We start from the raw sequence: 72,089 nt of genomic DNA on the forward strand, positions 1-72,089 counted from the left end.
CAAGTAAATCCTGTGCGTGGCCCTGGAAATTATTTTGTTGCGGTGCAAGAGTTGCTGACTTACTACTTGGATTTGTGGAGTTGATCAATAGTTAGGCCGTATAAAACTGCTGGAGGATTGCATTTATTCTTTTGAACCGGCTGCACCTCTCTGGTTGCCCGATACAACAGGTAGTAATACTGAGCGATCTCCACTGGTTCGGAACCTAAGCAAAATCAACTCCGTGGCGTCCTTTGATGAAATAGAGCAGACTCGCTGTGGCAAGAGAAGAAGGCAATGGCAAACGGCCTGTGTTCCTTTGCCAAGAAAACGGGTTTTGTAGTCCCTACACGGACAAACTCCTCTCGAGGGCATCTTTTCCTTTCATCCTCCCTATTTGGATGAAGGGTGTCGTGTTGTGTGCCTAGAACATAGAAGAAGGGAGTTGGAAGGGACCTTGGAGGTCTTCTACTCCGACCCCCTGCTCAAGCAGGAGACTCTGTCCATCTCAATCTGCCCAGCTTGTGGGACTTTCGCGAAACACTCAAGTTTCCACTGGCCCAGGCCTGGAACAGCACTGAAGGGAGTTCTGTTTACATGGTCAACCTTTTTTTCTTTAAATTGCCTCTCAGCCTGCATAAAATTGCAGCCTGAATTGGGTTCATAGCTAATTGTCACATTCTCATTTTTGAAAATTATGTTTTAAGTCTGGAAGTTTTACCTTTGGCCAACAGATCCATTGTCTCTGGATGTAACCATATTCATGCTGTCATATGCCTTACCTTACAAATGCTGTACACTCACTGATTTGTATTTATATTCCACAATTCACAGCCAAACATTTTTGTTGTTTTTATGTAATTGGGAAAAAAGCCTTTGTTTGTTATAATTCTGATCCCCCCCCCCCGTAGGTTTTAGCTGCATAAACTAGAGACTATACAGATCTAATATTGCATATTAGCTGCTGTACCAAACAAAAGAATGAGAATCCTTTAATATTATTTATGAAAACATTTCAAATAATATTCTGAAGCAGCTTAAAATATTTAAAAACCTAATTAAAAACTGTTAAAACAATTGAACATAAACATTAAAGCAATTAGGCACAAATAGTACAATCTCTGCCATTCAAATAGGGAGGATATCTCATTGCTGGAAATCTTCTCATGACTACACCATCTGTGTATCCTGAAGAAATAAATCTGTTTAATTATGTGGTAGAAATGTCCTTTGGTCCGATTGTTTAGTAAAATGATGTAATTAAACCTGATGCAACATTTTCTTCATTTTTATATCTGGACTGTTCAGAGACCTCTACTTTTAGTTAAAAATAACAAATTTTGGGAGTCTCTTGTAGGCTGCACATGCATTGCTATCTTGAAAACTTTAGCAAGCATGTAGGTTGAGAAGGTGAAGTCTAATTAGACATTCTGATCCAACTGATTAGAAAGACATGCTTTTAAATTACTGTAATATTCTAAAGGGTAATTAAATCCAATTTACCTTGTTTATGTATGATTTATACTTACCAAGATTACCCTAGGGACTATTGGTTCCATCTAGAAGAGTTTCATATTTGATTTTATGTCCTTTTCCAAACTTGGAGGACTTTCCTTTAAGCAAAGAAAAGATTGGTCTTTACATTGTCTAATCTTTATAAATATAAGCCTTAGATAATAAGATAAACAGTTTGATATATCCTGGCAAAAGTATTCATAATAAGTTATAGTACCATGTTAGTAAAGTGGCTACTGATTCCAACATTACTGCTTACAAATTGATTTGTTTTTTTTAAGTAGGTAGGAAGAACTTTTCTGTGGACTAAACCAGCATAATACTGAACTGCAGCTTGAAATCATATTTACAACACAATAAAACAGCCTTTCAAAATTCTCTTCACTCATAATATGTACATATTTTTGCCGTATTCATTTCTCTACGTAACCGGATAGCATAAACTATAGGAAAAATTGAGAATATGGGAAATTGTGCATGTAGATTTAAGAGGCAGTCCAGGAAAAGGAAACGTGTGTGCTGCTGCTCATTTAAATTAATGAGACTGTTTGCTAATGGGTCATTGATTTCAAAGTTAATCTCATTTATCTTTCTCTGCGTTTTATCCATTATTCCCATAGCTTTCTAGTTTGATTCACTGTAGTGTAGTTTGGATGACAGCTCGGCTTTTTATCATATTAAAATATACTTTTCTTCCTTGAACACACAATTGAAATCCAAGTTCGTGTTTGTAGCAGTGTGACATATGTGCATCTGCTTGTTCTCCTTGCCTTAAGAAATTATTTGAAAGGAAAAGTTTCATTTCCTAATCCCTGGATAGGATTTATGTGGTTAAACCTTATTTTTAATCTTCTACCCAGTCATCGTCTTGAATACTGAATGTAACAATATATTGGCAGCTTTCTGCCTCTGTGGTTCCTGGATACATCAGGAATGATTGATGGAAATTTTGCTTGTTTACGTGCATTGCTATTGTTGGTTTGGTTGATTGATTAAGGTGTCAGTTCATCATAAATCCCTTTGTCCCTTGTCTTTGCACCTTTTGGCCACCTTGCTTGGTACTAATAGAAAACTTGCCATGCAAAACATTGTCAGATTGCACTCCTACATGTGGCATTAAGAAAGAATCACTTATAGTTACTCCAGGTTGCCAACTAAGCTAAATGATGCTTACATCTTCTTCCAGCATTAGGCTCTGGCTCAAATTGGTTTTAGGTAGTCTCTCTATTGTAGCTCAGCAAGGTTGCCTCATGATGTTTTTTTATGCCAGAAATGGTACCTGCAACTTTGCAGACTTAATGTTGAATGAGTCTGCTCTTCTTTCCTACCTTCTGTGGTAAGAGCAGCCAGACTTAATTTAAAGTGTCCATAGGTAAGGCTGTTTCCACTGGCTGAATGTCTTCTAATAAATTTGGCTATAAGCCTGAGAAGGAATTTACAAAGAAATGATTAATTTTACCTGATTTGTGTGATGTAACGGCCTATGATGCAAACCACCAATGAGTGCTTTGCAACCAGAGGAAAAGCCGCTTTACTATTTTTAAATTATGCTTGTATTATATATGCGTGAACACCTTCATCTTGTTCAAGGATGATTCAGGCCCGAAATAACAATTGTTCATATTCTGGTTTTGTTCCAATGAGTTTTGTGTTTGTTGGAAAGGGACATACAAAGAGGTTTTCGAACTTCTCTTTATGGAGAGTTTTAGTAGAGCATAGGTTGCTTACGTCATTTTTAAAGTAATTAATTTTAGAAAGAAAAGCACATATCAGAAGAAATTAGAATTATTAATAGTCTGGTTTCTGTCCCAGGATGGCAAGTAAACAGCTAGATCCGGAGGGAGAAAATGAGGAAGAAGAGACACCTGAGGCAGATTTCAACTATACACATATTCAGGCAGCAGCTATGTAACCCAAAGCCCAGAATGTATGTTCGTGGTGGAGGCGGTGGTGGTCATCCCACTCCTGAAGATGAACATCTAGCTCCGTTCACTCATTGAGAAGCCAAGACTTGATGTTCAGCATCTGGTTACCTGCACATTTCGGTTCGTTGGCTGTTCACTTTTTCTTCCAAGTAGGTAAATGGCATTGTAAGTTCTTTTTCTTTTGAACATGTCACAGGGGGTTTACAGAGTACTGCATAGGAGACTGAGCATAGAAAGGATCTTACATGTTTGTCATTGTATTTAAATAACACTATCCTATACCAAGTTCATGTTATAAATCCCATCCATTGCTTTCTTTGGGATGTAAAGATGTGAAAATTGTATCGATTCTGTTTCAGCACATTTTAACTTCATGTAAAACACTGATATAGATGAGGGCGGTACAGGAGATATGGATAAATGCCACATGGCTACATTGGCTTTTTCGTAATTCCTAATGTCTGGTATATTAAATATTAGTTTAAAAGTGGAAATAAGTGTCATCTATATCTATATTTATACCTAATGCCGCACATCCTAGGAATTCTATAGCTATTTCTGGGAAAAAAGTGGAATGACGGTTGAGCTGCCCGTTCAGCATCTAATATTGGTACAGATTGTTGTTTGGAAGGATGAATGGAGACTGATGTTTGTTTAACATCTTTTGGTATTTATCTAGTATGTATGGATAAATTTACAAACATTGAATTAAAGTTATGAGACAAATAATTATTATTTTATTTTCATTTTGGAATATAAGTTACACAGATTAATTCATATATTCAGTTAGGCCAAAGTAAATATGTTAAGATTATACTTTTGTATGTAAAATGCCAATCTTGGAGATTCTTAATAGACCAAAGCCATTGTAACAACAACACTCACTTTCACTCTCCCTATTTCGTTTTCTATTTTATTTATTATTGTCAGTAAATAAACCTGGGCAGGCCTCTAAAGCAGACATACAGAGATCTGGATCTAAAGCAAAAGAAGGATATATTCCAAAAATGCATCGTTTTTATCATATGGAGTATTTTCTTCTACCAGATGATATTGAACCTCGAAAATTAGATTTGGTATTGTTTGGTCCAGTGGCTAAATTATTTCTGGATACAGAATCTAAGGTAAAAAAAAGATAAACTACCAGTATTTATTTATTTTTTGCTATTACTTAATAATCTAATACATTCCAGATGTTTGGAAGTACTGCATTGCAGTTTTATATTATATCGCCAATCTTGTTAAATATTGGAGAAATGAAATTCAGTAACTGGAAAGCTAAATTAGACCACTATGTTTTCTTACCTTTGTGTTAGGTGTTCTACCAGATAATTAGGAAGAATATGACAAAGGAGATAGGATTAAAGCTTGACACAATGAGGTCTATATCAAAGAAAACTGGACATTAGAAAATCATTCTCAATACCAGAATGGAGTAAATTCAATAAATGTTGAACTTTTAGAATGAAGAAATTAAAGTAGATAACTTTCCTAGGTTGGATAAATTTGTCAGAGGCTGCTTAATCAGAAACCCATGCAGATTCTTCTTGTTTACATTCAAGAGAATTTGGTTTCAATTCAAAGCACCCACTTCCCACCTCACACAGCAACTAAGGTAAAAATGGGCTTGTGAACCATTTAAGAAACCCAGAGGGCAGAAAGTCGTGTTTTATCCTACCTAGATGATCTACTTAGCACAATGTCCTCTATAGAAAATCACCATGGGAGATTGGCTAAATTACTATAGGAAGAATGGGGCTTGCATCTGTAGATTTTTGGTAAGTTTTCAATAAGATGAGGATGCCCTTCTTTTGACCTGCTTCTGAGAGTGGGACAGGAATTCTTCAGATTCCAACAGAACTGACAGGATGATGGTTGGTGGCACTGTGTTGGAAGGACATCTGTATGCCTTTCGGTATTTTACAGTGCTTTCCAAGGGATCCATCAGATAAAGTGCTGAAGACATGAATTATTCTTATCCTGTCATTGGTGACCCAGAACGCAGTGATACTCTTAATAGAGATGAGACAGGAACGACCATGGCATCTTCTGCAACCTCTCTACATTCTGCATCAGGCTCTAGAACCGCATTTACATCTTGGCCCCAGACAAATGAACATCACTAAATGACTTGGAGCTTATTTCATATAGGTAGTCCTCGACTTACAATTTGGGAGTCTAAACTCAGCTAAAGATGTTACCTAGCCTGGTAATGAAACGTTCGGAAACCAACTCACAAGCTCCGAGAACGAACCATCACCCTCAAACTGGACCAATATTTTGAAGGCAGATAAAAAAAAAAACTCTGTGTTTTATTGCTGCTTCTACAATTCCACATTATCACTCCAGAGGAATCAATTCTATCTGCTTCTATTGGATGATGAAAAAAATAACATGTATGTAGTGGTATCATAATGCAAATCCTATCCTGTTCATAGATGTCCCAATATTAGATGGAAATACACAAGTCACACTTCAGTATTGCCCTTGAAAAGGTAGTGGCTATGGATAGTTTACTTTCAGAAGGCACACTGAACTAAGTGAGCCAAATACAAACTCTCATTTCTACTCCTGATTATGACTAAGTCAGTTACAGTCTTAACTGTAACATTTATTTGCAATCTACATTACATGCCTGAAAACCTTACCAGTTAAATTGACTTAGTGTATTAGGCACACATATTGTAATTGAGCTTGGATGACAAAATAGAAGGTTGTTGGCAAAGGAGAATTGTAAGTTGATACCGTGTTGGGGTGATACATGTAGTTCCTGAGAATTTTAACAACTTGTTTGCCCAGTCAAATTTTTTAGAATCAATGGTTCTAATTAAAGTGCTATAAAATCACATAGTGTTATTTTAATAATTATAATAGTAGACTAGATAGAATTCTTTATTGGCCAATTCTTTATTTGATTGGACACACAAGGAAGTTGTCCTGTGCATATGCTCAGTGTACATAAAGAAAAATAAAATAGAATACATTCATCAAGAATCATAAGATACAACACTTAGTGATAGTCATACTTACTACGCAATCAATTTATACTAGGAAACAAATATATAAATTTTGAAGATAAAAGCAACATGGTTACAGTCATAAGTGGGAAGAGATAGGTACCAGGAAGGAAAAGAATAATAATAGTAATACAGTCAGAAGATAATATAATGTTGTGGGAATTAGTTGTTGTAGCAGAGTGATGGCAATTCAGGAAAAAATTGTCCTTGTGTTTAGTTGGTCTTGGTTTGCAGTGCCTTGTAGCGTTGTTCTGAGGGTAAGAAGTTGAAACAATTTATGTCCAGGATGTGAGGGGTCTGTAGTTATTTTCACAACCTCCTTTTGACTTGTGCAGTATATAGGTCCTCAATGGAAGGCAGGTTGGTAGCAATTGTTTTTTCTGCAGTTCTAATTATCCATTGAAGTCTTGTTTGGTCCAGAGCATTTTAAATTTTAAAATTTAAATTGCAGAATATTTTAAATTTGATTTAAAATATTAGAAAATAAGCATCAATAGCATATTAATAGATCAGAGACTTCTGAAATGTATAGAATGAAAAAGTATTTTGTATTTTCATTACTGGTAGTCTTGTGTTTTGTTTTTGTTTTTTGTCCTCTTTTCCTTTCTATTTCTGTTGTCATTTGTTAGCCAGGAACTCCAAAGACGACGACAGAAGCAAATTTAAAAAGCCATCCACGCTGAATATTTCAGTAAGTGCAGATAAGATTCTGGGGAATGAATGACAATAATAATGTACGAAACCAAGGATGGATGACATTAATTTTATTTTCTGTGCTCATGCATCGTGGTATGCTAGACACCTATTGTGGGGTTTCAACATCACAGCAGGTATGCTTTGATCCAGTAGTTTTATTTAGTGATATTTCCATGGGTGCTAAAGTTGAATAAGTACACATGATGGGTGAAGTCTATATTTCAAATAATTTTACTCTAGAAATTTAGTGACGCAAGGAACAAAAAAACAGTATCTATAATGGTCATCACTTGTTAACTCTTACATATTTTTAATGATGTCTTAATTTACCTTTACCTACTGGCAAGACCAGATAGACTTCTGCCTGCTATGTTTTCTAACAATATTTTTCTTCAAGAAGACTAGATGAATAAGTATATTGTAGAGAATGAGGAAGCTTTATAATATAAGGATACATTGCAAAGGTAGTCCAATTGTGTTTCAGTCAAAGGTTTAGTACTTAACAGTACTTAACTGTTGCTTAACAGAAGGTTGCAAAAGGTGATCACTCGACCCTAGGCACTGCAACCGTCATAAATACATGTACTTGTACATGTATTTAGTACTTAAACGGTTGTCCTTAGTAAGTTCCTGCCTGAACATTAAGATCTGGGGGAGAGTTCTTCTATGTTCCTACATTAAAGGATGTACATTATATAAGGAGCACCCCAACCTTACATTAACATGGAGCATTTTGTAGCACCAACTGAAGAGCCATGGTGGCACAGTGGTTACAATGCAGTATTGCAGGCTAATTCTGCCAACTGCCAGAAGTTTGATCCTAACTGGCTCAAGGTTGACTTAGCTTTCCATCCTTCCAAGGTTGGTAAAATGAGGACTCAGATTGGTGGGGACTATATGCTGACTCTGTAAACCACTTACAGAGGGCTGCACTATGAAGTAGTATATAAGTCTAAGGGCTATTGCTATCTGATTTTTTATTTTTGCATTTGGGATGTTAAGTCAACTACAGCTTTTGAGTTGCCTTAAAAAAAAAGCAACCAGCATGACCATACGGCAGGGGTGGGTTCCTGCCAGTTCTAACCTCTTCTATAGAAGAGGTTCCACAAATCTGCAATGCTGTTTAGAACTGATTCCAACTCCCTCCCCCCTCTTCATCTTGATGATGTCCACACATCATCAAGATGAAGAGCGAGAGGAGGAATTCTGGGAGTTGAAGTCCACTACTTACAACAGTTCATTTAGTGACCATTCAAAGTTACAATGGCACTGAAAAAAGTGACTTCTGACCATTTTTCACACTTAAGACTGTAATGGCATCCCCGCCCACATGATTGAAATTCAGATGCTTGGCAACTGACATGTATTTATGACAGTTGCAGTGCCTAGGGTCGAGTGATCACCTTTTGCAACCTTCTGTTAAGCAAACTCAGTGGGGAAGCCAATTCACTTAACAACCATGTCACTAACTTAGGCAATGGCAGTGATTCACTTAAGAAAGTTAATAAAATGGGGCAAAACTCTGTCTTGTTTAGCAACATAGATTTTGGGCTCAATTGTGGTCATAAATTGAGGACTAATTGTACATCAGGCAAACGGGATTCTCTATAATATCCAGCTTATATTTCATTTTTTGGACTACTCAGTGAAGAGAGAACATCATTTGAACATTGAAGTCATGGGTTCAACCCTTGGCTTCTGAAACTAAAAAGAATCTTCTAGTACTATATAGGAGAGCTACTGCCAGCCAGAGTAGTTAGTAACAGCCTTGATGTACTAATAAGTTGGCCTGCTATAAAATGTTGCTCTGTTTGTATTGAGTTTGCTTACACTGTTAGGGAAATCTGCCTAAATTTAAAGTTTGATCACACTGAATGCATTTGGATTGAGCTTAAAAGGTTTCGGCCGTTATTACTTTTAATAAGATTATACATGTGTATCATAATTTTATGACTTTCAGCTGATGGGCAGAGGGGAGAAAACATGTTTAATCGTTCACTGATTTGTCTTTCTAGTGCTTTAAAAGCATATTCTTTAATTGTGACCTGGAAAATATTGTTGATAATGTATTGTTTCAGTAGTATTTTCTTTTTAAAATAGGTAGTGAAACCCTGGCTTGAAAATGACCAGATATGGATTTCATGGAACCACAGCATTGAAATTAATGTTACTAACGAGTTTCTAATAAAGCTAAGAGAACACAGCATAAAATTAAGGTTATGGGATCTCAAGGAAAAGGTTTGTTCAAAAGCCAGGTTTTGTAAACTAAGGAGTAACCTACTATTATCAGATCATGGAGAATTTGATGGTAAGTGTGTTGAAGACATCGCTACTCTTGAGTCAATCTCTGGTCATATATATAATTAACATTTTTGATTTCACTATATTCTTCAGTTATATATCCCTGACTGGGAGAAACTGATAAGTGTTATGCCTTTTAATGGAATTTTTTTAGTTGGAAAAGGTGCAACCAGACTATTTTGCCACCATAAACACAGTTCTCCTATAGTGGTGATGACGAACCTTTTTTGCCTCGGGTGCCAAAAGCACGAGCGAGTGTGCTATTGCATGTGTTTGCGTGCACACCCCATAACAATGCCCCCCCATGCCGTGCCCCCTGTGCATGTGCACGTGACAGCCCCCCCATCTGCCCCGCGCATGTGCGCACGGCTTTCTAGGAACCTGAGGACACCCCCCCCCGGAGGCTCTTCAGAGGCCAGAAATGGCCTGTTTTGCGACTTCCAGTGAGCCCAGTGCGTCTGTTTTGTGCCCTCCCCAGGCTCCTGAGGCTTTCTAGGAGCCTGGGGAGAGCAGAAATGGCTTCCCCTGCCCTCTAGAGGCATTTTCTGACTTCCTGTTTTTGCGTTGGGCCATTTTTTGCCCTCCGGAGGCTTCAGGAAGCCGCCTAAAGCATCCGGAAAGTGAAAAATGGCCCTACAGGCAACCTGGAAATTCAGGAATGGACTTCCAGGTTGCCTGTAGGAGCTTTTCTCTCTGCTCCCAAACTTCCGATTTGCACATTGGGTTGTTTTTCGCCCTCCAGAAGCTTCCGGAGCAGAAAAGCAGCCTAAAATGAAGGTAGAAATCAGCTGGCCAGCACATGCATGTGTGCTGGAGCTGACAGGGCAACACCTTGCGTTCCCTAAGAAATGGCTCAGCGTGCCACCTGTGACACACATGCCATAGGTTCGCGATTATGGTCCTATATTGATAAGTTTAAAGTTACTTTATTAAAGTTAGCTAGATCTTCATCCAGATCAACTGAAGTAAAATCATCATCAGCTATTATCCAGCTTTCTTTAAAGACTTCCTAAGAAACTAAGAGATTTACAGAATGGTTATTTTGATCTCGACATTTCTGTCCTACATAGGAGAATTGTTAAAAGTATAGAAAAAGTATAGAAGAACATCTGTTTCCTGTTCAGTAAAGTCTTTGGATTGATATCACAAAGTTGTCAGCATAACTCCTGTTTAGTTACCCATCTTATTTTCTCTTAATAATATAGGCACATAAAACAAATTGTTAGCTGTGAATGTCACTTAGTATTGCTTTTTCCTATTCAAGGTAATGTCAAGAATATGGTTTTGTATCAGAGAGAATTCTTAGAAAGGAAAGAAGCCAAACCCAGTGTCACAAAGGTTAAACCAGTAACGTACTTGGTGCAAAAACAGACAGCAGACGCTTTGTCAGGTAAGATTCTGTGAACATAAGGCTCCATTATGTTATATATGCAAGTACTTTGATATATACAACAACAATGAGCTTCAGCTGTGATCTTATTTCATGCTCTGCTGTTCTTATGGTAACAGTTAATGTAAAATGCAGCAATTAATAGTTTGCTGGTTTTTTATTTCTCTCCTATGTAAAAAAAATAATTCTGTTTCAATATGAGCACCATGTTACAATGAGATCTCATTAAATTTCTGGAAGTTGGTTCTCAGTTTGGGTAAGATGCTTTAATGCAAAAGTTGTTTTACAAACTTTTGCATGTACTAATTACATGTTCTCCTCTTGTCCAAACATGGTTCTGGCAAAGCTATCTAACTAAGCTAATAAATGTACTGTATTTTTGGACTATAAGATGCACTGGAGTATAAGATGCACCAAGATTTTGAAGAGGTAAATTTAAAAAAAGGTTTTTGCCCTCTCTGGTCCCCAGGAGCACTCTGCAGGCCTCCTAATCCTCTGAACCCTCCATCTTTTGTGAGAAACTGGGTGTGCAGAGAGTTTGGCAGGCCTGCAAAATGCTGGGGGCGGGGAGGGCAAAATTGCAATGTGTGGGGGTTTGGGAGGTGAAAAACTGCCCCATCCTGAGCTGCAGCTAAAAAGGAACCTAGAACCTGAATGTCCTCGACCATCTGGACCTGGAAGGCTCAGCCTGGAAAAAGGGGAGGTTGTTAAAGACAGGTTCCCTAAATTGCTGTCACAGGATGATTTCCACTCGCGTGTGGGGGGAGATTGTGCTGTGATTGCAAAGCCCATGGGGAAAGGCGGTGGGGAGGCTGCTATAATGTGCTGTGGGCTTTCCGAAACTCCAGATGGGCTCGGTCTTCCTAAAGGGTAAGGTTTTTATCACTCTCAAATCTGTTTTTCTCTACCTTTCCCATGGCAGGACAGGCCTAAACATTCCTCTCTGCGCTTTATTTCCCTCCCCCCTTCCCTCTGACCAGCAGTGATGCGGAGCTGCTTTGACCAAGGAGCGGCAGTCGGCTCGCTTCTTCTCTTCAGCGATGAGGAAAGATGTGTATGGACTGCTAAATGGCTGCTGCTGCGCTCAACTGGGAATGGCCCATTGGGCGAGAATCCATTTGGATTATTGGTTCCTTGCGGTGGTGCCTGAGGGGCAAAAGGGAAGCCCAAAGAAAATGACCCGGCAAGGCTGCTTCCTTGAACCAAGCTTGTTCACAGCCCTCTTTGCAACCCTGTTTCCTTAGTCTCAGGGCAAAAGCAGGTGCCAGGCTCCAGGGAGACTCCCAACCTGGTGCTCCCATATTCCAAAGTTTTATTTCTATCCCGCAGTTCTTCTACTACCCAAGATCCAGACGATGCCAATACCTTAACCAGAGAGAAAATGGAGATCTAGTGTCCTGAGAAAAGCCTTCCTGTATCCCCCCCTCCCCAATCCACCTGGATCTGTCATGTAGTGCTTATTACTATTGCTGCTATTGTGCCCGTATCTCTTTGCTGCATGACAGATCTGGGGAGATTGGGGGGAGGTGCAGGAAGGGAAGAGGACCAATCTGCTCTCCATGAAGGCTTTTCTCAGGAGCCAAAGACTTTAAATCAAGCTTGATTGTAACCCATTCCAAGTTTTAAACTTCCCAATCTAGCATCCGAGAAATCTAGTGTCTCTGAGATACCTCTCGTTTGCAATAGGAGGAGGGGGTGGCGTAAAGCACCTTAAACCAAAGCCTCTGAGTAACTGGGAAAGAAAGCTGTTTTTTGGGCAGCGGTTTTCAGCAGGTTCCAAGCGCGGCTTTCGTTCCCAGTTTCTCAGACGCTCTCCTTCTGCAAGCGACAGGTGCCTCAGAGACTTGGTGGGCAGCTCAGGGGAGACAATGGCCATGATGACTTCACTCCCCAGCAATGTGAGGAGCCACCACCCTCCCGGGAGCCGCAGGAGTCCCAAAAGCGAAACGTCTCTCCTTTCCAGTCACCGTGATCTCTGCAGTTCCTGCTTGACCTGCCCCTTCTTGGGTGGTTCCAGACGGCAGACATAGTGGTAACAGTGTTTTTGGGTGGCAGCACAATGATCTTGACCATCTGGAACAACCTGAGAAGGGGCAGGTGAAGCGGGCGCTGCGTGAGAGGTGTAAGGCAAGCCGCTGCTCAGTCTCCCCATTTTCCAGACAACCCAGGTGGAGGGCGGTCGGCTTCTGCTCCTGGCCTGGGACACAGATCTGGCCAGGAAGAAAGAGAAGGTGGAGAAGGGTGTGCTCTTTTTCCTCCCTTGTCCAAAAATGGAGCATGCAGAATCAGCAAATGACTGAGGCAGCAAAGGCGCAGAGGCTTGCTGGGAACGTGACGGATCTGGCCAGGAAGAACGCACTTTGCAATCAGGAAGGAAAAAGTTTCAGGTGACGGGTGGTTCCAGGCCGCGCTGCGATCCCTGCAGCCTGGAACCACCCGTCGCCTGAAACACTCTTTTATCTCCCGATTGCAAAAATGGGGCATGCATTCCTCCTGACCATATCTGTCTCCCAGGCCATGAACAGAAGCCGACCTCCCTCCGCCTAGGTTGTCTGGAAATACAGGAGGTCGAGGGGCGAACCACCTTGCCTTATGCCTCCTGTGCAGCATCTGCTATACCAGGTGGCTACATTCAGAGTATAAGATGTACTTAGATTTTTACCCTCTTTTGGGGGGAGGGGGAGTGTGTCTTATACTCTGAAAAATACGGTAAATGATCAGATGACATTATAGGCTGTTTTTTAAAAGTTTGTTCTCATATTGACTTGTATATACCATTCCAATTTAAAAAGGATGTACTTAAATTAATTCAAGTACTTCCCTTGCCTGACATTATTTTCAGTATATTTATATGTTGTGAAAAAGCAATTTCCCTTATTTTGTTCCCTTAAAATAAACTTATTAGTAGAACAGTTGATAAAAATGAGTTTTATTTAAACAGATTTCAGCTTTTTAAACTAGACACATGTATCCATTCAGTTGCTGTTTGAAGAACACGTCTTTTATTCAAATCCTCACCTAATTTCTACTGGGTCGTTGCCTTTTTTGCCGAATATAGTATTCTCTATTTCCTGCTTAAAATTGTGCTATTATTTTGGTGTGATACCTGAAACATGGATAAATACTTCTTAAATTGATGGATTTCTTAGATATTACTTTATAATTTTACAATCACCCATTATATTCCACAACTCCCATGCAAACTGTTCACTAGAGCCGAGGTGGCGCAGTGGTTAGAGTGCAGTACTGCGGACACTTCAGCTGACTGCTATCTGCAGTTCGGCGGTTTCAAATCTCACCGGCTCAAGGTTGACCCATCCTTCCATCCTTCCGAGGTGGGTGAAATGAGGACCCAGACTATGGGGGCATATGCTGACTCTGTTAACCGCTTAGAGAGCGCTGAAAGCCCTATGAAGCGGTATATAAGTCTAATTGCTATTGCTATAGAGCAAACCCATTTGCAACAGTGGGTGAAATCCTGTATCATGTCAGCAGATTTTTGTCTTCTCCTTTTCTCTGAAAATTTGCTTTGGAAATTTGAAGATCTCTGGAGCTGCAAGGCGAGGGAGGGCATCCTTCCTTCCAAGATTGGCCAGCATAACTAGGCTCTGTCCGAGTCCATGAACTCAGTGGACTCTATCCATGAAACCCTGTCACTGAATGTCAGCCAAAATTCCAAAATGTTTCTCAAGAAGACTAGACAAAAGGCCCACTATGAGAGAGGCTTTCTTTCCATAAAGAAACTGAAAGTTAAAAAGCAGCCCTTGGAATTACATCGGAACTCTATTTTGGTTCAAATGTAGGCAGTCTCTAACAACATCCAGTGAAGAAAGAAGATCCTTAGCCAACATTATGCTCATGTTGTTTAGTTTCACTCCGCAGCTTCTCAGAAATCTTCTGGATGCCACGAGCCCTCTTCAAGGGTAGTTTCTACAGTAGTCCAGAAAAGAGGTGAATCAGCTGAATTTCGCTGATAGATTGTCAGTTATATTGGGTGTTTCCCAATGTTTGGGACCCATTTTATAGTTCTTTTTGAGGTGCTTTGTCTTTAGTTTATTTTTGTTTGCTCTTATTCTATTTTTCACAGGAGAAATCACAACCTTTTATTTATCCAATGGTCTATTAATTTATCACACTTATTAATTCAAGGGGACAAGTGGAGAATGATACACTAGTTCAATTATAGGACAGGCCTGTGCAGAATTTGAGTTGAAGTGAAATTGCTTCACAGCATACAGAAAATCTATACATTTTGGAGGCTAAATGTTAAATATATTAATTCTTTTTGTTGATCCAATAGTTTTCTGGTGATTCTTCTGCCTTTTTCCTTGCACTTCTCTTTATGCAATGTCACAGAAGCCAAGAATACAACTGGGGAAAAAAAAAGATTATCTGGAGTCCTACAAAGCCTCATGGAATACAGAGACCTTTAGATTTGGCTGTATTGTGACTTCTGGCTTTTTGAGGTGTTTTTTTAAAATTAAATGGAGGTTTCTGATTACCTTCTATTGGTATCATATAACTGATTATATGTACAGATGTTATGTTCCTAACTCTGACGTATCCAAACATTCCAAAGCAAGAGTATAGTTTAATTTTGGATTAATATGGCGCCATTTTGCATTACAATTTTCTTTGAAAGCCTAAGCCATTATCTTTGTGAGAGAGGATGTGTGATTGGCTGAGGGAAACTAATCATTTCCATTTTAGAGTGCCTGTAGTGCAGTATCCATCCACATTTTTTCTATATTAAAAAAAAAAACAACTGTTGCTGAATTATTGATATTCAAATCTTACTCCAACAACTTGGGGGAACAGCCCATTCTACTTTTGAGATTTATTCATGAAAGGCACATTTGTATTGGTGTTGTGTATGTTTATTTAGTTTACTAATCAGTCATCTGCCCCTTACAATATATTACTGGTCTTCCTACTTCAGCTGTGAGCAAGCGCATGGAAAATGGAGCCAAATCCCCCCGGAAAATTAGTTTGACACCACCTCCTGCAAAAACCCGAGGAATTGAACCATTCACTGAGGTAATCTGCAAAAGCTGCTGATTGATAGTGCCATAGATTTATTGTGCATATTTCAATAAAATTAAAAACAGCTATTTTTTTTCCACTTCTGATGTTAGGACATGATTCATTTTCAATTTGAATTTTTGAATTTCTGCAGGCAAATAACAATGTTGAGTGTTGGTGACATATATGACTCTGCCTTTTATCTATTCTCTGCTGCTACTCAATTTAGAGAGAACTAAAGGTGAAATCTGTCTTTGACATCGTACAGCAGATAGATCTGGGTGTTCCAACTTACAGTTTGGAAACCTTTTATATTCACAAACTATTCAGCTTTATTTTCCCACCACATTGTAGAAATTTTCTTTGGAGTCAATGACTGCAGCGAAGACCAAAGTAATTTACCAAGTAGTGGCAGGTCAGTGGGTAGGTTCCTACCGGTTTGGACCGGTTTGGCCGAACCAGTAATGGTTTGCGGCCTGGGTCTCTGGAACTGGCAGCGAACCAGGCCTGCCATGCTCCCAAAACCGGTTCTTCCAGCGGCACCATAGCTGCACCATCTTGTTTTTTGCTTCTCTGCGCATGCACGGAGCATTTTTTTATTGCACTGTGGATGTGCACACAGCGCACATCAAGCACACATGTGTGTGGCACGGCCACGAGCAAACCGGCAACAGTGACTGCTGGAACCCATCCCTGTGCCAGGGTACCCTGGTTCTTGAGAATCTATGTGGATAAGAGGAGGGACAGTCACCCATATGTCCTCTGGAGGGCTGCTCCTTGTGAGGAGACCACAGGACAGGGGTCTTACCCAGATTTGAGCACTGGAAGGGTTAGGTACCTTACTTTCAACCACTAGTGGAATTTTCAAAAGGACACTACATTTGCAAGCCTCACTTTTTAATCACTTTTGGAAATTTCCTATGACTATCGTATCCGAGTGTGGGTTGTTAGGGAGAATGTGTTCTGGCATTTTTGCTTCCTTATCTGTTTTATTGTATTTTTTGAATTGTGTGTAAACGTGTCTGTTTGCCTGAATGCCAAGTTTCCAGGAATTCCCTGGTGTTTTTTGAATATAGTTTGGTCTAGGATAGGTCACGTTTCTCAATTAAAATTAATGTTGTGACATTGAGTTTTTATATCAGTCTTCTGATTGATTGATGTTGATGGATGCATTCTGCTAGCTTCTGCATGTCCGGCTGTTATATAGTGACTGTTAAGAATCCCAAGGAATTACACTTAATATATTGTAGGTGATTTCTGTTTTCTCTTCTTGCGTTACTGGATCCTTTGGTTACTTAAGATGTTTTGGAGGGCTTTAGTTGTAATAATCTCGAGATGTTTCTGAGATATTTTTGATGTATGCAGTGTAGTTTCATAGCTTTCATAGATAAAAATCAATAAAATTTAGCACACAGAGAACATGATAAATAAAAAGTCTACGAGCTAAAACAGAAACAACAGCAGCTTCTACAACTCTTGAAATAACTGTATTCTCTATTTCCCTTTAAGTCAATTTCCCTTCACTCTGGAAATTTCCATCAATTATTCTGAATTGTGGGAAAGACGTTAAATCATTTACATCTCAGATTATACTTCTCATTTTGAAATAAAAGAAATTGGCAGATCTTAACTTCTGGAAATAGATTATTAAGGTAAAGGTTCCCCTCACACATATGTGCTAGTCGTTCCCAACCTCTAGGGGGCAGTGCTCATTTCTGTTTTAAAAGCTGAAGAGCTAGCGCTTTCCAAAGACGTCTTCGTGGTCATGTGGCTGGCATGACTAAATGCCGAAGGTGCATGGAACACTGTTACCTTCCCACCAAAGGTGGTCCCTATTTTTCTACTTGCATTTTTACATGCTTTCAAACTGCTAGGTTGTCAGAAGCTGGTACACATAACGGGAGCTCACTCTGTTACGCGGCACTAGGGATTCAAACAGCTGAACTGCCAACCTTTCTGATTGACAAGCTCAGTGTCTTAGCCACTAAGCCACCAAGAAATAGATTATTGCAAAGTGTTAAATTTGTGTTTTTTTGAGAAAATGTTGAGGCTTGTTGCTGTTTTAGGATTTCTTGATTTACTACATTTCTTATTTTAAACATAGCTTAATTTCCTATTTTGTAGATCAGATACATGTTTCTTAGTCACATATTGAATTTTTCCTAATGGATCTTTTTTTTCTTCCATTTTTTCTGCCAGCAGATAACAACCCATTCTCACATGTTAACAGTTAATGATAACTATAATAAAAGTACTACATCATATAATCCCATTTTGCAGATATTTCATAAGTTAATGTTGCCAAGGAAATAAACTTAAAACATTCCTTGGCAAATAATTCGGATGATGTGGGTTTGACATTTTGGAAAATCTGACAGCAATAAGATGTGCTGCCAAAGGAAACAGCTTCTTTTATCACAGTTGCATTGCAAATGATACTTATGTCAGTCAGTGTAGAAATGTGTCTTCCTTGCTGCAAACAAATTTTCTTCTAGTGATTCTGTACTGAGTGCTGAAAACTAATTCCTCCTTAAAATAATTCAATAGCTCTTGAGCTATTAATGTTCTTGAAGTGTCAGAGATGCTACTATATCATTATCAGCCCTTATCGAATGACTGGTATAGATAGAAACCAGAGGAGGGTTAGTTAAATCAAGTTGATTTACCTGTCATATGTATTTATACCTCATACCTACAAATTGCAGTATGCATTCCAAGAATGATTATTTTTTGGGTGGTCTTTTTTAGAGTAAGGAAACCAGGACTCATTGCCTCCTGCCCTCTAGTCTGCCTTAAACATTAACTAACTGGCAGGTTGATATAACTGTTCATTACCAGTGCCTGCAAATGTGTGACCATCACTAACTTTTATTGCTAGAAATTCTTAATTGTCTAACTAATTAGACTATACTCCCAAATGTTCTGTTCTGGAGCTGCTCCTGAGAGCCATGATCACAACGAGACTTGAGAGGCTCTTTCTGAGGAGAGTAAGGAAGATGACCATAGGCATGATTCTGTTACTATTTATAAATAGTCTGAGCTTGGTGTGGAATTGATTTATTGGTTTGCTTTACATAGTGGGCCTGACATCAATCTTGCACACGTAGTGTTTTACCATCAGTACCACCCAGTGGTGAAATTCATTTTTTTCACTATCAGTTCTGTGGGCGTGTCTGGTGGGCGTGGCATGGGAAGGATACTGCAAAATCCCCATTCTTTCCCCACTCCCGTGGAAGGATATTGCAACATCTCTGTTCCTACCCCACTCTGGGGCCAACCAGAGGTGATATTTGATGGTTCTCTGACTACTCAAATTTTCCGCTACCGGTTCTCCAGAACATGTCAGAACCTGCTGAATTTTACCCTTGGCACCATCTCAATACTCACGTGGATTAAAGAAGTGCCACATGAGTCTTTTGTGCATTCTTTCTCTTGTTTTGGACTTAAACCATGCCCCTCCCACCCACTCCCCTTGTAGGTTTGTTAAAGGATTTCACCTATTCCTCTCGAGAACATGTTCTTTACTTCCTACAATTTCATAACTCCTTGAGTGTTTTCAGAATTCACACACACACGTCTAGTAGATTTGACAGAGTCTCCATGTCTGCTGTGCTGTGCTGAGTGTGAACTTATAGGAGTTGTAATTTTTATGTAGAGGAAAGAGATCAGGGAAAGAGAGAAGGCTGGTCTACACATTTCTCTTCCCAAACTGTTCACAAGAATGATCTGAGCTAATCTGTCCTGCATTGACTTCCTCAAGGTAGTTATTATGTTAGAGGATTGTTTTGTCAGACCTGGTGAAAAACGTGGATTTTGAAAAAATAATATTTTAAAGCAGAAGATAGCTTTTTTTCATCAGGTTTATAAAAACCAAAGAGCAATTACAGCAAAATTGTATTTTTATGTTACTTTTTTTTTTAGCAAAAGCTATATATTTGGAATTAAACATTTCAATTTGAAAAGAGAAATAAGAAAAATAGTTGAAATTTCAAAACATCATAAAAAATGTAATAGAAGAATAAAATGTCTTTCTGTTTTATGATAATCAAACTCTTTGTCACAAATATACAAATATACATTCAGTTGATAAAGAACAAATTAAATGCAAAGAATCTTATTTCTGATCTTTCCTCTCCACCAGTGTAGAGCTAGCTTATAGGCACCTGGTTTGCACAGGTATTTCCAGAATACATACCTTGCTAGCATTCAGGCCTAAGAATACCTGGGGTGAACTTGGCAGGTATGGAAGATGCAGAGCAGTCCGGTCTCTGTCATTCTTTTTCCTTGGGTTCCAGCAAAAATGTTAGTGGGTTTGTAACATAAGGAGTGCTGCGTCCCATGGATTCCTTTGCCTGCAATTAATAGATGTCATGTTTCCAAAGACTTTGTAGTACATTTAAACTTTGCAGCCACAAGTTCATCAGTTCTACATTTTAATCTGAACAGTTAATTATTTTTGTTATTATTGAATTCATTTTCAATTACTAATATAAATGAAGCCAATCAATGGCCTGTTTCCTCCCCCCCCCCCAAAAAAAAATTTGTATCTAACATTACATGCAGATAATGAGATACAGGCAATTTAAGCATACCATTTCTATTCTGACTAAAGATTAATTGCATTTGCTTTTCAAATTGTTCTGGTTCTTTCTAATTAAGAATTGAAAGGGCTGTTTACAAGAAATTAGATTTTGGATTCTAAATCTGGGGTTGAGGGTGGGGAAGAGGCCTACACTGGAACAATCTCTTCAGGTTTTTTCTAACACCAAATGTATCTATGTTTAGGCCCTGTTGCTCTGCTCAGATTCACAGCACTGCTTTCTCATCACCACAACTGTCCATAATAATGTTGGCTTAAGCAGAATAACAGAATAACAGAGTTGGAAGGGACCTTGAAGGTCTTCTAGTCAACCCTAACCCCTATGCCAGTGATGGCTAACCTTTTGTCCTCGCATGCCAAAAGCATGCGGGCATGTGCGTGCGTTTGTGCCCACATCCATAATGCAATGTATGCGCACCACACCTGCCCCCTGTGCATGCGTGTGCATCTCCCTTGTGCGCAGCAGAGACCTGAAAATCAGCTGGCCGAAGGGAGGCGCATGCATGAGCTGGGTGACAGCTTGTGTGCCCACAGAGAGGGCTCCATGTGCCTCCATTTCAGAAAAATCATTGCTAGCCACCTCAACTTTGCTGCGTTCATAATGAAGAAAGAAATCTGGTGAAGCATGAAGATTTAGAATGTCTTCTAGAATTATTTCTAGTTTCTTAAAAATAGCTCTGTGCTAGGTTACATGATTGGGAAGGGAAACAGAATGGCTTAGAAAGAGCAGCAAATGAGATCCTTTGCTGTGGCTTATTTACTGCTCTCATATGGCTGCATGGGGAGAATTTTTCAGGATTTTGTCTCCTCGTAGCCTCTAGCCAGATTTGGTCCATTTCAACACAACTTCCCTTTTGTCAGGTTCTCTCCCCATGCCACATTTTATCCAATTGTGATTGGTTTTCAAAGCATTTTCCTGTTGAAAGGCAGATGGGCAGACAGAGAGAAGCCTCTGAGCCTCTTCATATCATTCTTTCCAACATTCCCTTGGCAGGGAAAGAATAAAAAAGCAAGCTTGGACTGCATAAGTGCAGTGGAGAAGGATGGGGGAGGACTTGAAGTGACAGGGGAGTCCCAGGGATAGGGAGGATGGATTAGGTAAGAATTCCTACTAGAACCTAAGTGCCTTGCCCTGCATCCTGGAGCAAGTACTACAGAAATGTTCTCATGTGTTTCCTTGGGATTGAAAACTGAGCTGATTTTCATCTGTAGTTAATTGGCTCAGCTTTCACTCAAAGTACCACAATATTGTTGGAACATGCAGGATGGTGCAGCCCTTGTGTGACAACCTTCCATATGGCCTTATACAAGCAGTTGGACATTCCTCAACTCTTGGCGTGAGTTTAGCAAATGTTTATTTCGCAAATGGCGTTTTTTAAAAAACTAATAGGCTGTCCTGCAGGTTTTGCTGTGGGTTGTTGCAACAGCTGCAAAAATTGGCAACGTTTGGTGTGAGAAAAAAGCATTTCAGCTACAATCTATAGCTTTGAGCAATTAAATCATACAGAGAAAAATGATAACATAGTTACCAGTTCTATTTCATTTCTACTTTCTACCTTGTTGCTCTCGTCTTACTCTGTCTCATAAATGCTAAAGGCTCCCATGTATGCACTTCTTACAAAAATCTAGATTTAACATGCAAGAACTAAAAGTAAGAGTTGCAAGTGAGATTCTACTCACCACAGCAACCAAAGGACCCAGCAGCCACAAAGGCACAAAAGCCCATGTTTGGATGAGAGGTGATGGGGCTGTTGGGGGCATTTTGGTTTCCACTATCAAGACAATAGATAGATCCTAGAGAAAATTCAGAATGCCATCTGCATTATATCCCTTTTATTTCTACTTTATCAAGTAGAGCCGTTGTTGTCCAGCAGCAGCAATATAGATAATACATAATATTTTCCTTTGGATAACACAAGCTTTATCCCTTCTTTTCCTTTAAGTGCACTCAGTATTTCTGGGAGCATGACGTCTTCTTTTAAAGAAAAAAACCATTCAGGAGGGTAAAAGTATAAAGCAGAAACACCGTATGTCAGAATCTTCGAAATACTCAGCATTAAGATCTGATGGGACCAAATCACTTTTAGACAGAAGGGAAAGAGCATCTACAGGTGAGTGCTGAGATTCATGCAATCCTGTACATTTTCTAGGAAGCAAATGCCATTGGAATTTTTTTCTTTCAAGATGAATATATTTACGATTGCAATTTTTAAATGACAAAAATCTACTGAAGGTTAATAACCAAGATAATAGTGAATGTTAACCAGTGTTAATGACAAATTTGAAGGTGATATGTGGAAGGCAAGTAATTTAATATAGGTAGTCCATGATTTAGAACCGCAATTGAGCCTAGCATTCCTCTTGCTAAGCAAGTCAGTTGTTAAATGAGTTTCCCCCCATTTTACTATTTTGCCTGTCACCGTTGTTAAATAAATCACTGCAGTTATTAAGTTAATAACGGTTGTTAAGTGAATCTGGCTTCCCCATTGACTTTGCTTGTTAGAAGGTTGCAAAAATGATCATGTGACTGTGGGACACTGCCACAGTCACATGATCACATAAAGTATGAAATCAGTTGCCAAGCACCTGAATTTTGATCTCGTGGAGGTAGGAATGGTCATAAGAGTGAAAAATGGTCATAAGTCACTTTTTTCAATGTCCTTGTAACTTTGAATGCTCATTAAATGAATAGTTGTAAGTTGAAGATTACCTATACAGTGTATAGACAAACCAACATTTCTGATTTTACTCGGAGAAAGATTGTGGGTAAATCTTCCAAAATACAAATTTGGGGTCAGAGTTAGAATCCTTTAGTTTGATTTTCTTTCACCTGAGGATCTGAGTTGTACAGAGCCATAAAATATCTCTACCATTTTTATCTATGCCTCCACATGTGACTCATTCAAAAGTTTGATTCTGTTCACACCATGTGCCATTGATCTCCCAAGGAATGTGGGCTAGTGCCCTAAGTCACATTTTTAGGAAAACGATAATCAAGCAAGGACATTTCCTTGGATGATAGTGGATGGCAGCAATCTTTACAAAACTACTATTTCAAAGCAGGACGTAAAACTGGAATGTGTAATAGTTCCCAATTCAATTTCTCGATGTATTTCAGCTTTTTGAAACATTTCTTTATTCTGGAATTGCTTACCATTCTGTAAATACTTGGCATTCTGTTGCTTAATCTAGTCAATGTACTGTTTGATTGAGAGCACGTTTCTGCATCCTTCAGTATGGGTAGCAAACCGCTATCTGAGTTTTAGGAAGTAAACTCTGTAATGATCTGTTTTTAAGCCCTGAAAACAATCCAATCTGGGTTGGTCATTGAAAACAATCTTTGACAAGGTTAGTTTAAGACAAAATCTAAATTAAGAATGAGAAAATGAAAAATAAGTAAAACCAATGTATGGTGCTCCATCGTGTCCAGAGTTCCATATAATTGAGCTGTAATACTTAACAATAACATTACAAGTTTGCAGTATTGTGCCATGAGTAATGGATGAATCAGCTGCTGGTCAGATTGAGAGAATTGATTGTCAGTGCAGAGAATTTAGTAAGACACATCAGGCACTTCCTGATTTCATCCTGCCTGCACCATTTTTAGAATACCTGCAGGGCTGGATATATATGTATGTCCATTCTGCTCTTTCCTTTCAAGATATGCAGCATTATGCAGAGCTGAGAAGAGAAGTAAGACATAGTGAGGCAATGTGTCAATGAAGATTCTCAGTCATCTAGGTAGAGGTCTCGGGAAATTGAATGATGGCAACTGAACTCAAACCCAAAAGAAAAATCCAGTTGTCATAATCCAACTTCCAGTTTGTAAGGCAGTGAAATTGAAGCTAAATTTAATAACCACTTTTCTGTCTTTATAAATCAATTTTATCCAAATTATAAATTAATTATTAATTTTCCAGCTTTTCTTCCATCAGAAAAAAGGAGGCCATCACAAAAAGGTAATATTTTCAGTGCTGAGAAGAAATCAAAACTGGCTGCGCACAAGTCAGCTGGTAAAGAAGCAGCTGCCCACGCAGCCTACGTGAGGAAATTTGGAATAGCGGCTTTGAAGCTGGACCTCATCCCTCTCCTAGCAGGTATTATTCTCCCCAGATAATGAGTGACAGAAAAATTGGGAATATGATGAAAGAATACCAGGGAAATAAATACTTGCAAGATGGCAGGCATAACACCGTGATCCAAGCCCCACCCTCCTGACAACAAAAGGGCGTGAGTTTTATGGCTTATCCCTGCACTTGATACAGATAACAAAGTTGGAAAGGACGTTGCAGATCATCTAGTCCAACCCCCTACCCAAGCAGACCCTACTCCATTTTTGACAGATGGCAGTCCAGTCACTTCTTGAAAACTTCCAGTGATGAAACACTCACAACTTCTGAAGGCAAAGCTGTTCCATTGGTTGATTGTTCTCACTGTCAGAAAATGTCTCCTTATTTCCAGGTTGAATCTCTCGTTCAGTTTCCATCCATTATTTCTTGCTTGGCCTTTAGGTGGTTTGGAAAATAGCTTGACCCCTTTCTCTCTGTGGCAGCCTCTCAAATATTGAAACACTGATATCATGTCTCCCCTGGTACTTCTCTTCACTAGACTAGCCATGCCCAGTTCCTGCAACCGTTCTTTATATGTTTTAGCCTCCAGTCCCCTAATCATCTTTGTTGCTCTTCTCTGCATTCTTTCTAGAGTCTTAACGTCTTTTTATAGCGTGGTGAATCTGGGTGTTCTGATCTCTGACAGTTTAGTGATTTGGAGGCAATCTAAATTGGAAATGTGGACAGACCACTTTATGGTAGAACTTTGCAGCATTCTCTCCTTTTTAAAATTCTTCACTAACGAGTATTACTAGACGGGTTATTATCATTTAATTTTTAGGCAATCAGTAAAACCTAGTTCAGCAATGGGGAAACCTTTTTTGGCTCGCGTGCCATAAGGGGGGAGCGCAGCAGGCGTGCCGCACCCATAATGTAATGCGCGACACATGCCCCAGTGTGCATGCGCGCATAAGAGGCGCTTCCCCCATTTTTTGCATGCTTTTTTCGCCCTTCCCAGGCTCCAGAGGCTTTATAGGAGCCTGGGAGGGTGAAAACAGCCTACCCCCTGGAGGCCTCAGGAGGCTTCAGGGACCTTCAGGAGGCGTCCCTGAAGCCTCCGGAGGGCTTAAACCGACCCTACGAGTAAACCGGAAGTCCATTCCCAAACTTCCGGTTTGCCCATAGTGGCGTTTTTTTGTGCTCCGGAGGCGTCAGGAAAGCTTCGGGGGGGGGGGAGGCTTTTTTTGCCCCTTCCCAGGCTCCTATAAAGCCTCTGGAGCTTGGGGAGGGCAAAAAATGGCTTTAAAAAGGCTGAACTCAGCTGGCCAGCCCGCACATCCCAGACCTAGATGATATAGAAGCATGTTATCTAAGCTTATCTCTTGTTGATCCAAAACCATTTTAATGGTTTTAATTTTTTGCAGCCTTCCGAGCAAACTGAATAATTTTTTTTTGCAAGAGTCCACACTCTTTGTATCCAAGGCTCTTTCAAATGGACAAGTCTATATTGAATGGATGTAATTTAACTATATCTATTTACTTGAACTTTTATTTCCTTGCAAGTGTTCACCATAGTAATATCTAACCAGTAAGGAGCTACTTGTGGACATAAGCCAAACATTATATGAAACCAGCATAAACGCTGCTTTCAAAATGCTCATTACTACAGAAGCCATATTGAGATTTTACATCATTTATTCTTCCCCACAGTTTAAGAGTATTTCATTCATCTTTCAATATCTTTTTTGATTCTGGGAATACAATATTATTTTCTACTAAACAGAATATTTTCATAGAAATAATTATCTCCAGGTCTTGATTTAAACACCATAAAATACAAATATATGTTTTAGATATTCATGGCTCCTTGTTACCAATTGACACAATATTAGATGAATTCCAATTGTATTCTTATACCGTGTTTCCCCGATAATAAGACAGAGTCTTATTTTCTTTTCATCCCAAAAATATTGATTGGGACTTATTATCAGTGGAGGGGGGGGTTATTGTTTTGGGGTTGCTGGGTTGCTGCTCTCTTGCAAGCGGGCACCCGAAGAGCCAGGCACAGCCTCAGGGGCAAATGGCTGTGTTGCGCTATCGCAGTAGTGCAATCCACTAACCATGAGGTGACCACACTCACAAGCAGCCACCCGGAAACCTCCCTCTCCCGGAAACTGACCAACCCAGTGATATCCCAAATGCACTAAGCTGCGTGGTGCTCTGCCTTCCCCCCAGCTCCCGCAGCTTGGTGCATTCGGGATACCCTTAGGTCAGTACATGGTGCTCTGCCCGGCTGGAAAGGGAGGTTGTGTGAGTGCTTGTTCCACCCCAGCTCGTGTACCCCCCAGCCTCACCATGCCCTGGCCCAGCTCTGCCTCCAGGGCCAGGGCCGCCACCGCTGCGGCGCTCCAAGCATAACCTATTCTTCGACTTCCAAACTCCGGAGATCCGCAGCCGAGTCTTCCAGCAGTGGCCATTCTGGGAGTATGCTCTATGGTTGTGGGCTGACTGCTGGCACAGCATACTCCCAGAGCGTACAACCACAGAGCGTATTCCCAGAGTGGCAACTTCCAGAAGACTCTGCATCCTACCTCCGTGCTTTGGAAGCCACAGAAAAAGCCATGTGATGGTAGTGGGCGGCGGTGGCAGCGGAAATGCCCTGGCTCTGCAGGGAGACTTAGGCAAGGGCATTGTGAAACTGGGAGTCGCGTGAGCAGGGAGCGGAAAAGCCCCTCGCGCAACCCCCTCTCCAGCCATGCAGAGCCCCATTCACTGACCTATGGGCATTCTGAAGGCGCCAGGCCGCGGGAGCCGGAGGGCGGCAACAGCCTCTCACGCGGCTTGGCGATACCCCTAGGTAGTGAATGACACTGTGCCCGGCTGGAAAGTGGGTTTGCCGGGCGGCTGCTCAGCTGCTGCAACACAGCCGTTCGACCCTGAGGCTGTGGCTGGTTCTTCGGAAGCCCACTCGCAAGAGAGCAACCTCCCGGAACCCCCCTCTCCAGCTGGGCACAGCACCACTTACCAACTTAGCGGTATCCCGAAGGCACCAAGCAATGCGAGCCTTCCCCCCCACCCCCCCGTTCCTGCGGCTTGGCACCTTCAGAATACCACTAGGTCGGTGCATGATGGCCAGAGGTGGGGTGGTTGTCCAGGAGGCTTATTTTCAGGGGAGGGCTTACATTTTTTCCCACCTGAAAAATGTGTCATGGCCTTATCAGGACATGTCATATTTTCGGGGAAACATGGTACTGCCTGCCATATTGTGTTTGGTTCTTACAAAATATGTTTTAAAATTCACCTTTGATATGAATTATTCTTAGTATGTCCCAGCTATGGTGTATATATTACTTGATTGGTCCCAAAGAAAGCTTTTGACAGAAAAATATTTGACTTCAATTAAACTATTTGCTTCATATGCTTTCCTGCTTCCTGTTTTATTATTTCCTACAGTATAGATTGGTGCTTTCTGAGTAACTTGGACTATTACACCAGAATTTGCACATGAGACTGTCATAGTTATATCCCTTTATTTTCTGCTTCTTGAGTACATGTTTCCTCAAAAATAAAACAGGGTCTTATTTTCTTTTGACCCCCAAAAGAAACACTTGGCCTTATTTTCGGGGGAGAGCTTATTTTTGAGGTGCAGGAGGCGAGCGTGGTCACCTCATGGTTGCTGCTGGGTTGAAATATTTTTGGGGACTGCTCATTTTCAGGGGAGGGCTTATTTTAGTGCATGCACTCCAAAGCCCGATTGGGCTTATTATCTTGGGAGGTCTTATTTTCAGGGAAACAGGGTAGTAAAAGTGAGAGCTAGGGAGGTCTATATTTTCAGCAGCAATAGGAATGTCTTGCTTCATTAACTGCATTAGCATCAGCCCTTCAGTCAGCCTCTGCAGATGGCTAAGCAGGGTTGGCCCAGTTAGTTATTGGTTGGGGAAATACTTGGGAATGACCGGGAGAGAGATGTCTGGTGGGAAAAACATCCTGGAAGCAGACAGAGACAATCCATTTTAGTATTTTTGCAAAAAATTGTACATGGTCTCCATCCATGAAGACCTAAGGATCAGTCTCAACATAACAGATTTTACGTTTTTTAACCTGAACAGTTATAAATAATTCAGATCCTTCTCTCCATCTGCAGGTGACTACTATACAGCCAGTCGATGGGAAGGGAATTCCCCCAAACTTAATGAAGCATACTTAGGTTTTGCTGTAGACAAACCTATTATGAGTGAGAAACACAAACATGATTTAAACCCACTGATTATTAAGATTAAGTCTGCAAAATGTTTACCAAATACTCCTGTCCCGATTGAAGAGTTGCAGGTAATTCTTTTTGGTTCTATATAGTAATAGTAGAGGGTATTCTGGGGCAACAACCATATATTTTAAAGTGTCTTTTGTTTCTGGATTCACGGAGTCTTTATATACTCTAAATGTCCTAGAATGAAATGTAGAAAACATTAATTTTTGTAATGCACAGGGATTCACTAGCCTTCCTTAATTCTCTTGTAGGGGGGAACCTTGACTACGGCTTTTGTAACACAGGGACTACTATTGAAGGTCATTTTTCATTTGATTGTTTTTCAGTCCTGATTTAAAAAGCTTTGAATGAAGCATTTTTAACTTTTTTTTAATCAAACCAGTAAAGGATTCTCTCATCCTCCTCTCCTCTCTCTCCTGGCTCTCGTTCTCCAGAGAATTTATTTAGAAGGTTTTATCCTTCATGAACCTTCAATTCTTCTTTCCATATTTTTTCACTAAAAGCCACTTCAATCCTTCTTAATACTGCTGTTATTACTGTTGTTTTATTTCCACTCTATATCCTACTCTATACTTGACCTAGGGTAGGGAGAGGACTTCTCATTCCCCAATTTTCTCATAACCTACCGTATTTTTTGGAATATAAGACGCTCCAAAGTATAAGACGCACCTAGCTTTTGGGGAGGAAAACAATGGAACAGTATCTGCCTCTGCCTCCCAGCAATGCAACAGACAGCAAACAGTACAGACAATATACACTGTTTGTAGTGTTACATTTCAGACGATACTTGTACAAATGCTGTTAAAATTGATGTGCTTTCTGGAAGTATAGTTATTCTCCGCTATTTAAAAGAAGATACAATAGCACTGGGCCTCTTCAGATCAAGCATTTATTTTAAAAAGCGTCTTCATTTTGTTAAGCTGTTTAGAACAATAATAAAGCAGTCTTTAAAAAATAATAATTTGAACATTATGTATACATTTATAGTTATTGGCTTACCTTCTTGCAGCAAACAGCCTGATTAGCACAAGAAAGAAAATCTGCCTCTGCCTCCCAGCAGTTTGCCTCCTGGAGCAAACAGCTAGTTTCGCTTTCAATTTCAGCTTGGGCCTCCCAATCATCAGCTGTTTTAGGCAGCTGGGATTGCTATAGCAGCAAGCCCCATTTTTCCTGTTTGCTGCAAGGAGGTAATTTGCTGGGAGACAGAGGCCAAAGGGTTGGGGCCGGTGGGTATGTGGGGCTACATTCAGTGTATAAGACGCACCCAAATTTTCACCCTCTTTTTTGGGGGGGGGTGTTTTCTGAGGTTTTCGCGGGTGTTAGTATGTAGGTCTCTAGTTGTTCGGGTTTTCTCCCGCGTAGAATTGGAGATGTCTTGGCGACGTTTCGACGAAGTCTCATTCGTCATCTTCAGGCTGCTTCAGACTACTTCAGGTTTGGTGTTTCCAGGAGTAGTGTGAGATCTCGGCTGTTTGTTCCTTTTAACTGCCAGTAGGGGATTAATTTTAACTGCCAGTAGGGGATTAAACTGATTGGGTGGGGGCTTGGCTGTGTCTTGATTAGGTGGAGGTGTGTCCTTATTTGGTGGAGGTGTGTTCTGTTCTGATTGTTTGGGGGGTTGTGTTTCATGTGAGGGTAGGAGGGGTTTTAAAGAGGCTGATTGTGCTTTTGTAGTCTGGCTTCTGGTTCTGGGTCGTGCCTCCTCATCAGTTTGTGTTTTTGTCTGTTTTCTTTGTGGATGTTTTTTGTTGATATTCTGTGTGGCTATTGTGGGTGTGGGCCTGGTCTCATTCATCATGTTTGGGATTCGTTTGTTAATAAGGGCAGGCTTCCAAAGGGCTGGCAGGCGGGAGGTATCATCCCGCCTGTTCATGCTGTGTGGGCGTTTTTCTATTTCGATTGCTTCTCTGATTATACGGTTGTTGAAGTGTTCGGCCTTGGTGATAGTTCTTGTCTTATTGAAATCAATTTTATGTCCTAGTGTGTTAGACAATACAGAAGTGCTTAGCTTAATATTCTATCACTATGTGTCATGGCCTAGGACTCAGATAGAGTCCAGAGAAGCTACTCTGGTTGAACCAATTGAATGCCAGCATTAGGAGACATTGAGCCAGAAATCTCTTGAGGCTGATCAAACAGGCACGATCAGAATAGCCAGATGTTGATGTACAGGTTCTAAGCACTTGGACTTGTAGAGTAGGGGAGAGCATAGCAAAGATGTTCAATGAGGCTCCTTGCCAATTAAGGGCATATATGCTTTAAAGCAGCGCTTCTCAACCCGTGGGTTGCGCCCCTTTCTGGGATCAAATGACCTTTCCACAGGGGTCGCCGAAGAGCCTCTCACGGAGAGGCTGCCGAGAAGGTGCCAGAAGACTGATGGGTCTGCTGCTCCTCTCGCTGAAGGCAGCCGAGCACCCAAGATCAGAGTGTACATGTATGTATGTGTGTTTGTGTTGTGGGTGGGGGGAAAGTAGGAGCCGGAATGGAGGCGAGGAGTGGGGTAAGAGAGACCCGCGCAGCACAGAGGACGCTGGGAAAGGAAGGCTTAGGAAGGAGGGGAATGGGGAGCAGCAGCAGCAGCTGGTTGAGTGCAGGGAGGGAAAAACTCCAGTTGTCCTGCACTGCACAGGGCTCTCCTTGCGCAGAGCTCTGGAACTCTTTCCTCTCTGCATCCAGTGACAGCTGCTCCAGCTCTTTCCTGAGCCAACACGAAGGGGACCACGGCTGGTGCTGACCTGAGTCTGGCGCTGAGGAGTCTCCTGCGCAGCACAGCCAGCTACTCACTTCTCAGTGTGGCATGATCCCGGCCCAGGATTGTATTTTGCTTGCACGAGCAAGAAAGAGATGAAAGAGAGAAGGGGAGAAAGAGAGAGAGAGATAGAGAAAGAAATGAAAGAGAGCTGGAAGGAGAGAATGAGAGAGAGGGAAAATAGAGGGAAACAAATCAGGGGGAAAGAAAGGAAGAGAAAAAGAAAGAAAGAAAGAAAGAAAGAAAGAAAGAAAGAAAGAAAGAAAGAAACTAACTTACTTTGTCAGACCGATGATGAAAGCAATAGCAAGCTAGATCACTTGCCAAGAAAGCTGCAGTTTGCCAGAAGGCACAAATTGGAAGCAAGTCTGATTTTTAAAAAAGAAAATAACAGAGATGGCAAAAAAATGCATCTGAAAATAAGATTATTTATAATTTTGGATAACATATTATATTGTCAAACTCAAAAGAAATCAAAATATATATCCTATAGCTGTTAGTACAATCTTGCCAGCTTCTATCAACTTAGAGTTCACTATGAAAAGATTACAGAAAAGCAATTTCCTACAATTAAGAACTTTATTTTGGATTTGCTATTGTATTCAATGAGATAGAAAGAAAAAGAAAGAGGGAAAGGGAAGGAAAGAAAGGAAGGAAGGAAGGAAGGAAGGAAGAAGAGAAAGAGAGAGGAAAAATAGAAAAAACAGAAATGAGAGGGAGGGGGAGAGAAGAGAGAGAGACCCTATTCCCACAGAAAACACTGAGCCATGAAACCTGGGTAGGCATGTCAGGGAGGATGTCATGTGACTGAGTGGGAGAGATGTTGAGTTGGCCAAACCCACACAGGTTTTGTGGCTCCCGGTGTTTTCTTTTCTGTGGGAAACGGATCCAAATGGCTCTTTTGAGTGTTTAAGAGTGCCAATCCCTGTGCTACACCATGCTTCAAGACAAAATTTCATTTATTTGTAATTAGAAATAAATATTTCACAATATATAATTACATGCTTTAATTATGTTCAATTTATAACAATAAAATACATCCTGCATATCAGATATTTACATTACGATTCATAACAGTAGCAAAATTACAGTTACATAGTAGCAGTGAAAATAATTTTATGGTTGGGGGTCACCACAACACGAGGAACTGTATTAAAGGGTCGCGGCGTTAGGAAGGTTGAGAACCACTGCTTTAAAGGCTTCAGCCTTCTTTAAGAGGCAGCTTTGACTTGTGTTTCGTTGTTGGAAACAATGGTTTGATTTCCTGTATCTGGCCATGTTATTGCCATCTGCTCTGTAGGAAACCTAAAATTCTCATCCTTGGACAGGCCCACAAATTTTGTTTGGCTCTCTCAATTTTGAATTTTTGATTATTCTTCTGCTTGTTTCTGTGGAAAGCGAAACCACTTTATCTTCAGAGACTGGTATATTTACCTTCGATTATCTGTTCATACTGAAGTAAATTGCTTATGTTTACCTAGCAACTCGTGTGTGTGTGTGTGTGTGTGTGTATTTGGAACCTGAAGCAGATCACCTTTAGAAATTGATGTATCAAGTATCTACGTATGTATTGACAGTATTGATACTTGATGTATCAATTGATGTGTCAAGTATCTGCCATGTGAATGAGCACAAGTTTTTTCCCCCAGTTGTGATATTAAATTAGGAAACACCTTGCTTAGGTGTGTGTGCTTGAAATGTTCTCCCTACAACCTTCCCTCTTAGACTATTAAGTATTTTTTTCCCTACTTTAGTTTCTTTGATGTTTTCTTTTTGATTGTCGTTTTGGTTTTAGCTATTACTTCGAAGTTATTTTATTCGATGTTTGGAATACATTTGAATACTTAATACATCTAGAATCAAGAAGTCATATTTATACTGAAGATTTATACTGTTACTTTGTCTTTTACAGAAAACTTGCCTTCCCGTTTACTGCAAATACAGTTTCTACCAAATGTCTCCCCATTATACAGAAGGTCGAGATCATGGGACCGATGTCTTCTTTAAAGATAGCAACGTGATTCTTCTAGGAGCAATAGACCCTGGAAAACTCAATGAATACTTAAGAGGCCCACCTTTAGAAATTGAAATTCATGACAGAGATAAGAAAAAGGAAACTCTCAAGACAAAGCCATCTTTGTTTGGAGAGGAACCGGGAGATAGCAAACTAAGTGACATAAGCGCTGTCACTTCGAGATACCTGGTCCAGAATTTCATTACAGCCAAGGAAAATATTTTTAGTCCATATGGAGTAGCTAAAATCAACTTGAACGATTTACTGCTAGGTGAAAAAACCTTGAATTTCTGTGCACCAATTCACAGCTGCTCAATTAAAGATACATCTCAATCCGATGGGCAAAATGCCAGTACAGGGGCTAAGAAAACAGATGACTCTCAAGTTGTTGAACTTTCAATTGGGCATTATGTAAATGCAGAGTCACATCTTAAAGTGAGAGTTGAAATAAGTGTACCATTAGTTCCTGCAGAAGAAGAAGATGATACTGCTGCACATTGTCCATATGGCTGCATCATTTATCTTTTTGATTATAATAACACATCATTATTATATTATTTGATGCAAGAGATTACAGAAATTAATTCAGAGGCTTTCCTACTTGATACTTATCCCATAGAAACAACTCAAAAATCTCTTAACACTTTGAAACTGAACCAGAAACTTTCCTTAGAAGAGATTTCTCAGCTAAATATTATTACTGGATTTCACATAATTGATGGGTCCATTCACCTTCTTATCCTGGAAGGTTTCAGAAATAAAGCAATTAAGAGGATGTGGAATAAAAAGATTGATAGGTAATCAACACCATTTTACTATGAACATTACTTTCTTTCTGTAGTTAACGACTTCTGAAGGCAGTTTACAAGTTTTTATATCCTAACATAGTAACAGTGAAAAAATTCAGAAGTGATGCTAAGAGCTCCTGCTTCTCCAAATGCTCACCCTGTGAACAACTTCGTAAGTGACCAAACCATCAATTTATAAACAGAAGTACTAGATTGTCCCCTCTTAGAATGTGGCTCGAATGTATCATGATATTGTAAAAAAAAAATTGTGCGTAGTGAACAGTATGTTGGAATGAAATCTATGCCTGAACATTAAAAAAAAAGAATAGTGCTGTAGAAATTGGTAGCTTTCTATATTTTGTCCGCTCATAGGGGTACAAGAGACAGGAATTTTTAATATAGGCAGGAAGAATTGATTCTTGAGGATACTGTTACCTTTACACTTTCTCTGATATTTGAAATTATATCAATCAATCAATCAATCAATCATCTATCTATCTTATCTATCTTCTGCCAACCTAGCAGTTCGAAAGCATGTAAAAATGCAAGTAGAAAAATAGGGACAACTTGGTGGGAAGGTAACAGTGCTCCTTGTGCCTTTGCCGTTTAGTCGTGCCGACCACATGACCATAGAGAAGTCTTCGGACAGCTCTGGCTCTCTGGCTTAAATACGGAGATGAGCACCACCCCTAGAGCTGGAAACGACTACCTACCTACCTACCTACCTACCTACCTACCTACCTACCTAACCTACCTTACCTAACCTACCTTACCTAACCTACCTACCTACCTACCTACCTACCTACCTACCTACCTACCTACCATCTTTCAATCATCTAATTCCCGAAACCCCACCCCCTTCACAAAAATGGCCGTGCAGAGCCTGTAAAAGGCTTGCAGAGAGTTGCTGCAGGCTGGGGAAGGCAGAAATGAGTGAAAAATGGACGGTTTTTTGCTCAATTTTGCCCCCCCCCCCCGCCCCAGGAATACTCTATAAGTCTCCTAAAGGCTATGAATGCATTTTTGTGAAAAACGGGCCTTTTTGCTCATTTTTTTGGGGGGACTACCCCACAGGAGCACTCTGCAAACCCCCTAAAGGCTATTCATGCCTTTTTTGGGGGGAAAAACAGGCCCGTTTTCGTGAAATACAGGCCATTTTGGGGAGGTTTGCAGAATGCAAAAACTTTTTTTTTTTAAATTTGCCTCTTCAAAACCTTGGGGCGTCTTATACTCCGATGCATCTTATACTCCAAAAAATACAGTAGTTATGCTGGCCATAGAAGTGTCTTCAGACAACATTGGCTCCCTTGGCTAAGAAACAGAGTTAGTCAGAGGGGAAACCTATTTCTCTACCTTTACTTGTACAGGTAGTGCTCAACTTACAAACACAATTGAGCCCGAGATACCTGTTGCTAAGTAAGACATTAAAATGAGATTAGCCTCATTTTATGACCTTTTCTGCCACAGTTGTTAAGTGAATCGTAGTCATTAAGTTAGGGATATAATTATCTTCCTCATTGGCTTCCCTTGTCAAAAGGTCGCACAAGGGTATCACCCTGGGACACAGCAGTGGTCATAAATACAAATCAGTTGCCAAGCATCTGAATTTTGATCACATGATCATAGGGATCCTGCAAAGATCGTAATTGTGAAAAACGGTCATAAGTCACTTTTTCTAGGGCTGCCGTAACTTTAAATGTCCACTAAATAGACTTTTGTAAGTTGACACCTGTTACTTATTCTGTGATATTCATCCTTCAGAGCTGACTATAGTGTTGGAGGGGGGAAGGAAGTTTTAAAAATATTTTAAGTGTTTTATATTAATACTTGATGCTCAGGTCTTTGCCCCGTTTTGCAAGGATGAATCCTGATAGTTCAGTTGCATAGTCTCCAGAGAAGGATAAATGTATCACCCTGGGAGCCAAAGACAAGCAGTTAGGCCAGCTTTTGCTACTCTGATACATTAGAATTTGACAGCACAAGACTGAATTAGGTCACAATGGCAAGGGTTGGCTTCTACTTCAAGTAAGATCTTATAGTGCAGGGTAAGGAAACATTGTGATGGTCCTCAGTGCTGAAATATTTACTTAACTAGGATATTGTCGGCTCTTCAAGGTAGTCCAAACTAGGGAACTAAAGTCATGCATACTAGTACACTACTACTTTTATTACAAAGTTATAGTAAAAGAATCTGATAAGTCTGAATGTACCTCCAAACTCCCTCCCTTCATCTGCATGAGAACTAGAGAAGATCATTCTTAAGAGACGTTCTCATAATTACACTTATGCACAGGGCTCATGTTTCTTTTGTTTGACCCTTGGCTTGGTTGCAGCTCTTCCTCCTGTCCCTCCAAGTTATTCCTATGCCTATCACACATATCTATTTAAAAACAACAACAGAATGTCTCACAACCCATCCTATGTAGTTTAACAGGATGCAATATTTAGAACAAACTATACTTAAGTGTATTAAAGTGACAAGTGCCCTCCTGTTTTCATTCATACCAAAGAAAATGTCTTTTTTAGCCCAAAGCTTCATATTATGCCTTCTTTTTGACAGACATCTTTTGTTTTATATGCAAATTTATGTATATTTATTTCCAGTATCAAAATTAAAGCAACTTTATCGGAAGTGCATCAATAGGAGTAGCATATGTGCTATACTTGTAGAGCTAAAACGCAGTTCATTTCAACGTAGCATTAGTGCAGTTACAAGGAAGAAAGCTGTTGAAGGCTTTATTTCTGTAGCATGTAAAATATGCTGAGTTTGGCAGAAGCTAGATGTTAATTATTGCAGCAATCCTTTGCAAGGAGAGATCCAGGTTTGCATGTGAATAGCATGGCTGAAGCAGCTGGAATAGTTCCTAATTCTAGGTTGGCTTCAGTTTCCTCAGCTCAGCATCCAGTAATATTTTTTATTATATAGACTCATCTCAAATGAAGAGAAATGCACACTTCAGACGAGTAAGCCATTGTTGGTGCAGTTTTTACTTAGTTACGTTCTTTTAAAAATAATGTGATTTTTTCTGCTGGGATTTGCCTTCTGAGGAATCCCATTTTTGTCTTGTTGCTTTTATAGAAGAGTAGTTTTAATTCAGGGGTGTCAAACTTGATTTCATTGAAGGCCACATGAGGGTTTTGTTTGACCTTGGGGGGGGGGGCGGGATGGCCGTGGCCGGGGTGGACATGGCCAGCTTGATGTCACTTGTGTCGGGGTGCCTGTGATGGCCTGAGCACTCTGCCAGTAAAAACTGGTTCCCGAGCTCCATTGTTTGGCTGCAACAGCCTCCTGCAACCTTCTGCTACAAAAATGGAGCTGGAGGGGTGTATATGGCCCTCTCGAGCACAGTTTTCACTGGCAGAGGCACTGCGGGCAGGTTCTTTGCCGTTTCAAGGGCGGCCCAACAAGCCAGATCTAAGCACCCCATGAGCTGGATCCGGCCCCGGGGCCTTGAGTTTGACACCCCTGTTTTAGTGCCAACATTGTAGAAAACTGATGTGCAGCACAGAGCTTTTATTACTTATTTTACAGGATTTGTACCTGTGTTTTAAAAGTCTCATTCCACAGAAGAAATGAGTGATTCATTAGTTGATATAGTCCAATTTCCTATCTTACAGGGTGCATGAAACGGAACATGGAAGATTGCAGATATTCTATAATTCACACTTGTGTTTTCACAAGCGGCTGTATATCAATCTTGAATCCATCCTGCTTCACGTCCGTCTCTGCAAGCCACTGTCAAGCCTCATGAAGCAGGCTTTGTTATACATCAGGGATATGGTTCCTCAGCCGTGCTTTGAAGCTCTTTCCAGGTTACAGCTTTGTTAGATTTTGGCATACGAGTTATGGGGATTTAGAAGTTGAATATGGTAAAGGTTTATTTTGGGGTGGGATAGGAATCTGGCAGGGCTCGGATTTTATGGCCTCCATGGCAGCCATCCCAAATAGTCTGTGCCTGACTCAGGTGAATGTACAGTGGGTCTTGTTTTGTCTCTGAATGATCATTCAGTGGCTTTCAATGCGTGATCTGATCATTTCCCGGTCCAGATGAGATTTGTTGCTACCTGGAACCTTCTGTAGGAAAGCTGATTAGGACACAAAGTGCTACACCTGAGAAGAGTGGAGCAAGAGTTCTGCAAATGATTTGACATGTTGAAAAGTAAATAGTGGACAATATTTATACTTAATAAATAGGAGTGGTGTGGTGGTCTAGAGGTGGAGTTCTCGCCTCACAATCAGGAGGATGTGAGTTCAATCCTAGGTAGAGGCAGATATTTCTTTCTCTGGGCACAATGAGAATATATCTGCTGAACAAAGCTCCGCATTGGTGACAAGAAGGGCACCTGGCCATTAAATGCTCCATTCAATTGCCCAGACTCCACCCTGCAAAAGGTGCCGAGGTGGCGCGGTGGTTAAATGCAGCACTGCAGGCTACTTCAGCTGACTGCTAGATCAGCAGTTCAGCGGTTCAAATCTCACCGGCTCAGGGTTGACTCAGCCTTCCATCCTTCCGAGGTGGGTAAAATGAGGACCCGGATTGTTGTTGGGGGCAATATGCTGACTCTGTAAACCGCTTAGAGAGGGCTGAAAGCCCTATGAAGCGGTATATAAGTCTACTGCTATTGCTATTGCTATTACGGGGTCGTTAAATGATGATGATAATTTTTATTTAATAAATGTTTAATATCAACTTTCCATAACTCACTGGCAAAGTTCTAAGTTTACCTGCAAAGACATCAGATTGAGGAGGGATAGTAGTTAATAGACATAATAGTTAATCTATTATTGGTTTGTATTGTATTTGGTTTTGTATTGGTTTCATAACCATTGTCAGCTTGACTGGCTTCGCTATTTTGATTTGTTTGTTCAAAGTAAATTGTTGCTATGTGATTTATTTATTAAAAGGGATGCAATCTGAGTTTCAACAGTAGAGTTAAGGCAAAAAAATTAAAACAAACAGTAGTAAAATTAAAATTAAATTAATAGGTCCCTTATTTAAATTACAACACTGATCTTCAGTTGTTCGTTTTCTTTCCCCGTGCTGTAGACTTGATTACATCTGCCACAGTAAGAAGTTAAGGGATGTGGTCCATTACAGTCTCTTGCCTTCAGCAGAAATGATTACAATCTTGAGTCAGGAGTTTGGGGTTCCCTTGACTAAAGCTGACATGTATCTAAAGGACCCCACAGAGATCTTGGAAACATTTGACAAAATGCAAAAGCCTTCAGGCATGAGACACTACGGGTATTCTCATTTCGATATCTACAATAAGAAGTATATACTAAGAAAAAGGGAACAAGAAAGTCAGGCACCACATAACTATATCCAGGTGAGTAAAGCAAAAACAGTGAAAATTGCGTTGCAGAAAGATTTGGCAACCTGTACAGATTTTATTAAGTCGAATTTTTAGCGAGGCTGGGTGGGGCTGATCACCAGATGCCAGCTTCTGTTGCGCGGATTCCCCCCTCCTTTTTTTTAATGCCGTATAGCTGCACATACAAGTAGTTCTCAACTTACAACTATCATTTAATGACTTTTTGAAATTAGAGTGATGCTGAAAAAAAGGGAATTACATTCAGTCTTTGCAGTGTGGCTGTGGTCATGAGATTAAATTTGGGATGCTTGGCAACGAGCATATATTTATGATGATTACAGCATCCTGGTTTTTGACGTTCCCAGGGAATGTGCGACAAGGTAAATCAGTGGGGAAGCCAGATTCCTTTGACATCCTCAGAAAAAAGATCGTAAAATTGGGAATTGCTCCCTCAGGAATTGCATCTCTTAATGACAGAAGTTCCAGTCCCAATTGTGACTGAAAGTTGAGTGCTACTACTTGTAGCACTGCTTCCTTAGCAAGCAGATTAGAGCCCATTTTGACAGAACATAGTTTGTTTAAGATTGTGTAATGAACATAAGAAAAACTATACTGTATAGTTTTGGCAAAGAGTGCTTTGCTTATGGGTTGAATAATTTTACTGAAGTAAATCTGTATAAGCCCTTTGGGTAAATGGGCTAGTGCTTATCTGTTTAAAATTTGCTTTCGTTTGGAATTGGAACAAATGAAAATAAACAAATTAGTTGGAAAAAAATAGAAACTAATCTATCCATTACAGGGAAATTTGTTGAAGTACAATCTGTATACAATGTTTGTGGATTCTGGAATAAGGTTGTGAATGTATTCAAAGTGACTATTTTTGTGAGCTAAATCTAGTGCAGCTATCAACCACATACATCATCCTATTTGGTCAGACGAATTCAGAGGATTATTTTTCTAGTACAGGCAGTCCTCCATGTAAAGCAGTTCATTTAGTGAGCATTCAAAATTACAACAGCACTGAAAAAGTGAGTTATGACCATTTTCCACACTTAAGACCACTCCACATGGTCACAGGATCAAAATTCAGCTGCTTGACAACTAACTCATATTTATGACCATTGCAGTGTCCCAGAGTCATGTGATTGCCTTTTTTGATCTGACAAGCAAAGTCAATGAAGAAGACAGATTCAATTAACAACCGTGTTACTAACTTAAAAGCTGCAGTAATTCACTGTGGCAAGAAAGGTCATAAAATGGGGCAAAATTCACTTAGCAACAGAAATTTTAGGCTTAATTGTGGTTGTAAGGCAAAGACTACCTGTAATTGAAGGGTAAGCTACTGGTGTTTTTGTTTGTATGGAAGCAATTGTGTCCTGAAAATAGTATTTTCTCAGAAAACAAATTGAGAATTTGTGTTTAGCATAATATTGCTAGGCTTGGTGATTCATAAGGTGCCAGCTTAAAGAGATACTTTCCATCACTTAGACCAGGGGTAGTCAACCTTTTTATACCTACCGCCCACTTTTGTATCTCTATTAGTAGTAAAATTTTCTAACCGCCCATCGGTTCCATAGTAATGGTGATTTTATGAAAACCCAATGAAAATGTTTTTAAATAATGCTATGAATTTTTTTTTTAAAAGTCAGTTAAATTTTTAAAAAAGGAAAGTGCTTCAGTATCAGACAAAACCCCTACCGCCCACCATGAAAGCTGGAACACCCACTAGTCGGCGGTAGGGACCAGGTTGACTACCACTGACTTAGACACACATAGTTCTCCTATAAGGCAGCAGTTCCCAACCTTTCCACCTTGGCAGCCTGGCCTGGTGTGAGGAGGGGCGTGTGAAAGGCAGGTGCCTTCACACATGACCACTGCTTGCCCATCGCTTCTGTGGCCAGGTGTCAAATAGGCCGAGGCTCAGGGGTTGGAGACCCCTGTTATAAAGTACTATCCAATTATTGCAAATGGTTGAAGAATTGCTTTTAGGACTGTTTGTGATTTTTGTATGAGAGATAAAACTGAATTGCTATCTTAACTAAAAGTGATTGGCTACTAGTAGCTAACAAGACGTTTATTCACAAATAGAACTGGGCTTCTACTTTTCAGTTACCTATAGAATATTGCCTTTAAAATAGCATCTTGGGAAGTCCTTTTTCAGAAAGTTGGCAGAAAGGACAGGCTTAATTTTAATTTACTGTTCTAATCCTTAATTGAAATACATACTCTGTATTTGCCAGCCTAATTACTGACATTTTCCAGAGTAGTTAATGTAATTCGGGGGTGTATGGGTGTGTGGAAGGAATGCATTCAAAGCTAATATAATTTTACCTGTTTATGTCTTTCAGTCCAATATTGAATATGTGAACTTCCTCAATGAAATACTTGAAAGAGAAATCCCGAGAACTATCAGAGCTTTCCCTTTTGGCGAAAATGCTATCTTTAATTATAGTACTCAGGCTTTAAATTCAGCAGAAATTGCAAAGAAGCTACTTCGACAAGAAATGGCAAAGGCAAGGAAACAAGATTTGTCTTTTATTTATTTAAGGTTTTTTTTTAAAGACATGTACATGGATGAATCTAATAGTCTAGGCATGTTGTTCCAGGACGGATGAAATTCCAAATTGGAGAGCAGAGAGCTGGATGTGCTTCTAGTGGTCCTTAAAATTTGGGCTGCCTCAGTAAGGAGAGAGAAGAGAAAAGTGACTTGAGAAAACATGTAAAGAATAATAGTTTTCTGGGTATGAGATAAAAATAAATTAGACTACCCACGTTCGTCCATTAGATGTCTAGTGTTTGAAAATGAAAGGGTTAAGCTTTAACAGTTTTTGAGTTTACTTCAGTGAATACAGAGTCAGACAAAGGCACCCAAATGTGATATTGTCCAGATATATTGGGACCAGCACTATATTTTAGATCTTTGGACCTTGTTGGTTGAGAAGCATGAGCATTTAAGTATGAATGACAGCAAGTTGGAGAAGGCTGTTCTCTGCTTTGGTCTGTGATGAATTCCACTAGAGTTCAGGGGGCGATATGTATGAGTGCATATATAACTATAATTAGATAAAGGTAAAGGTTCCCCTCGCACATATGTGCTAGTTCTCGATTCTAGGGGGTGGCGCTCATTTCCATTTCCAAGCCAAAGATCCAGCGCTGTCCAAAGACGTCTCCGTAGTTATATGGCCGAAAGCGCACGGAACACTGTTACCTTCCCACCAAAGGTGGTTCCTATTTTTCTACTTGCATTTTTACGTGCTTTTGACTGCCAGGTTGGCAGAAGCTGGGACAAGTAATGGGAGCTCACTCCGTGACACAGCGCTAGGGATTCGAACAGTCAAACTGCTGACCTTTCGGATCGACAAGCTCAGTGTCTTAGCCACTGAGCCACCTCGTCCCCATAACTATAATTATATATATATGCTTTTTTTTTAGATGCCAGGAAAAAGATTTGCTTATAATGAATATCTGTCAGGCATGTTTGACCCAGTGGATGAAGGTGCTATATTAAAAGAACAGATTGAACAATCAAAGAAATTGTGGTTGTATCCTGGAGGGATGGCAATTCCTGGATTTAAGAGCAGCGCAGACAGCAACAAACATCCCCGTAGACCTGATGAGGCACGATTGATTGAATTAAAAGAGGTAATTGAAAATTTTAGATTCCTATCAACTTGTCATATTTATCTTCTACTAGGAACAGCATGGTTCATTGCTACATTGTGAGGAAAATTCAAGAATTAATATTTTTCCAGTTTCAAGGTTCCAAGTAACACCCCCAACTAAAGAAGACGCTGAGGCTTGAAGTTCCTCAATGTTCCATTTTATTAGAGAGGTCTGAAGTCTGAAAGTTTCCAGGTTTTCCCCACCCAAGTGAAAGTTCAAGTCCCTGCTCAGAACCCACATGTCCATCACATGATCCAATCAGGCACCATCCCAACTGGAAATTCCTCCCAGTCACACCACTCCAGGTGCAGGGCAAGGTGTCCTCGACTCTGAGAAAGGAATTTTATTTAGAATATATATCTTCCATATTCTATATAATTTCACCTCTCATTTTCCCACAGTCGAAAACATGGCAGGCCTGAAGGCCCAATGTAAAAAAATGGCTTCCAGGCCAGATTAATTGCAGACTAAATGCAGACTTGAAATTCACTCCAATGTTACTGATAGATCTTTTTTTTAATTGTTGTGAGGATACAAGGCATATTTCTGCAGAGAAGCTGATCAACAGCATGTGCTTTATCAGGCTATGCTTGATTTGGACTAATATTACTACTAAATTTAGTGTAGCATTTTAACATTTAGAGTCCAATGCAATTCAGTATGTCTCTCTTTGTTTCCCTTACTCTTGTGAACAGGTTGCATCTTTTACAATGCTAAAATAAAATGATTTTTAAAAGTACTGGCTAATGATTTTTAACCTTGAGAGCTGTATTATGTTTTGAGCAGCTGTACTTTACACTGCATCTGAATTTTGTTTCACTTCAATCACTTACTTAAGTGCAGGGATAAAACGAAAAGGGAGTGATGTGCTGCTTCAGGGAGAAAATTGGTAGCTGTTTTTTTATTGTTTAATTTCAGATTCTTCTGCAGATAGTAATATCTACAGAAATATTAAGATTTAGACAAATACTGTGTTGTTTTTCCTAGGAAAAACACTCAGCAAACTCAGTATTTATTTCTGGCTAAACACAACGCATGGGTAACATAGCTAGGTTTATGCCGTTAAACATATAAGAACAGTAATGAGGCATCTCCATAATCTAATTGGTATTTCATTGCCTGTATGATTATATGTATGATTATAATTGCTCAGGACTAAAGACTGATATCTTGATCTGTCCATGAAAGATATCGAAGATCCTTAAATTGAAGAGAGTTAGATTAGGGGCAGCCATATACATTTCTTCTTCTTCTTGTGCCATATCTGTCATCGGATGTTGGTGATCCTATTTTTATCAACAACCGGACAAAAAAGTGTGAGTTTTGTCCAAACCAGTCCCTTAGATTTTGATGTCATGATGTTGTTCTTCTGCCTGGACCTCATTTGCCTTCAATCTTTTCTTGGAGGATTAAGTGAAGTATGCTGTATTTTTCTGGTTGTTGCATCAGATATAGATTTGTTAAATAAATAAATATTTATCCTTTTTATGGTTTTTGTTTCACTTGGACCATGCTATTTTATAGTGGCCATGGCACCCTACATCAGCAATTGCTGGTGCATTTTATGTCCCATCCCTTATCCCAGATAAATCTGTTCACTTTATTCAAAACTTTATTTTCTATAGAACAAGGAGTTCAACTATTAATAACAGATTTTCTAAAACTTCCTGAAACTAAGTTTTTGATTTGCATCACGGTTAATAGTCATTTCAAGGTTCTTCAATAATAGTAAACAGAAACCAGTTATTCTAATCAGTTATTTCTGTTTTCCAAAGCATGTTTTGACTTATATAAATTTGATATGGTACATGTGTATTAGAATGGTGGACAATTATAAACAGAACTGACGATAAGAACTGAGCAGTGGTCCAAAAGGTTTTGAATAGGACAATTTAAATAGATGTCAATAGTTTTGTTTTTTTAAAAGCTTTTTGAACATCATTATTTCAGATGAAAATTTTCCCATGTTTCTGTTTCAAATCAATCTGTGGCAAAGATGTCACAAAAAAATTAAAAGAAAGATGATGGGGAGATGGAAGGAGTATTAGGTATGTTTGCCTTCTGAGTTATATGTGGAAGTGATAAAGATGGGATATAAATAAAATAGCTACATTCATTATGATTCCTTACTTCATTTAGAAATGGCAGGAGAATTTTTTCAATACTAACTTTATGAAGCCAGTTCTGGATCGGGATAAATGGAGATGGGACAAACGGGATGTTGATTTTGAGCTTTATCGAAAGCCTCTGGTCCAAAACCCGGCTCCTGACACTCATAGAGAAGGTAGGCACTAGATTCCATTCCAGGGCAGTTCTAGATACTTAAATGGTTATAAAAGGTAAAGGTTCCCCACGCACATATGTGCTAGTTGTTCCTGACTCTAGGAAGTGATGCTCATCTCCGTTTCAAAGCCGAAGAGCCAGCACTATTCGAAGATATCTCCATGGTCATGTGGCCGGCATGACTAAATGACAAAGGCGCATGGAACCCTGTTACCTTCCCACCAAGGTGGTCCCTATTTTTCTACTTGCATTTTTACATGCTTTTCAACTGCTAGGTTGGTAGAAGTTACAGTATATCTGCCTACAAATCCAAATCAGATATTTGGTTACAGAGAATACTGGTCAGTTTTGATTGATGTTAAATTTATTAATCTGAGTTCAGTGAATAACCAACATTGGGCATCACCAAAGAAACCTATCTAGGCAGGGAAACATTTTTTGAGAAGGGAAGCTTTTGCTCAGTATTTGATTTATTAGTGACTGTTCAAAGTTACAATGACACTGAAAAATGTGACTTACGACAATTTTTCACAGTTAACAACCTTAACAGCATCTCCATGATCATGTGATTAAAATTAAGATATTTGGCAAGTATTTATGATCGTTAACTGTGCCCCAAGGTAATATCCCCTTTTGACACCTTCTGACAAAAGACAGTCAATGGGGAAGGCAGATTCATTTAACAACTGCATTACTAACTTATCAACTGGCAGTGATTCACTTAACAACTATGGCAAGAAAGGTTGGAAATGGGACAACATTCACTTAACAAATGTTTCACTTAACAACATAATTTTGGGGCTCAATTGTGGTAAGTTGAGGACTATCTGTATTATCACTGAATGGCATATATGGCCTACATGATGCAATGCTACAATTATGTGAGAATGCAATTCAGTGATATTTGAAAGGTTCTAAGTTTTTCTGCCTTTGAGCCAATCTCACCGAAATCACTGCTAAGAACACTTATAGGCTGGATGGAGAATGAGATCGACACAAACTATCCTGTTGCCTTTAAAACCTATAGCAATGTTAGAGGAGTAACATCCCTATGCTTTTGAGGCGAGTAAAAGCTGTCCTCCTCAAAAAACCTGCCTTGATAAGTTTCTTTGTGATGCTCAGTGTTGCTTATTCACTGAACTCGGATTAATATTAGATATAGATAGATGATGATAGCAATATAGAGAGATCATGATAAATGGATAGATGATGGATGGGTGGGTGGATAGATGGATAGACAGACAGACATATAATAGATTGATAGATATAGAGAGAGATCAGAATGAATAGTTAAAGTTTCCCTAGAAGCCTTATTTTGGGGTAAAGGGGTCTATAGTGTTTTATATAATTTCTTATATCAGGATTTCTTAAGTTTCTTTCCAATTTAAGGAGATTATGGCTTGTTCATTAAAATATGAGGAACAGAATATGGGGCTAAATGTTAGTACACTTACATTTAGTGTATTATGTAGCCTTGTTGCTACTAATTTTTTTATTTTTATAGTATCCCAGATTTATTCTCGGTCTAATTCAAGAAATATGACAGAAATTCTATTAAAAGTTAATTAGAATTGAATGAGTTAACAGAATTGTTATTCAGATGTAAGAATCTGATTGATACTCTTCTTACAATGTCTCTTCTGTGTCATTGTTCAACTGGTGCATCTGAACAAAAGAGCCCACGATACAAGCATCTTTTAATACTGCTCTGAAAGTTCATCGGTGCTGTCCAGCAACAGAGCTTATTTCTAGTGGACCCAAAGCCAGCTGCCAAATGGCTCGGCTTCAAGGTCTTCTGAAGGATAAACCAGTCAAGATATCTTGGAGGATGCAGGTAAACCTTAGATCAGGTTTTTGAATAGTTTTAAAACTTTAATCTGCAGAGTTTTAACGTTTTAAATAACATTTCTATTTAACTTTTTATAATCTGACTCACTCCTCTTACAGGGGAGATGGGCAGCATAAAAAATAAATAATCTATTACTGAAAAATTACAAACTTTTTATAAGCAGCTGTTTCCACTGTGTTCCCATTTGTGTCTTGTTTTGAATAATATGCTGCATATGGATTTCATGTGTTTGACAAAATATTTTGTTTCTATCAATACCAGTGAGGATGCTCAAAATTTCTAATTCAAAATATTTTTATCATCATTGCCTGCTGAAAGAGTCCAAAGATGTTGCAGATCTATATTGTACGGCTATAATCTTCTAACATATTTACCGTATTTTTTGGAGTATAAGACGCACCTTTTTCCCTCAAAAAAGAGGCTGAAAATCTGGGTGTGTCTTATACACTGAATACAGCATTTTTTTGCCTCCCCAAACCCTGCCCCTTCACCAAAATGGCCATGCATAACTTGTAGGAAGCTTTCAGAGAGCTCCTGGGAGCTGGGGAGGGCAGCAATGAGGAAAAATGGGCCGTTTTTTGCTCAATTTTGCCCCCTCCCCCCCCAGCTGCCAGGAGCATTCTATAAGCTTTCTAATGCCCTTTTTTTGATAAAAATGGGCCGTTTTTTTTGCTCATTTTTGCTCCCCCCCCCCTCCGGAACACTCTACAAACCTAAGGGCTATTCCAGCCCTGTTTTGAAAAAAAAAACAGCCTGTTTTTGCAAAATATGAGCCATTTTTGGGAGGTTTGCAGAGTGCAAAACTTTTTTTTAATTTGCTTCTTCAAAACTTTGGTGAGTCTTATACTCCAAAAAATACAGTAGTTTTTTTTGCTGAAGCTGTTGAAGGAAAAGTTAATTAAGCAGCATTCTTGTAAATCCCAATCTTTCTCATTTTAGCCTCTTCCAGTTTTGGGAGTTTTAGATAAAATGGAAGAGAGCCGTCGCTGTAAAGGATTTGTTCCTGGTGGTGACATTCACCGAAGCTTGATGTCAAACCACAATATCCCGTGCTATGACAGGGCACACAATGCATTTAAAACTCTGAAAGGAGAAGATTTCAGGTGCGTCTCCCTACAGATCAGTAAATGACAAAAAAAATCTTTAAAAGTGTTTACTGAATGCATACGATCTTGAGTTACAAAGAGAAAGGATGTAGTCAAGGGATCACTACAAGAAGAGAAGAAATTTAAAATGTAACCCACTTAGCATCCAAGGTAAGATACGCTGGTCTAATGTGATGGTCCACGTAATTTATTCAGATGAGGATCCCAAGGCCAGGCTTTCTTGGTGACCATGAATCTTGAATATTTCGTATCCTGCAGTGTTGAAGCAGGCTTTTCTTTATTCTTTTTCTATTGAAACACACATGCACGTTCTATATACCCCTTTTATTCTAAATCATTATATAAGGAGATACTCAGTCATCCCAGGTCATGGTTGTCCCAGAGGTGCTTTTTCAAGAGGCAGCTGGATTTTCTGGTTTTTCTTTGAAGACCTTTCGCTTCTCATCCAAGAAACTTTTTCAGCTCTGAGTGAATGGTGGGAAAGGAAGGATTTATACGCCTTGCCGACAGCTGGTCATTTGGATTCTTGTAGAGTTGTTTCACGCCCATTTGCACTTCTCAGGTGACCCTGATGAGACAGATAAACCTCCAGGTGGCCTTAACTATTTGCTAAAAGAATGCAAATGACTAGTTGTCTGCAAGGAGTATAATCCTTCCATTCCCCACCATCCAGTCAGAGCTGAAGAAGCTTCTTGGATGAGAAGTGAAAACATCTTCAAAGAAAAACCAGAAAGTCCAGTTGCCTCTTGAAAAAGCACCTTTGGGATGAAATCATTGTATTTGTGATTGGAAAAATAAGTTTTCTCTATGGACTTTTTGCTGAAAATGAAGAAAACTTCTGATTTACAGGTTTGATAATTAGAAAGGGAAGAATATGGAAAAGGGAAACCATTATGAGTCAAGATGACACAGTGATTAGAGTGCAGTTGTGCAGACAACTACTAGTGGCTGCAGCTTGCAATTTGGCAGTTAGAATCTCAACAGGGTCAAGATTGATTCAGCCTTCCAACCTCCTGAGGTGGGTCAAATGAACACCCAGATTGTTGGGGCTATGCTGACTCTGTAAACTGATTAGAGAGGGCTGTAAAGCACTGTGAAGTGATATATAAGTCTAAGTGCTATTGCTATTATGTAATCTTAGAGGATAAAATATAAATGCATTTATGACTGTTGTATAGAAGATTGGAAGCCATGTGATATATATTCTTGATTCTTTTTTTTATCCCTTTTATTTCTTCCTTACTTACCACTTTTCTTCACTTTTATTTTTTATTTTATTTTTTAAAAAAAAGATTGCATAAAAAATCTTTAATAAAATTAATTTAAAAATGAGAAAGCTTTGACTGATGTAAAGATATCTTTTCTGGGAGAGAATTCACACCATCACTTCTCAAGCCAACACTTCATTTTGATTTAAGCCCATCCAAACCTGAATATTTAGCATTTTAATCACTTTTCAACATATGTTTCTTCTAGTCTAACCATTGAGTGCTTTTCCCCCAGACTAATTTGTCAGAATCGTTCATATCACTACAAGAGGTATCCCCCACAGGATTCACGTTTCAAGAAGCATGTCTCAGCAATGGATAAAACAGAGAATCCAGGTAATGTGGAAATGATATTGGTAGATAGTGTGCATGTAAAAGAGTTGGCCAAAGGTACTGTACTCTAGAAATGAACTGATATTTTATTTACAGATAGTCCTTGAGTTATGATGATAATTGGTACAGCAATTTATGTCAGTAAATGATGCGCCCGTTAAGTGCAATATCACGTGACCATAGCGATAGCAATCCGGACAGTCTCTATTGCAATTGTTGTGTGGACTGTTAAATGCTAAACCTCATTTGATCATAACTTGTGAGTTCCTATTGGTTTCCGACAAGCAAAGTTAATGGGAAACCAGGAGAAAGTGACAAGTCCCAGAAGGCTTGCAAGCAATCTGATGGACAGGTAAGCAGCTACGTAGTGCTGTGTGAATATGGCTGGGCTGGAGTTTGCCCAGCTGCTGTTGCCCGGTGGAACACGACCATGGGTAGGGGTGGCTGCTGCACGATGCAGAGGTTTACACACAAACGGGGGGGGGGAGAGAGGGGGGGGATATGCATGGACACTTGCACAACACTTGCATGCATGTGCACACACACACACACACACGAATGAATATGTGCGTGCATGGATACCTACACACACGCACACCAACACACACACGCAGACAGAGCGTGTATGTATTCATACCAAAAAAATCCATGAAAGAAAACATTGGGAATCCATATTTTTAGTATTGTACAGCAATCAGCTTAAAAACATGGCCTCACATCTGATCACAGATTGTACTTTCTAATGCTGAGGAGGGAAGGAGAGAGGGAGGGCGGAAGGGATGGATGGATGATAGATAGATGATAGTTTAATCATCAAGTGGAAGCAGGCTTATGTAATTTATTACTTTATTGTATTTTATAAAATTGCACTGTAAAATATGAAACGGTATAATCATGCATTTTGTCTCAGATCTAAGAATATACCCGAGGATCCAGTTGGAATACATTCAGTTAGTATGTTCTCTGGCTCTAGTAATATTTTTCAGCTTTCAGAAAGTCCTATTTAGGGGGTGCGAACAAATATAAGTTCTTTTTTCCAGCACCTGATTTGCCACTTTTTTAATGCTGTCATCCAGGTTTTCAGGAGAATCTAGAGATAATGGAAACAGAAACAATTGATCCTTTAAAGACACATCTAAATGAGAAACCAGACAAACTGCTGACCAGCTAGCAACAAGTGCATACAGGTAATCCTCAACTTACGACCACAATTGAGCCCAAATTTTATGTTTTTAAAGTGAACAATTTGTTAAGCGAGTCTTGTCTCATTTTATGACTTTCCTTGCCACATTTAAGTGAATTGTTGCAGTTGTTAAATTAGTAACCCGGTTGTTAAGTGAATCTGGTTTCCCCATTGACTTTGCACGTCAGAAGCTTGCAGAAGGGGATCACATGACCCTGGAACACTGCAACTGTCATAAATCTGAGTCGGTTTTCAAGCATTCAGATGTAAATCATGTGACCATGGGGATGTTGCAATGGTCATAAGTGTGAAAAAAGGCCAGGAGTTTTCGGTGCCATTGTAACTTTGAATGGTCACTAAATCAACTGTTGTAAGTCAAGGACTACCTGTATTCTTCATTAAGGGAAAGAATGAAAAACCTGCTTTGCCTGCCCTTCCTTAAGATATGTTAAAGGCAGGCTTTAGAAAGGGTGGCAGGTTTAGCAGGTTTGTTTTAGCAAGTATTTACTATTTTGTTGACACTTCAGAGGGGTGGCAATTATTTTATAGATTTATTTGATAAATTTAGATGAGTTACATACATGACTCCGGGAAGCTTACAAGTTAAAAATACACAAACTCAAAAACCAAAAAGCTTTAAAAACATTGAAACAATAAGAACCCGTTACAAAACATGATCTGTATCATAAACGCAAAGATTTGTCGCAGAGTTACTTTCCTATCAACTGTTGTAAGTGCGAGCAGTTGCCATATAAGATAGTTGCTAAACGAAAAATACCTGTATAAGCTTTTAGCAGACTCCACACGACTACTGACTCCCCAGGTGAGATGATAAGGCCATACTTATGGCCCCTTCTGGAAGGCTAAAAATAGAGCCAATCTGACTTCAGGGGAGAGGATGTTTCAGCGAGTGGGTGCCATGGCAGAAAAGCCTTTCCTGCTGGGTCCCATCAGATGACATTCCTTAGTGGATAGGGCCCAATAACATTGCCCCTGCTGCTAGACTTGATGGGATAGGTAGATGCAACTGGGGAAAGGCAGTCCCTCAGACCCAGTCCTCTGCCTTTGGGGGTCATTACCAACACCTTGGAAGCATACTGGTAATCAAGGAGACTTGGAGAGGAAAAGTGTAACATGTTTCATGTAGGTGCCCACACCACTGCTTGTGGCACAAGCTGAACTTTCTGGATGCTCTACAAGGGCAGCCCCATATACAGGAGGTTTCAGTAATCCATGCAGGAGCTGACCATATGAGCAATTACAAGCAGAGCTTCCCAATGAAGAATGGGGTCAACTGGTACACAACCTGAAGACGCCCAAAGGGTCTCCTAGGACTGTTAACTTCTCATTGAGCAGGAGTTGTGAGTCAAGAAGGACCCGCACAAGGTCTATGTGAGGAGGTGCCACCCATCTAGAACTAAAGACAGTAAGTTCCCAAACCCCAATGATCCTAAAACCTAAAATCACACAATTTTGTCAGATCTTGCCAGTACCTGGCCAACCTAGGCTCAGAAGTCGAGTAAGGTAAGATCTAGTTAAGTAATTGGATTGAAGATTTTCAGAGGGTATAAGATCAATAGGCCAGATCCAGATGTAAAAAAAAAACTGTAAAGAAGACAATACCAAGCCATCTCCAAAGAAATGGCCTCAAAATATCATGTCCGTGCCCATTAAATCACCAGGAACTTTTTTTTTAGTTGAAGGATTTTTAAAGATACTTTGTTACAACTAAAGCAGCAGTACTGAAGTCAGTTGTAACACTTACCTTTTTGTAATGATACTATTGTGTAATTATTCTCAAAACAAGCTTCGGTGCAGAAAATATTTGCAAGCATCACCTAGAAGTCAATTAAATTATTAGCAGTTTCAATTCTGTTCCTAAGTGTACTTCAAGAATTTAAATGTAATTATCAACTCCTAATATACGTGGTTTGGACACAAAACCAGTTTATTGAACTTTAGGTACACCGTATATCTGCTTATAGAAACCAACTTTCTCTCCCTCTTCCCCCACCTTCCCCACTTCACAGTGCCTCACAACTGAATAACTCAATGACTGACGTTTGAAAGATTAAAAGAAGAGTTTTTATATTAGTTGCTTGTATGATAATCAGAATCTAACAATAAATTCAAACCTGAATAAATTCTTTAACTTTTACACTTTGTTCAATGTTTGGTTTTGTAATCTGGCAATCAGTCTGAAATACTGGTTTTGTCCTTTAAAACATACAGATTTCAGTATCTAAATTCTAGAGCAGGGGTGTCACATTTGATTTCATCGAGGGCTGTATCAGTGTTGCATTTGACCTTGGAGAGCCAGGGTGGGGATGGCCAGCTCGACATCACTCGGGTCAGGTGCCTGTGGTCGCCTGAGCGCTCTACCAATGAAAATGGGCTCCCGAGATCCATTTTTGGCGAGAGCCTCCTGCAAACCTCTGCCAACAAAAATATAGTTGTTTTTGTTGGGAGAGGCACCATGGGCTGGTCCTTCGCTGTTTCCAGGGTGGCCCCATGGGTCAGATCTAAGTACCCCACGGGCCGAATCCAGCCCCCAGGCCTTGAGTTTGATACCCTGTTCTAGAGGAGGAATTATTTTGCTAATTCATTGTTAAAAGCCTATTGTGGCTCATCTACTAGTGAAGGGAGGATAATCAAATATAAGATTTGATTATATCAAATCTTATATTTGATATATAATATATTATATTTAATATATTATATTTGATACTTATAGACAGTAGTCATTTCTGTTTCGTCTACAACATCTCTGCGCAAACTTTGTACATGAAGTTCAATTTAGCTTTTCTTAATGATAAGGAAATTATCACGGATAAGCCAAAGTATTTTGAAATTATGCTAATGTTATGATGCACTGGAGAAATAAAGCAAGAATCTAATCTTTTTTAAAAATCATCTTGTCACATAAAGGGACAAGATAATTCATTTTTTAATTTCTTTTAAACTGCTGCAACTGGAAATATACATAAACTTTGTTCTTGGTTAAAAGTAAAAATAATCTGAATTTCTCCCTTCTGTCTGCTTTATTATACCGTCAAGTATATGTATTATTCATCACATTAAGATGTAAAACAAACTCACCTCATGATCATGATTATTCAAACCAATGCAGATAGATCGGCTAGCCCTGGATATGACTGCAGTCATTGCATATAAATTAATGACAATGTCTGCCACTTTTTTAAGAACCAGCTGCTCATCCACAATAGTCTAGTATTAAAGAAAACAGTAATAATCACTAGCCATCATGAGTTGTTATGCTTAAAAACAAATACAGTAATCATCATATCGCCATACTGGTATGTGGTTAGTGAAAAAAATTTCTGTAGGCTATATTAATTTTGAAATTGTCAGAGTATGGAAAACAACCACTGATTTACGTATATCCTAAGGTAGTGTTTTAGTGGAAGGAAACTTCAGACATTTAATTTGCCTAGATTAGTAGGATGTGACAACAAAAGAGTGAGAAGACAGATAAAAAAACCCCTCTGATTTATTATTCTGATCAGACCATGTTTACCTTGCCAAATCTCATTAGTAAATTTTCAACTGTCTTCCCAAAATCAAAGACGTTTTGTTCAAGCTTCGCAACACTTTCCTGCAAAGGAAAAAAAAGAATCTAGATACTATATATTTTCAATATATACTCAACTTGAGACATGGACATAAAGTACATATTGAGTACTTTAGTCATGACTGGGTGACTTTTTGCAGCCTTGAGTTTAATGGCTCATTTTATGCACACAATGTAGATGGCTATTCAAAATCAATATATTAAGAACATAATTGATCTTTTGTTGGTTTGTTGATTTTAATACAAGCGGCTCGTATTAAAAAGAGAAGGTAGAAGGAGAAACGTTAAATATGTTTAAAAAACCAAATTAATGCTTTGACATGATTTTTGCAATGAGGTTATCTTTTAAGTTTCAAACTTTTTGTTTTTGACAGTTATTTCCATTCTATTAGCAACCAAGAAAATATACTTGCTTTCTTAAATGCATGTAGGTTGAAGAACTCATGGGGGTCAGTGAAAATGACCCTCCTTAGCCAGTATAACTTTTATCAGCTTTATACCTGCAGCCAGTTGAAATATACATTTCAAATAATTGCTCCTTTTTTGAAGAAAACGGTATGTCTTATACTCCAAAAAATACTGTAACAGAATCAATGAAATATCAAGTGTACCATGCAAATCCGGTAGTCAACCATTTCCAGATTAAGATCCTGACTGAACTAACCCCAAAGTTCTTGCATTTAATGGTAACGTGACTCCAGGTAGCCAGGCTCAAAATTTCAAGAATAATTACAACTAATATATTTCCTAGATTGGTTAAACATGCCCTCCCCCCCCCAAAAAAAAATCACCAGAAGCTGCAAGGGATCATTTTTAAAAAGCGCCCTTCATAGTAAAAAGAGCTATCCCCCCTTTAATAAGGAACCACAGTAGCTAGACTGCACAGAATGGGGCAGTGTCACCAATAAAGGACTAAATGGGCCAACAGTCAAAATGCATTTTCTCAATCTTAGCAACTGTTAAGATGTATGAACTTCAATTCTAATAGCATTCCCTAGCTACCCTGCAGGCAGAGAATTTTGGAAATTAAGATCCACAGATCTTTAAATTGCCAAAGTTTGGAAAATATTAGTCTAAATTATGTAAAAATCAAACGTATTTTGTTTCCTAAATAATAAATGGAAGAATTTGGTATTGCGCTAAAAAGCCTGGAGGACTATAATATGTATATCATTTTTTCTATATGGTACACTTACTTTGAGACTGGGATGAACTACTCCCCCTTGTCCAATTACTCCTATGCTTGGAGGCTTGCCGCCAAACAGCCTGCTCATAACTAAATTCCACATCACTTTTACGTTTCTTTTCTTAAATTCCCTGCAGAAAAATAATTGCATTTATTTAAACGGTGTGCCTGTGTAATATCATGCATAATTGTCCTTTGCTTTTTCTTCACCTTAGTATCATTTTATTCAATATTCATTTCCCCCTGCTTTTCATTCCTCCAAACTGCTGCAGCCTTAGTTCACCCAGCGGGAGTGAGATGGAGGGCAGGGGGGAACCCTTGTCAGCTCAGGAGCAGCAATGTGACAAGGACTCTGCTCTTGTAAGGGTGGGGGAAGATAAAGACTCCTGCTATTCAGTGGTATTCAGTGGCAAGAAATAAAAATGCATCTTAATCTTCTACAAAACCTAAGGCAGCCCAAATGCAATGAATTAAAAGAAGTCAAATTGCCTTGGCTGCTTTCAAGTACCAGTGGTCTGTGAGCTGTGCTTTGTATACGCCTGGATTTACTTTAACCGTACCAACTACCTACCAAATTGATTTGGCTGTCCATCTTACACACAGTACATTATTCTGGATGGTTTACAATTATTAAGAAGAAAACATAACAAAAACTGTATGGAAAAAAATCCCCAGAAATGAAGTAACAATACAATAATTGAAATCATCTACAATAAATTCATAACGTAAACCACAGCTATGTTGGCCTCCTCTTACATTGTGGTCTGGATTAGAAAGATCACAGCCTTCATTTCTTAATCCTTGCAATATTTGCAAACATGATACAGGTAGTCCTTGACTTACAACCATTTGCTTAGTGACTGTTCAAAGTTACAACGGCTCTGGAAAAAAAGTGATTTATGACCATTTTTCACAGTTACAACTGTTGCACTTGCTGTGGTCATGAACTCAAAATTCATACTCTTGGCAACTATATTTATGTATTTTGGGATCACATTTTGGGATCTGCTGGCAAGCAAAGTCAATGGGGAAGCCAGATTCACTTAACAACGGTGGCAGAAAAGGTTATAAAATGGGGCCAAACTCGTTTAACAACTGTCTTGCTTAACAATGAAAAAGTTGGGCTCAATTGTTATAATTCAAGGACTACCTGTGTAGGTAAAAATTCTGACATATAAGTTACTGTGGTATCATCAGAAACTGAATTCTCATCTGCAGAATCGTTATCATATAAGCTACCCTGAGTTTCCTTGATTACACACTCTTTCTACTGAACTGATGCCAATTCACAGCATCAGTAGTTAAATGACCAATATTACAAACACCTTTTGTAGTTTTGATCAAGTCACAATTGGCTTCGCTTTAAAAGGAGAATATTTACAGCACAGGATTGAGATGAGGGGTCCTTGGTGCTCTCCGAGTTTGGCTGTGGCAGACTTTCATTATCCAAACTAGGTAACACCATCTGAGCTAGTAAGACTTATTTCAAAACTATCCTTCCAGAATAATACAAATGGAGCATTATTAAAATCATCCATTAATGCAAGAAAAAAAGCCCAAAGCATCCTTTTTCCTTTAGTGCTGTTCCTACTGAGCAATTTTTAATCCAGTATTAATTCATTTAATATTATTTCAAAAAATTACATACTTTATTTTTTCAGTTAAGATTTTGCCTGCATATTGTATGCCAGTCAAAGCAATATACATCCTCAAAACTTCATTTGTTCCCTGAAACAGAAACAAATATTTGAGCAATTTAAATCTGTATTAAAGTTAGTGCACTTAAATTTGTATGAAAGTGTTATTTCTGTCAACAGCTTGCAAAGTTACATTTAAATCTTGTACAAAGATTGAAAGTGCCTTACTGTTGTAAGACAGTGGAACAGTTGTTATGATGTGTTTTTTCTGAAGGCGTTCATATTTACCTCAAAAATCATAAGTATCCTACAATCCCGGAGATAGCGTTCATATGGGTAGTCTTTTATGTAGCCAAGGCCTCCAAGAATTTGTAGTGCTTCACTTACACAAACCCAAGCACCTTCTGAACTGAACACCTGCCCATGATTGTAAGAAAAAAAAACCCCTATTATTCTTATATTAGTGTTTTAAAACTTAGAAATATAAAAAGCACTTAAGTTTAAGTTACTATTAAATTTTGTCATGCTAGTGGGATAATGTCAAACCATATTTGGAATTATGAAAAACAGCAAGTTTTTTTTAAAAAAAAATGGGGATGGATTTATTAATAACTGCTGAACTCTACAGAACATAAAGATGTGAGCTATTAATTTATAAGAACAATTTTGTCTCTCGCAAGTGTTATTCATAATAAAAATGCTTACTTACGAACTAAGCAAACAGGATATGTATACTGAGTTATATGTGCCTATGGAATATATTGATTTTGTTTGTTTGCTTTTATTTTGCTTTCACCTGCTGAGTCGTGGTGGCACAGTAGTTAGATTGCAGTATTGCAGGTTATCTTTGCCCACTGCCATGTGTTTGATCAGAATTGACTCAGTCTTCCATCGTTCCAAGATCAGTAAAATGACGACCGAGACTATATGGGAATAATATGCTGAATCTGTAAATCACTTAAGTACTATGAAGTGGTATATGAGTCTAAGTGCTATTGCTATTTGAGATATTTATACTGCTAGAAATTATAGAATTCTCCAAATCTGATAATGCTATCTTTAGTGCCATTTGAAAAGCAATATTATCAGAACCAGAGTCAGTTTTCAATGTTCTCATAGAATGAATGTGCTCTGAGGCTCGGTGGCGCAGTGGTTAGAGTGCAGTTCTGCAGGCTTCTTCAGCTGCCAGCAATTTGGCAGATCGAATCTCAGCAGGCTCAAGGTTGACTCAGCCTTCCATCCTTACAAGGTGGGTAAAATGAGGACCCAGATTATTGGGAGCAATATGCTGACTCTGTAAACCACTTAGACAGGGCTGTAAAAGCTCTGTGAAGTGGTATATAAGTGTTATTGCTATACCTTCACATATACCAGAACACAAATAAAGCCAAACTAGTGGACATTTAAGATATGCAAAGTCCTCCTCCTCCCCAACTGAATTTGAGTAAATTTACCAGTGGTGAAATCTTTTTTTTTTTGGCCACCAGTTCTGTGGGCATGGCTTGGGGGTCATGTGACTGGATGGGCGTGGCCAACTGTTTTTCACTTTTTAAAGCATTTTTTCCTGCTGGTTCAGGAAAATAGACAGGAAAAATGCTTTAAAAGTAGGGGGCGGGGAGCTTCCAACAATCTCGTGGTTCACAGTTGCGCCGTGCAATCCTCGGAAGCTTTTTTTTTTACTACTGGTTCGCAGAACCAAGGGCAATCGTCCCTACCAGTTCGGCTGAACTGGAAGGATTTCACCCCTGAAATTTACATTAATTTGTGAAATACATTTCATTGATAATTTTTACAATCCTACCTGCGTTTGGGAATCTTTTTAAAATAGATGACTCACTGGGGTTTTATGATCAACTTATGATGTAGGCAAATCTTAGTTTCTGGGATTCAACTGTTTTCATTTCAGTTAGACTTACAGATGAGCAGTCACACCAAACGATAACTAATTTAATACAAGGTCTAACATTTAAGCAGCCAAACAAAAGTATTTAACTGGAATAGTGTGAAACAAAGAAAGGGGAAAATATATCACAGATTTCTTGTATTTGAACATTAGGAGAAATACGGTACTTCTAGCCTTATCCCAATATTTCAATAAAGCTTACTTTAACAATGGCAGCTTCAACCGAACAATCTGGGATTCCTGGCCTGTCCAACATTCCTGCAGTGAGATAGGCCATGCTTTCCATTACATAAGCTTTCTTAGCCATAAGGGCAAATTTATCCTGAAAGATTCATTTAAAAATATCAGTTATTTTTAAATATTCTGCATAAATTAAAAATAACATTAGAATTTCTTCCCAGTTTCAAGAAATGATTTAATACAATATTCTTAATAAACTTGCAATAATTCATTTTATTTACAATATTACCAATAAAGTCATGTTTTAAACCAGTACTGTCACAATTTGATATTGCTCAAAGCAGGTTAAATTCCTTAGCATTTCTCAAATAAAACAATTCCTTATTCACCTGAATTAATCCAAATTCACTCAGCTTCTTATTGAATTGTTTTCTTGTACAAGCATATTCTGCAGTCATTTCTTGAAAAAGTGAGAAAACAAGGCAACTGTATTAGGACTGAGTCTGAAAAGCAACATATTGTTTAAATGTGTCAACAAAAAGAAATTTAGAATTAAGGTAACAAATGAAACTAACTCATGGAAAATACTTACACTGAAATCCCAATTTAACATTTGCATCAGTTTGTGGCACCATCAGTGCAGTGTCAATTTTTATATTTAAACATTTGTACTGAGATCACTGATAGTAGTTGCATAATTTTACTGATGTGAAATATTACCACATTGTCTTAATGATTTCATGTAACATTTATTTCAAATACAAAAAAGAATGCTATGAACTTCAGGATATTTAAAGGCAAAGCTCATTTTAAACATTCATATTTATCTCAGTTGAAATAAAAAAGGTTTTCAATGGCTTGCACATATTTTTCTTCCAAACAGTTGTATGAAGTAAGTAAATAAATAATACTATTTTTGAGCTCAGGACACATAAAATTTGTAATATAATGTGTGCTCTATAACCAAAAAACCCTGTCTAATCATCTTAGGAAATAATTTCCAGAATATTGAATAAAAAGCAGATAATTGTTCCAAGTCCTCAAGTGATAGGTATTTATGAATCACTATAGCACAACACAAACTTGTTTCCCCTCCATTAAACTTTGTGATTTTCATTAAAAATTACATGTACAAGCAGCATGTATCAGGACATTCTGAGAAATTTTAGACAATGTTTCCAAACCACAATTCCCTTAAAACATCACTTTAACACCCCAGGGTTTACCTAGCCTACAAAGGTATCACAAACTTTCTTTCTAGCTAACACCTTTCTCAACATTGTAACTTGCTGCACTAATGAATAAAAATCTCAACTGACAACATAAAGATCAGCATGTAATTCCTAAAGAAACTACTATGTCAAAGAGATTAATAACCCAAACTAATATTATAAGGATAGAGCAGTAATCTTTGCACAAAAGGTCCTAACACAAGAACTTGGCAATCCAGAAGCTTAGCCTTACCAATCAGTTTCTTAAGCATTCCAGCAGAAGCACTGCCCATGCTAAATCTTCCACTGTTTAGAATATTCATTGCAACCTGAAATGCACACAGGAAAGGAAAAGTTTTTCTCTCATAGTTCCCTTTTATTGAAAACCAAAAGTCAACGTTATTCGTTTACCTGGAATTTTGGACAATTGATCATGCTACCTTATGAAATTCATTCTCTAATTAGGTCACAATGAAATGTACAACATTATCTCTACATCTTACCTTAAACCCTCCTCCAACTTCTCCAATAACATTCTCTATAGGAACTTTTGTATTTTCAAAGTGAACTTCACAAGCTGTAAGATTAAAAAGTATTCAACATTTTGCAATATCCTTGAACACATAAACGCAATTAAATCAAAAGACTTGAAGAAGATTTCAAGACTGGGAGTGAGGCCCAAGACTAATTATGGAGCTCACTATTCTAATTTCCAACTCTTCCCATTTTACAATTTAGACATAACCTATGGCTGTTGCCAGCAGGACAATTATATTTGAAAATTCCAATTAGACGTGGGTTCTCAATGTGGTGAATACTAGATATAAAAGGATTGAGATAATGAGAAGAGTTGTGTGTGTGCAATTCTATGACACCAGATGCTGTATCCTGTGTTCAGGACTAATTCCTTTATCAAAATGTGCTTTTTAAAGAATTCTAATGTAATATTTTGGATTATATTACATATTAACATAGTTACTATGAAAAAAGATGACCCCTGCTCTATAGAATAATATATTGATACAAAGTGTGCTAAGAGGTGGTGTCAAATTAGTTGTTCTAAACATTATTTGTGTAGAATGAATGCTACAAAAAAGTCCATTTCCTATCATGCTTATTCTCAATAGTAGGTAAAGGTAAAGTTAAAGGTTCCCCTCATATATATGTGCTAGTCGTTCCCGACTCTAGGGATCATTGCTCATCTCCGTTTCAAAGCTGAAGAGCCACTGCTGTCCAAAGACATCTCCGTGGTCATGTGGCTGGCATGACTAAATGTGGAAGGTGCACAGAATGCTGTTACCTTCCACCAAAGGCAGTTCCTATTTTTCTACTTTTTTCACATGCTTTCAAACTGCTAGGTAATGGGAGCTCACTCCATTACGTGGTGCTAGGGATTCGAACTGCCAAACTTCTGATTGACAAGCTCAGCGTCTTAGTCACTGAGCCATCGCATCCCTTCAATAGTAGGTATAATTGCACAAATCGTGAATTACATTGAGTTTCTGATACAATGTTATTTTCAGCAGGACAATGATCACAAAAGCAGATACAAATAAATGGCATATGAAATTCCACCATCTACCACTAACTTCAGTTAATGAAGGATACAGTTTACAGAAGAGGATAATGACAGTGGCATTTTACTTCGAAAATAATAAACTATTCTAAATGCAGATATGAAGTAAAAAATGGTGAATGCGATCATGCAACTAAATTTTTTCAGAAAATATATGCCTATGAATACTTCTTTGCCAATTAAAAAAAATGCCCAAGACGTTTTAGAAAAAGTTGTTGACAAAAGCATTGGAATTGCTTTTGAGGTTTAGTAAACAATTTGCACTTGTAAATTCCACAATAATGTGAATATAATTCTTACTATTAGATCCACGTATCCCCAGCTTATCCTCTGCTTTTCCATTAGTGATTCCACCAAAAGCTCTTTCTACAAGAAAAGCAGTAATTTTGTCTCTGAATTCACCATCTTTATCAACAACCTCAGTTTTTGCGAACACAGTAAAGATATCTGCAATACCACCATTGGATATCCATATCTGCAATTGAAAGAAAAGAACATATTTTATGTTCCACTCAGAAGAAACATGAACATTACTACACCAAATATGTATGAACTGATTGGCAGATGTTGTATCTTTAGTATTCATCCGTAGCATGCTTTCTGAAATAATCACCTAAGGGTGAATACAGATCTGACAAACTGGATTCAACTCTGGGAAATGAATCCTTTTTAAACACTAAATGGCTAGAAAGATCACACAAAAGAAAAGCCCCTTTGGAAAAAGCACTTGCTTTCTTATTAGGTTATTTTAGTGTTTGTGCAGCTCACTTTTTTTGTAAAAAGGCTGATCTCATCCAGCTAGCTTTCTCTTTAGAAATTGGTTAAATTGACATTGACAAAATAGCCCGTTCTGTACCTTTGAACCATTTAATAGGTAATGCTTTTCATCTTCACTCAAAGTGGCTCTGGTCTGAATGGATGCAGCGTCACTTCCACTGAAATACAGGTAAATTAGGAAAATGGGATTTGCTAGCTACTGAACTCAAAATCCTTTCCTTCCCCAGAGAAATCTAAATCTGAAAAGGCTACGTATTATTATGCTTCCAAACATTTAAAATAATTTCTTAAAATGGTTCTTAAATTGCTCCTTTGTGTAACAACAAATGGGAACCTAATGTTTGCTTAAAGCAGCGTACACCCACTAGAAAGACAGGCAAACAAATCTGTATCGAAAGATGGTCATGCAGCATAAGTGGCAACAGCTTCTCCACCTTGCCTGATGCTTCCACCCACAGAAGAAAACTAGCCAGCTTTGCTCCCTGGAATTTGTTGTCAGGACTTCATAACTCACATGAGGGGGTTTCTCAGAATGGGACATGGTGGCCTGCATTCATTGCAAACTCCCTATGCCTTGCTCTGTAATGTGGGCTTGTAATATGCCTTTGTGACTGTCCTGGCCATTTGCAATAAAAAGCAGCTTACAAACTTTCCGGATCATCTATCAGCTAGTTTTGGAGAAACTGACATGGGGAAGAGACCATTAGCTCCCCTGGAGGGGATGCAGGACGGCAACATTTCTCCTGTTTCCCTTTCAGGCTCTTGCTTTTATCATTCGACAAGCAAGGAGCTTCTGTTTAGCCTCACCCTCATGATTCCAGAAGAGCCTGCTTCCCGAACCTGTCTAGTCTTTTTTTCCCCTTTCAAACTAAGTATAAGTCAGTCTTCCCATTTAAAAGGCACAATAATCATGTGCATGCCCTCTGGCTTCTCTCTCAAATGTTTCTCATGTTGGAGCAATTCCAGTAAGAAAAATGTAATTACTTATACAGACATGGTTCATTCAGATTCAAAGAACAGATTAAAAACACAGGAAGAATTACAGGTAGTCCTCCACTTACAAGAGTTTGTTTAGTGACCGTTTAAGGTTATAAGGACACTGAAAAAAGTGACTTACTGTGTTTCCCTAAAAATAAGACCCGGTCTTATTTTCTTTTAGGCCCCAAAATAAACATTAGGGCTTATTTTCGGGCGGTGTCTTACTTTTTTTTAGTGCTGCTGCTGTGAGGTAGAGGGGGGAAAGCTGCCTGATGCACACAATGGCTTGCTTCAGGACCCCCATGGTTCCACACCCCAACAACTGCTTCATGGCAGCAGCACCGGCAGCCACGTTAAGCAGGAGTCCACATGGCGGCTGGTGCACTGCTTCCGGCACCAATGTGGTACCAGCGCAGGAGGCCAGCGATGCAGTCAGGCCATCCATGCTCCAACCACTGCCTTGCCTCATGGCAGCGCCCCACTTTTTCTTGCATCTCTTGGCCTCTTATGGTGCCACCCTGGAAGAAGAGGGCCGCTGCAGCCAGTTCTTGATTGGAAATTTTTCCCATCGGGGATCAATCTCATATGTAGATAAATTTAGTTTTTTAATGATTTTGTTAAAAAAAATGCTACCTTCCTGGTTCTGTAAGGCAAAATGCTGCAATGTGCTCTCCAGAGGCCAGTTTAGGTAGATACTTTTTCTTCTGTTCTTCAGTGCCTGCAATCAGGAGCCCCTGCCAACGGCAAACAAATAAACCAACCAGTCAGGGAAGCATTTGAATTATAGGTATTGAGATCATAGAAACGAACTATTCCCGAGGGCCTGTCATTCCAGGAAGTGATATTTCGAGTGTCATGGCTTCATGCACTGCAGGTTTTCCTAAACTAGCACAACACCTGTTTCTAGAAATTATGAAATGAAAGGGCCATTGATGTGATGACCGTTTAGTTAGGTAATGAAAGCAATTGTATGAAGAGCTAACATAAAGTCTTCAGAAAACTGTAAGAATTAGTACATACTAAAATTTAAAAGTTCAATGTATTTATCTAAATTGAATTATGTCCATGCTGCTTTTGTTTTAGCCTAATAGTTATTTACACAAATTCCTCTCAATGTTTCGAAAAATAGTGTGTGTGTTTGTGTGTGTATGGAGAGAGAGAGAGGGAGAGAGAGAGATTGATTGATTTATGGATCGCCAACATGATCGCCAATGTCCGATGACGGATACAAAGAAGTCTCTCTCTCTCTCTGTGTGTATGTATGTGTGTAGTGTATATAATGTATATGTATATTATTTTTTATCTTCTCCAGATTTGAAACATTGACTTTTACGACATTAGATAAACACAAATTAATACATTAATAAAGGAAAAATTACCTTTAGCCCTATAGCCTGATGAGCTGCCAAAGTTACGGCAATGGCTCCATCTTGAGAAGTTATTTCTCCTAGACGGGCATACATTGTATTTGAAAGACCAAGGCCACCTGAAAAAGATTTGGTCAAACAAAAGAAATTTGTCTACAACACAAAAATTAAATAAATTTGCTTTGTGGTTTTAAAAAATCTTTTAAATCAATTGAGATCTTTTTTTCTAAAACTTTGTGTTTATAAAAGCAAAGGAAAAAAAATCATTGACTCTGTTTGGGACTGCCAAATACAGTGTTTCAGTTCTAGCCTTAGTCTTTGCACCTGTCGGCAGCTCTTTAAAACTGTAAATCTTCTCCTGAGATTGACAGGAAAAATGTATATCCTATATAATTGTGAATAAGTAAACATTTTAGCTCCAACCCTTCCTCACCACATATACACCCCCCAATTGTGCTTGGCTTATCTCCAGATGGGCTAATCCATGAGTGTATACGACAATACTTTTTAAAAGTGTCTGTCTGTCCCTCTCTCCCTCCCTCATTGATAATCCATTGATTACTTATTAGTAAGCCAATTGTAGAACTTTAAAAAATTGGGTTGTCCACAGGTGGCATATTTTTATGGTATTTTGCTTCAAAATCTGGAGATTGGTTTATCCACAGATGGTTTTATATGCAAGTATATATGGCACTTCTTTTAAAGAGAAGGCAGAAAAGTTCTGTCTTCCTGTCTCAATAAACTCCAAAGCACTGTTCTGCAACTGAATCTTACACAAAGCTTAGTCTTTTTCCTTAAGCACCTAAACAGAAATATAGCCAACTTTCTGTCCACAAAGTCCACAGTTGTTTTTCATAAATATTTTTAAACCTGTTTTCATTTTGTTTCACCAATATAAAGCAACTCTACATAGAGTTTTCTGTTCATACACCTGTCATGAAGACTCTAAAGCCTTATTGTATAATCGTGCTTTCCTTACCAGCTATGAAATAGAACTACTGTATCCACCAATGCTTTGTAAGTCTAAAGGTCTAGGCAAGAGGCAAAAAAATGTGGAACATCTTATGATTGTATATGCTAATTTATGTAACAATGTATTAAGCGGTTTCCAGAAAGAATCATGTTTTTTTGAACCATGTGACTAGTAATAACAACTGTAAGTGAAAATGTCAACTTTACTAGAGCCAAAATACCACAGAGAAACAAGCACTACTACATCAGCTCAAACACAGATAGAAAATTTAAATCTACAAGGAAACAAAAATATTTTCATTTCCCAAGTCTTGGAGGTAAATCAATACAGGAGGAAATTAAAATAAAAAATAAAATATGTAAATATGTGTAAACAAATGTGTAAATGATCAAAGTATTTCTTGATCCAAAAGAGAGAGAAAAAACCCATTCACTTTCACTCACCATATTCCTCGGGTATCTGCATGCCAAAAAGGCCCAGGCTCTTCAGCCCATTAAGAGTTTCTTGTGGAATTTTAGCATCTTCATCAATTTTCTTAGAATCCACTAATGAACATAAGAAAACTATAATAACTGATCGATAATTAGATAACTCAAGAGTTAAGTTATTTGAGCAAACAATCACAACCGAAGCAAGCTGGTTCATTCTATTCTACTGACTTAAACTTAGTTATGAAGTTAGCAAAAGATTTAGGATGGGCCTAGTCATTTTTATGGCCCCTTTGGCTATCTCTCTCTGGATCACATGAGGTCAATAGGAAATTAGAAATCAAATGTAAATAAAATGTAACACGTATTCTTAGCGGTAGCAGCTAATCAAAGCCATATAATTTGCGACTTTTTATAAAGTGGTAACATTAACATTGAGCAGAATTAAGCTCCGCTTATTGGTTCAGCCCTCCACAACAGTCCCACTTTCTTATATGGCTCTTTGGGAAAGTTAATTGCCCATCCCTGATTTATTATACTTTCTTTTGTTTTAGCATTATTTCTCTAGCTATTCACAACCATTCTGGTTTCCATATTTCAGGTAAACCTAGGAGAACATGAAGGAACTTTTCTCTTGGGTAAAAATAAACCTCAAAAATTAAAAATGTGTCCCAGAATGCCATCAGTAAACATTTGAAACAATGTTTCAAGCACGCAGAGAATAAAGGAGGGAAAAAAAATAACTTTTTCAAAAAAAGTACAAATGAAGGTTCCAGCACAGCATTAACAAAACCCCTTAGTATGATTCTTGCTATTTTCACTTTTTGCTAAAAAAAAAACAAAAACAAAAAAAAAAACAAATAAGCAACCTTGGACATTTCCTTGTTAGTATTATATTTCATTTTTATATTTCGCACGATGAAAAGCCTTTCAGAAAAAGATTTTAAAAAGTCCCGAGAAGGGTATAAAAGTGTACCTTCTTCCTGGAAGAATTTTTCCACGGGTGCTACGAAGTCATTGATTTCTTGCAATTCTTCATTACTAATTTCAGGATAAGGAAAAACTTCCTTCTGAAATGACAGATTTTAATGATACATTTTTTTGTAAAAATAAAGTTGTTTATGGTGTTCAAAGAAATGGGCAGGGCCATTTAGGTGTTTGTGTTCAGTTTCCTGCCAGTCAGCTGATGGCAGGGCATTCTATGGCATATTCCTCATGGCAGCCCTAAGCTTCTCTGGCCCCGTGTGGGGTCTGATCTAAAGTATATCAGCTTAAAGAAATGTTGACTGTACTCTGAACCCCTACTCTGGCACAGCAATGAAGCAGGAGTCTGCCTGTGTGGGCATGGTGAAGAGAGATTGGGAGTGAAATGTCTTCTTTTGTGTCAGCTTTTGTCTCCAACAAAAGCAATTTGTTGGAGAAGGCTTGGGCAAATGTGAATGGACGGATTTGGGTAAGTGGGTGCCTGAGATGGAAGCTTCAGCCTGTTTTCAAACTGATCAAGTGACAGGTTGCTAGTGGAGAGGTACTCTATTCTGGTAACTCCTCACATGGTCTATTTCTGAACAATGCCTATCACTTTCCTCAAAATGCAATTGACAATCTGCCAGTCCACCAGCCTTCTGTAAGATTGAGAAACCTCTATTTCCAAATAGCCCACTTGACAGTTTGATGGGAAAGGAAGGATGTGGACTAAAGCTCCCAGGAGTGCTGCAGTCTACACACCCACAAGCTGGCCTATCTTTGGATAGAGATATACCAATATTGCAAAAGACTAGTACACAGTTTTATTATTCTACAGTTTTACTATTCTGCTTGGGCTAGAAGGAGAAACTAGCAGAACTCCTGTTAATTTCACCTCTCCTCCCAAATATCTAAAACTAGATAAGTGTCAGACTCTGCTAGTGATTGTAATGCCAAGAAATATGCTATAAAGCATAGGAAATGGCATTGCTTCTTGTCATGGAAGTGAAACATGCAGATGAATCCTACAGCTCTGAAAGATTTTACTTACCAGACCTATACAGAAGATGAATAATTTGGGTGATAAGACAGAATAGCATATAGTTGCTATGGAGTTTAAATGCCTCCCCCAAACCCTACAAGCAGCACCAATTTCTGGAGATGGCATACAAGGAGTGCTAAAACCACGAGAGCACCCACACAGAACTCAAATTATCCGCACAATGATACCACTGTTAGTATGAAAAGTTTCTGAAAGTTTCAAAAGAATTAACAAATGTATACATTCAATGTTCTTTTCCCAGTGAAGATTGTTTTAGTGCCAAATCTCGGACAAAAGCCTTATTGAAACAAACCTTGAAAGCCACAAACAAGATGGAACAGAACTGATCTATTCTTTCCTTCAGTAGGTATATTCCTCAATTATAACTACGGAGATCTGAATACAGCAATGATTCTAATTGGTGCCGGGTGTTTCTAAAATCTTTTTGAAAGGCTACATAATTGCTTAGACCAAGCTGGCCACTAATGTGATATTACACAGAAAGACTGAGAAATACTTAAAAGTACTTTGTAGACCTTTGCTTCAAGAAGTGATTTTTGCCTGGGCTCAGAAATTAAGCCGAGTCAGCCTTGCTTAGTATCTGAATAGAAGATTACAGGGGAATACCAGGATTTAATACCGTATTATGCTGGGAAGGCAAAAAATTGAAGGAAACAATAGCAAACATTTTGTACCATTGCAAGAAAATATGCTTCGAGTTTAGCAAGCTCACTAAGCCAATGTTTAGATTTTGGTATAGAAATATCCTTCCAGGAATATGGAATTGCCTTTTTTTACAACAATTCAAACACCAGTTCTTCAAAACTTGAGAGCACCAATTTTTAGAAGATAGTTTGATAATACATTAATATATTGACCCTTAATTTCCCTGCAGGAACCCAATTTTCTATAAGTAGTAATATCTAACTCAAAAGAAAATTACTAACAAAGGATAATGTTTGTAGACACCTACAAAATTACAAGCCAACTGAAGCCCTTCAAAATGTCCTAAGTAAACTAAAAGACCCAGCAGTCCCAGAAGAAAAAACAGGAATCATTTACACATATAGTATAATGACGGCAACAGCCACTATGCAGAACAAACAAGCAGAAGACTGGCAGAACGCATCCATGAAAACCAACTAGTGGTCAGAAGACACGATGAAAACTTTTTAATTTATCTACACATGAAGTGACTTAACCATAGTTTCAATTGGGAAACTGACCACCCTAAACTAAGTCAAGTCCAAATGCTAGGGAAGTTTTAGAAACCTAGCACTCTGACAAATTAACCATCAATAGACACATAGACATAAACAACTATATACTATGCAAGCTAAAAAGGGAACAAAAAGACCCCAAATACTTCCCCATCTGCAATCGGCACTCAATTGAGCATAGATTCATGATTAACATCAGACCAACAATGAAGTAAACAATATCCCCAGTCAAGGAACTACCAAACATTAAATAGCCCAGCCAAAGAACCTCTAGGACACACTTCAGTACTGACCGCGCAAGCCACTAGACCAGAACATAAACTGAGAGCAAACCCTACGCTGTTCTAGTCCTGATGATGTTATCTAATTTGGGTAATGAAATAAATGTCTGCAAGAAAACAATCAAGCTCAGAGAGCACCAAAGCCCCATCATAAGAAAGTTAAACTGTGCACTAGGATTCCTTCTGATTTATTCATCTTGTGCATAGAAAGTAGGACAAGTAAAAATTTTAAACATTCATTGTACAGCGTACAATAAATCCCTCTCCATTTTCTCCCCTTATGGTGGACTAACCAAATTTTTAAACAGCATAAAGCAACTAATGTTCCTTAAAATCCAAAGCCACCAATTGTATAATATGGGCTACTCCAATTCTCTATTCCAAAGTTCTTATCATTGTAAAAAAATTTCTAAACCATGTTACTGTATATTTATTAAATTTATATTTGTTTATTTATTATTTATTACATTTATATACCACCCAACTCTTTCACCATAAAAACAGGAGTAAACATAGAGGTCCTTAATATCATTTTATCTGCTTAATACAATAACACAAATTGAAATGTTCTTATCCATCAGATAAAGTGTATTCCTGGGGATTGGCTAATGCTAATGCTAAAGGATGTTGGAGCAGCAGGTTTTTCAAGTCTCTCCTCACTCAGTTGATGCATACCATTTCTGGAAATATTGCCTAAAGACTGGGAGTCCATGTATCACAATAAACACTGCTGCTCTGTGGCAAAATTGACACTTGCTCCATAATATACACTCAATTATTTTCTCCAATTCACTCCCATCTTCCAAACGAGAAGATAACTTCACGCTCTATTAGCAAATGAATGGCAAATGTGCATAGATGTATTTAGCAAAAAAATATACAAACAGTGAAAGATACGAGTTCAGGTTCATATAACAGGAACCCTCAACTGTCAATTCATAGAAGTGGTCTCCAACCTTTCCGGATTGGTGGACCCGGCGGAGGGGAGGGGATGGTTCCATGTGCACATGCATACTATAGTTTCATTTGCACAAGTGATGGCTGCGTGCACCTGCTGTTCATATAGTTTCATGGACAAGTGTGTTCACAAGCCACTTGCACAAGTGGAGCTGTGTGTATGCATGGTCAACAACGAAGCCCAACAACATAGGGCTTTAAACATTTCTACAGAAATGACGTTTCTACAGAAATATTCAAAACGTATTTTTATTGCATAATGTTGCTGTCAATCTTTGCATAAAGTTTATTTGTTTATTCATTTCAATATATTTATAGGTAGTCTTCAGTGAACTACTACTTGTTCAGTGACCATTCAAAGTTACAAAGGCATTGAATGACTGGTACTTATGACTGGTCCTCAGAGTTGTGGCTGTCTGAGAACTTCAGCAGTTACATCATTGCAATTCAGAAACTTGGCAACCTGCTCGTACTTACGATGGTTACAGAACCCTGCAGTCACATA

At 38.8% G+C, this 72,089-nt stretch overlaps 2 protein-coding genes across 2 annotated transcripts in view; one reads left to right on the top strand and one right to left on the bottom strand.

Annotated features, from left to right (window-relative positions):
- The first annotated feature begins 4,426 nt into the window (after nucleotides 1-4,426).
- CFAP92 (cilia and flagella associated protein 92) lies at nucleotides 4,427-46,992 on the top strand. The gene is made up of 12 exons (XM_032239088.1): nucleotides 4,427-4,543; nucleotides 9,233-9,440; nucleotides 10,698-10,823; nucleotides 24,366-24,542; nucleotides 28,639-28,823; nucleotides 33,423-34,321; nucleotides 37,931-38,125; nucleotides 39,361-39,643; nucleotides 41,977-42,141; nucleotides 43,061-43,270; nucleotides 45,431-45,575; nucleotides 46,964-46,992. Exons 1-12 carry the CDS (start codon nucleotides 4,427-4,429, stop codon nucleotides 46,990-46,992), a joined length of 2,739 nt encoding a protein of 912 aa, XP_032094979.1.
- A 3,967-nt stretch (nucleotides 46,993-50,959) lies between these two features.
- ACAD9 (acyl-CoA dehydrogenase family member 9) overlaps nucleotides 50,960-72,089 on the bottom strand; it is a 22,913-nt gene continuing 1,783 nt past the window's right edge. The window contains exons 2-18 of the mRNA XM_032211215.1: nucleotides 68,098-68,191; nucleotides 67,137-67,238; nucleotides 65,733-65,839; nucleotides 64,987-65,087; nucleotides 63,455-63,533; nucleotides 62,899-63,073; nucleotides 61,526-61,599; nucleotides 61,276-61,351; nucleotides 60,201-60,271; nucleotides 59,834-59,953; nucleotides 58,017-58,145; nucleotides 57,740-57,819; nucleotides 56,102-56,222; nucleotides 54,852-54,929; nucleotides 54,413-54,541; nucleotides 53,079-53,151; nucleotides 50,960-51,220 (exon numbers count right to left, since the gene is read on the bottom strand). Of these exons, the coding sequence (XP_032067106.1) occupies nucleotides 51,120-51,220; nucleotides 53,079-53,151; nucleotides 54,413-54,541; nucleotides 54,852-54,929; nucleotides 56,102-56,222; nucleotides 57,740-57,819; nucleotides 58,017-58,145; nucleotides 59,834-59,953; nucleotides 60,201-60,271; nucleotides 61,276-61,351; nucleotides 61,526-61,599; nucleotides 62,899-63,073; nucleotides 63,455-63,533; nucleotides 64,987-65,087; nucleotides 65,733-65,839; nucleotides 67,137-67,238; nucleotides 68,098-68,191 (1,710 nt within the window). The 3' untranslated portion in view covers nucleotides 50,960-51,119. The remainder of the gene's footprint in view (nucleotides 51,221-53,078; nucleotides 53,152-54,412; nucleotides 54,542-54,851; nucleotides 54,930-56,101; nucleotides 56,223-57,739; nucleotides 57,820-58,016; nucleotides 58,146-59,833; nucleotides 59,954-60,200; nucleotides 60,272-61,275; nucleotides 61,352-61,525; nucleotides 61,600-62,898; nucleotides 63,074-63,454; nucleotides 63,534-64,986; nucleotides 65,088-65,732; nucleotides 65,840-67,136; nucleotides 67,239-68,097; nucleotides 68,192-72,089) is intronic.

This window comes from Thamnophis elegans, chromosome 2 (genome assembly GCF_009769535.1).
Source record: "Thamnophis elegans isolate rThaEle1 chromosome 2, rThaEle1.pri, whole genome shotgun sequence".
NCBI classification, from domain to species: domain Eukaryota; kingdom Metazoa; phylum Chordata; class Lepidosauria; order Squamata; family Colubridae; genus Thamnophis; species Thamnophis elegans.

What these genes read in the sequence shown, in the direction of transcription:
- CFAP92 (XM_032239088.1), top strand. Translation starts at nt 4,427, where the DNA reads ATGCATCGTTTTTATCATATGGAGTATTTTCTTCTACCAGATGATATT. An exon ending in CCTCATCCCTCTCCTAGCAG is followed by an intron (nt 24,543 to 28,638) that starts GTATTATTCTCC and finishes CTCCATCTGCAG; the next exon opens with GTGACTACTATACAGCCAGT. An exon ending in CACCACATAACTATATCCAG is followed by an intron (nt 39,644 to 41,976) that starts GTGAGTAAAGCA and finishes TATGTCTTTCAG; the next exon opens with TCCAATATTGAATATGTGAA.